Here is a 72089-nt window from a genome sequence, read left to right as displayed (position 1 = left end):
CTGAGTGCGAGATGGATCAAGCTAAATACTGACCGCGCCTGCAAAGGTAATCTTGGTTTGGCAATCTGCAGATGGGCTCCTCAGAGATAACTTTGGCAGGTGGTGTGCAGGATTTGGGACGAATATTGGATCTTGTACCTTTTCGATGGAGGAGCTCTGGGAATTATACTCCCGCTTGCAAATTGCATGGAAAAGTGTAGAGAAAGATCATTGTAGAGCTGGACTCCCAGGTAGAACTCCGGCTCATAATCGAGTTCGTTGACATTCATCATCCATTGTCTTGACTCATTCAACCATGCATTTCGTTTCGGTACAGGGATTGGATCACTCATGTTATTCATTCTTATAGGAAGGCAATGCAGCTGCTGACTGGTTTGCAAGCTTCGTAAATTCTTTTTTTTATGGGAGTTTCGTAAATTTTTATTCCTTGTATTACCATGAGTTTGGTGTGCCTACTGTAGGACTCCAGTAAATTTTCTCTCATGCTAATAGAAGATCTGCTTTTTTTGTTTGTTTGTTTTCCTTGGACATTTAGCCCTCCTTGGTCCAACAACAAAAAAATTGTTTTCCAATACAAATTGAGAAAGTTATACCAATCTTATACAAAGAGAAGTCACCTATGCATCCCTGCCTCTGCTTGTCATAAACCTGTGTATATATATATAACTAAACCCAGCCCCATATTCACACTTCTAGCCCTGGAAAAAGACCTAACCGCCCTTTGAACAAAAACTGAAAATTTGAATCCCTCCCAAACTTTCTCAAAGTCTCCCAAATACATTTTCATCCGAATCAAAGACAACACGTTTGATGAAAGAAGATCCGTTATCACCGAGAGTAGACGGGAGTGATGCTGTGTCTGAATTGGAGGTATTTTTCCGATTGAACTTCCTTGCATTTCTGTAATTTGAATTGAAAAAAAAATCTGGTTCGACGCTCGGACGTATGAGCATCACGCCTCACCTCATGGTGGGGCGTATGAGTATCACGCCCCACCACATGGTGGGGCGTGATAGCCACACGCCTCACCATCAGGTGGGGCGTGATGTTCATACGCCCCACCATATGGTGCGACGTGATACTCATACGCCCCACCATGAGGTGGGGCGTGATGCTCACACGTCCGAGCATATTTGTGGCTGTTTTTCGGGTTTAGACACCGAAACGCTGTAGAAATGTCACGTTTTGGAATGTAATGTTCGTTATTTATCATTTACAGGAGGTTTCGTGGGAAGAATTTGACGGAAACGGCATAGATTACAGCTTGCAGTTTTTTCCTAAACAAACGTTTCAAACATATCATAAAGCTGTTAACTGGGCAAAACAGACGGCAATTGGGATCGGGTTCGAGTTAACCACAGCGTCGCACAAGACGGGGCGCAAGTCAAAGTGGATATTTTACTGATTTTAGGACTAAATTGTATGGTATTTTTAGGTTTTAAGTACAATTCTGTAGTTACAGTTTTAACGGCCTATTTATGGGTTTAACGGCCTATTTACGGGTTTAACGAACTATTTACGGGGTTAAAAAGCTATTTTTTTTGCCAATCCGACATGCGGGCGTGTGGATATCACGCCTCACCGTGTGGTCGAACGTGATAGCCACACGTCTCACCGCGTGGTCGGACGTGACAGCCAACTGCCCGACCTTGTGGTGAGGCGTGGGGCTATCACGCTCGACCACACGGTGAGGCGTGATACTCATACGCCCGACCACGCGATGAGGCGTGATATCCACACGCCCGCGTATCGGATTGGCAAAAAAATAGCTTTTCCCCTCCCAAAACCCATGAAAGGGCATTTTTGTCCTTTCACGGGGCTAGGGGTGGGAATTTGGGGCTGGGTTTAACAACACCCATTGAAAAATTGTGCTATGCAAGCTAGAAATTAAGTGGAATATAAATCCAACCATTTATTAATTTCCTTGCGTACAATCTTAAGTTACTACATGTGGTCCGATTAATTTATATGATCAAATATATATCAAGAATCCCAGATAGGACCAAATCCTGGAATTCCTGCGGCATTACAAGCATTTACAATATCTCTACTTCCTTCTGGATTACTCGTAACAAAAACTACTTGAGCACCCCATTTCTTAGCAATTTCAACACTCATTTCCGACACATTAGGCCTTCCTAATATTGCTGTATCATGCACAATCACCTTATCTTTAGGATGTCCACTCATCATCTCTTTTATTTCTTCCCCGAAATTTTCCTCTATCCCTTTCGTCACCCAAAGAACACATAAATTAGCTTTACATGGCTGCAAAAGAAATGAAAGGAACACACAAATACCCGAACCAGTCGCCACCAAAAGAACCCTATCAAACATGTTCGCTAAGTAACCCGCCCCCGCAAAATGCACTTTCCGAACCCACAAATGGCTCGGCGGGTTCGAGACTAACGACTTCGTGTAATCCCCGACCGCACCAGCCAACATCATGTGCTCGTCTTTCCCGTCGGATATTATACCAAATGCGTGCCATTCGGATAATGGCGACGGACTAATCCTTCCTAGCATTCCCGCTTTTACTCCTCCTTGGAATTTTATTATAGAGGCATGTCCTGAAGGGGCAGTTACTTTTACCGGTACACGTCTAACAGTCACCCACGGAGTTATAATTAGTATTGTGGTTGCTAATATGAGCCAGAACTCTTGTTGTCTGACGAGTCTCGAACCAAATTTATCGCTGTATGATTTTGTTATGGGGTTATAAGAGATGCTTAACAAGATATAGACCCATACTAGAGCTAAAGCGGTCCAGCCTGCGAAACGATGAGTCCTTTCGAATACGTTATGATGGAGATGGCGTACGAGGGGAAAAGCGGATAATGAAGATAAGCAGAGAAGCGAAAGAATCGTGGAGGCGACTCCGATTATCGCCGACGAAGTATTCTGTCGGGATTGAAGAGTGAGAACTAAAGCATATATGAGCCAAGCAATGGAAGAAACACCACAGCCGCTGTGTATTCCACCAAGACTCTGAAGGAAAGAGATAACTGTAGTCTTGAGACGTAGAGGCACCCATGACCGCCCGAAGAGCTCGACGGAGAGCCAGAAAACAAGTCGGAGAAAGAGTTCATTCCGGCAGAGTGTCAAAGCAAGAATGTTCGCTATGGAAAACAAAGCTGCTTTCTTTTTTGCATAAGAGAAGTTCCCAGTGGCTGCAAGAATCAACATGATCATGTTCAAGCTGAAGCAAAGTAAAAAAAGGCGCTTGTAGACAGTGAAAAGCCCTTGATCAAGTAGCATAATTTCCAATCTTGATCTTGATTGGTGTTTTCTTGCAGTAGCAGCTGCCTTATTATTTAATGGTTGTTGGGGTGTGTTTTTTCTGCTGATTTCCCCTTCTTCGAGTGTTTCTAATTCATTCTCTTCTTCTTCATCTTGTGCGATGTGAAGATCACAGAAATGGCTACTGGGCTGACTTATAGATCTTTGAACGAAAGAATTGATAATTCTGAAGGAGGTCTGTTGAAAGATAGAGAGCGGGCGAAGACGAGTGGTGTTGGAATTTTGGTCAAGTTTTGTATGCGGTGGAAGTGCAAAATGATCAATTTGGGGTTTTATTTCAAATGATACTCCTCGGCAGCTTGAAAACCTCACTGGGCTTTGCATGTTTTGCTATTTCACAAACCAAAGGAGATGATTGTTGTTTGGTGGGATTCGATGTATCAAATTAACTTGGCATTATATAGGGCTTAACCAGCAATTTTCTATTTTCAACAATTGCCACGTTGAAGAGCCTAAATTTTATTTTAGTATTTTTTTTCAAAAATTTCCAATCTAAAAATGATAGAAAGAAATAAATTAAAGATTATGATTTTTTTTTTTTAATAGTTTGTCTGATTTGTTTGGTTCTAGAATCATCAGTATGCCTACTCTTCCAATTAAAAGTTTCAATATATACTAGAATTTAAACTTGAAATTTAATTTGAGTGACTTAATATTCTTAATCACTCAAACCAATATTATTATTTTTTTTATAATAATGCATATATATTCTATTAGATAAGCAAGTACAAGTACAACATGACAATAGTTAGGATTAAAACTTTACTCATATATAGGCCAAAGTCTAATATATGATCCACAAAGGGAATAGAAAAACTACAAAGAGCAAAAGATACCACAAAGGGAATATAAAGACTACGAAGAGCAAAAAATACCATAATAGGTACATCTAAAATAATAGGACAACAAATCTCATACTTCACTCGAATTCAAATCCACCAGAAAGCAGCTTCAAACCAATCATCATCATCTAGTTTCTTCCGACTATTCGGATCTGAGTCATTTATATTGGTACAACCCCGTAGATCTATGGATCTACATATAAGATAAGACGCTTCCGCTTTGCTAAACCCGGAAAAAGTGTAAATGGAAGAGATATAGCTCACAGATGCAAATCAAACGGAAAAAATCCAAAGAAAACACCAAAAAAAACTAAAAAAGTAGGAATAGAGATATAGATGGGAGGAGGAAGAAGAAAGTCAATCTTCATTCTTCCTCCTCAAGATCTAGTTTCTTTTTGTTACTGATTAAACTTTAAATCAAAAAAATGAGGCAGGATTTGGTTTGGAGTGAACATCAATCAATTCGATTAAAAATTTAAATCCAACCAATAAAATATTAATTTTCTCAAATATTCTTTCAACAGGAATAACTATATTAAATTTGATTCTAGCATTTTTTTTAAAAGTTCAGATTTAGCTTTAGTGTATAAAATAGTACAAATTTAAACGTTTACAAACAAGATCAATTTTACTCGTTATAAAAAAAATTAAAAATTTAGTTTAACTGTCATATCAAATTGTCAAAATCTACATAAAAACGTTAAGATCAAATTAGGCTTGATAACTTTGTTTCTGAAGCACCATTTGTGTCATTCGTTCACCTGCAAGAAAGAACAGAGAGCTAGAGGAGGGCTGGAATCCGGTGAAACCATTTCGATACCTAAGTATAAGCAAATGTTTGAAGGGTTGAAAGTAATGGAATATTCGGAAGTAGTTATGTTAATGTATCTCTAGGGTTTGTCATACGTGTCTACTAACAGTGATGTGAAGAATCACTTTTAGGAATCCATCTCTTATTAGGAATATCATTTTTTCTATTAGGAGAAATATTTCGTTAAGAGACGTCTTCCGTACGATCTCATCTCAGTAAGTGGACGATTTTTCTTAAAGGTAAAGCAGTTCTTGGAAGTCCGCTAGATTTAAAGGTTGGTGTTCCATGTAGCCGCTCGATCGGAAGACTTTCAATACTCCACGTGTCATTGTTGATTTCTTACGGTACCTTGGCTTATCCCTTTTAAATATGAACTTTACAATTTTTATATTAATGCATGAATAAAGTTAAGGATAAATTCCAAAAAAATCCCATGTGGTTTCATGTTCTTCCAAAAAAACCCTTATGGTTTGTTTTTACAAAAAAAAAACCCCTGTGTTATACGCCGTTACCGAAAAACGGAAAATGGCTTAACGGTGTTAAAATGGATGACGTGGCAAGGGGTAAAATTGGAAATTCTGGATTTTTTTATTTTTTTTTTTAATTTCTTCTCTCTCCTCCTCTCTCTTCTTCTTCTTGTTCCTTCTCTCCTTCTTCTTCTTCCTCTCCCTCCTTTCTTCTTCTTCCTCTCTCTTTTCTCTTCTTCTTCTTCCTCTCTTCTCTTCTTTTTCTTTTTTTCTTCTATTTTTTTTAACGTTTCGATTCCAGGAAGAAATCTGGAAAATTTCTAGATTTCTGGACTTTTTCCAGAAATTTCCAGATTTCTTCCTCTCTCTCTCTCCACCAAACCTTTTAAACATAAAAACCCTCTCAACTTTCCCTCACAGAGAAACAATCAACTTTTCTCTTTTTCGCTTTCATCGATTTCTTTCTTTCTTTTCTCTGCAATGGAGACTCCATCATCAACTAGAAAATTCCAGAATTCTGGAAATTAAAAAAAAGAAGAAAAAAAAAAGATGAAAAAAAGAAGAAGAAGAGAAGAGAAGAGAGAGAGAGGAAGAAGAAGAAAGAAGAAGAAGAAGAGAAGAAGAAGAAGAAGAAGAAGAAGAAGAAGAAAAAAAATATATATATATTTTTCCAACTTTACCCCTTGCCACGTCAGTACTTTTAACGATGTTAAGCCCTTTTCCGTTTTTCGGGTAACGGCGTAAACCACGGTCCTTTTTTTTTTTGTAAAAACAAACCACATGGGTTTTTTTTGAACAACATGAAACCACATGGGTTGTTTTTGGAATTTACCCTAAAGTTAATTATATACCTACAGAGGTGGAGATAAGTCGGGGTCGGGCCCCTCCGGCTACCAGAACCACCATGTCCACGAGTAGTTTCGGCCCCATGTCTCCACAAAATTTGAGGTTGTAGTGGTTCCGGTTCCCTGTTTCCAAGAAATTTAGATCGAGTGCTGAATATTAGCATCCAAAATTCCATTTTTTGGCCTATTAGGCCTACTTAAATCCAAATTTCTAATTTTTTTGGCCTGTTAGGCCATTCTTAAATCCAAATTTTAATTTTTTTTGGCATATTAGGACCTTTCTAAATCGGATTTTTTCTATTAGACACAAATTTTTACATGTTAAGAATCTTAAACACAATATAGCTTAATTTTGAGAAGTTTTATATTGGTACTTAAAAATTGGTTCTTGACCATTCTTATTATAAAACGTATATATACGAAAAAAAAGTCAACAAGTTCGATTTAGAAAGAAAAAAAATCAAATCGAATTGCATATTTTGGTTGGATTAAGTGATTCTTGGGTATTGATTTTTTATTTATTAAATTACAGAGTAGCAATGGAATATATCAATTTTAAATATAAACTCTCTACAACGTGAAAATGCTGTTTAATTAAAAATAAGGTTTCTTAAAAATGGCGACATAACTTGGCACATCAAATAAAGATCTCGTAGCTGTATATGTATATATAGCTGCAAGCGTAAGAAAACGCGCCGTTTCACCATATTTAATTAGTTAGATTGCTGCATCATTAATGCAACGAACTCGAGTAGGTGTTTTTATCTTGGTTTTTTAGAGGAAAGCTTCAATGTTTAAAGATCGCGTAGCTGTATGTACATATCACTCTATTTTTGGGACTTCAACAACATTGGTAGGAATTAGCTCTCTTAATGAGCCGAGTTTGGCCTAAAAATGTACATTTCAACTCCACTCAAATCTGCCGATAATTAAATAAATAAACAAATATATATATATATAAATTTATTAATTAATATTAATAGACGCGCTGGGCCATTAGCCCATGTTATTTGGGAAATTTACATGAAAATTCAACTTTTAAAAATTATTTGTAACTTTGTCACTTAAAATTATGAATTATATCAAGTGGGTAATTGGCGATTTTCTACTACAATTTCATCAACTAAAGCAGTTATAAAATTTGACATTTATCAAATAAAGACTTATACTTTTGATATTATATTAATTAAATTATCAATATTGACTAAATAATAAATATCATTATATATATGAATTTCATGTAAAAGACCCATGTTATTTTTATAAATTCAAAACTTGCTCAATAAATAAGTTGCTTTAACAGGCCTAGGCCGTGCGAGGCCTAAGGACAATTTTTCATGTCCAAACCTTATTTAGGGAACACGGGTCGGGCAGGCACCTGGACCCATGAACATGCCTAGTGAGAATCGAATGCATGTAAGGTGTTAAAGAGTCACTTCCTAACCGTTGAATTCATCCTCGTAAACTTTGTTTTGGTGTTGAAATATGATATCTTAACATTCGTCTATCTATTATAGATATATAATAGCTGAAACACAAAAGTATAAACAGTGACACATAAATTCGAAAACATTCACAATTAAAATAAAAAAATCTCTCCACATCTCTTTTCAAGGTTTTTTCTTTTTCAGAAAATATCGACAATGGTCTTAACAGGGCCGTTCCTGACATTCTGTAGGCCCGGGGCGAGAGAATATAATTGGGCCCTTTAATACCAAATTTCTAAAAATAAATTTTTTTAGAAGTTGAAATATAGGTTGCCGGACATCCCAACTAGGTTGGCACCCCCTAACAACCCCAAAACACCTGTTGTAATTTTAAAATGTGCTAAACAAAATCAATATTGTTAAGAATACAACTTCAAAATATACTAAACATAATCAAAATTGTCCTAAACCACTAAAGAACGATCTCTATGTTGATATTCTTCAATTTCTAACTCTTTTTCAACCTTGAATATCATCTTTAATTGCCTACAAAACAAAGTATGCAAATAATTAAAAAAGTTTACTTCTCCGAGTATTACGAGAGGCAAAATCATTAATGATAATATCGGCATCCATAGTTCCTAAAATTTCTTTCTCAATAGACAAAATTGCTAAACCACTCAACCTTTCTTGAGACATTGATGACCTCTTCAAATAACTTATCTAACAAATCATACAGCAAAATCAAAAGGCTTGTACTAAATTATGCAAAAAAAAATCAAAATCAAACTTATCTAAACAAATCAAACAGCAAAATAAAGCAGTAAAATAAAAATAATATCAACAGCAAAATAAAAAAAAAATATCAACATCAAAATAAAACAGCAAAATAAAAAAAAAATCTACAGTAAAATAAAAAAAATAGAAACAGCAAAATATAAACAGCAAAAGCAAAATATAAACCAAACTTATATAAAAAAATCAAACAGCAAAATAAAAAAAATATAAACAAGCAGCAAAAATAATTCATTTTACATTACTTACCAGAGCAAAGCAACGCAGGGAAGGAGGAGGGAGCAGCAAAGCAACGCAGGGAAGGAGACCAAGCCAAGACGCAACGCACAAGGAGATCGCGGAACGGAAGAAACACGCACAAAGGGAAGGAGACGCGAGAGACGCAGCGCAGGATATCGTGTCGTGTTATTAACGGTAGGTTTTTTTTTATACTAAATGAAAAAATTATTTTTGGGGCCCCTATAATCTATGGGTCCTGGGCGTGCGCCCCAAAAATCAAGGCCCAAGGCCCAGGGCCGGCCCTGGTCTTAATAGTGGTATTAAAATGTTCACCACGAATCAAAAAATTTAATGGTATAGTTTTTGTTTTAAGAGGTAGTCGGCTTCATCGGGCTCCTCGGGTGATTGCGGTTTGTTAGCAGCCTCCTCCGGAGGACTGGATCAAAATTAATACTGATGTGTCGGTGGTTTCTAGTGTTACAGGATGTGGTGGTATTTACAAGGATCGTCATGGTCAGGCGCTTGGTTTGTTTGCTTTCCCGCTTGACTGCGGTTTAGTGCATATGGCTGAACTTTAAGTGGTGTTTTTTGCTGTTTCTACGGCTTATCATCGGGGATGGCATAAGATTTGGATTGAGAGTGATTCCTGGTATGTGGTTTATCTTTTTCGCAATCGTCCCGTCACGGTTCCCTAGACTATGCAATCAGACTGGATGATTTGTTTGCAGATTTTGAATGTTGTTTCCCATATCTTCAGATGAGGGTAATCACGTTGTTGATGCTCTTGCGAGCTTTGGTCGTCTGAGTTCGGGTCAACTTTGGTGGGACATTTTTTCGGATTTTTGCTCTCTTATTCTTCGGGATAATGCTATTGGCAGGACTTTATTTCGTTTCCGTTAGTTTTTTTATCATATGGTTTTTGTTCTGCATTTGTACACATTTCTTAACTCCTCTTTTATATAATTTCTTGGTGTGGATCGTCTTAGAGGTGTCAACCTAGTTGGGAAGCATATGGTTTGTCTTCTCCCCTCTTTTATTTAAAAAAAAAAGAAAGAGAAAGTGCAGGTTTGTATTTTAAAAGAAAATCTCTTTCTCATCAGATAACCCAAAAGGTTATTAATAATAATAATTATTATTATTCTTATTATTAATAATAATAGTAATAATAATAATAATATTATCAATTATAAACAAACTTAATTATAAACAAACTTGACAGGTTTTAGGTTCGATTCCCAACTCCGTTAAAATTTAGCCCTCATTGGTAGGTGATCTGTAAATTCCACTGTAAACCCTCATCGAGGTCTGTGGTTTGCCCTGACCTTGGGAGTGGATAGACCTACCCTTACCTAAATTTTTATTCTACCAAAAAAAAATAATAATAATATTAATAATAAAGTTAATAAAATTTACATAAAAAAATTAATAATTTTATTTTATATTACTATAATTATAATATATATTATAAATTTTATTTTGTGAAGTCATCCTACAGTTTTAGCTCATTTTGAACAACATTTTAAGCATAATTTATGCTATATATATATAGAGAGAGAGGTTTGATTGCATTTTGTAATACAAAAGTTTTCAATCAAATTTGTTGTTTCATAAATAGTTTTCTTTCTTTCTAATCCTTATTATTCCTTTGCATTTTTTTTTTATGTTGTGTGACTAGTTAATTAATAAATTACTTCCACTAAATTGACCCAATACTTCCAACCACCACCAAAAATAATTCTACATGAAAAACAGAAAATCAAACAAATTAAGCAACAAAATAGCCAAAGATTAGCCTATTGAAACATATATTACTCTCAAAGAAGAAAACACAAGATCACCAAGAACACTTGAGGCAAATGGATCAAAACGGGTTGGATACAAGTTCAGTCCTCAATCATATTCATTTATAATTGGGAATATCAGGAACATGAGGTGGAAGAGGTGGAACATAGTCATAATGAACCTCCCAAAATCCATTATCCATTTGAACCATACCATGTTTAACCACACTACTCCACCATCTTTTAGGAACCATAAGACATTCTTTCAAAAGATCATCATATTTATTCAGACACGCAATATCAAAATCAATTGCTAATTCAGAATTCTTATCTTTCCCCTTGTAAGATGCAATTCCATAAAGGTAAACATGTAATCTATGTGACAGAACGTTGATGGATTCATTCAGATGCTCTGAATGGATTATATCAATGTCAAGCTTTGTGCCAACTTCATGGTAGTCTAGCCAAGTTGGGGGGAAATCTGGAATGATGTCTTTGGCATTTCTGATGTTTAATAGATGAAGATTAGGCTGCAGCGAATTGAATAATTTCACGAAGTCTTTGTTTCCGAGACGAGGAGAAGCATAAACGAAAGCAGTCACTGGAAATATTTTATCTGATGATGATCCAGTTGGCTTGTTATATCCATTCGAAACTATGTCCATTGAGTTGAGGGTTGCTATTGCTGCACCCAAGCTGTGACCGGCTACAGTTATGCTTACACTCTCGTTCAACTTTCCGTAATGGTCCACGTGTTTTCGAACTGCTGCAAGAACCTGCAAAATTAAATTTATTACGGAAAGCGGATACATTTATGGAGACTCTAACAATGACTGTAGAGATCGAAGCAAAATGAAAGTGTCACAAGAGTAACTTCTTTACCATTGACCCTTACAGACTACAATTTGATAGCATAAAAGTATACTCAATCCAACTGAATGCCAAAATTACCAAAATAATTTACACCAAACCGAATAAGATATAAAACTGAAATATAATCTAACCAAATATTTTGGGGGTTAAATGTACCATTGGTACTGAATTTGTATGGTTATTTCAAAATGGTCATTCAATTTCAATTTGTCTCAATAAAATCAATCAATTTTGAGTTTTGTCGCAATTAGGTCACTCTGACGATTTCAGTGATTAAAAAGTATCGAATGATGACATAAGTAACACGTCAGTAGGAGTCAACTCAGACCTCTGACCGAAACACACATAACATTCACGTATGCGCCAAGCTATCCCGTGTCAGTTATTTTTACGAAAAAATTAGTTTTTTTCATTAAAATAACCGATACGTGGCTGTCACGTTTCGTTCAGTCAGAAATCTGAGTTGACTCATGTTGACATGTCACCCATATCATTATTTCGATACTTTTTAATTGCAGAAATCGGCAAAGTAACATAATTGAGATAAAACTCAAAATTGAGTTATTTTATCGAGACAATTTGAAGTTGAGGGACCATTTTGAAACAATCATATAAGTTCAGTGACCAATGATGCATTTAACCCAATATTTTGGTCCGATTTGAAAGCAAACAAACACAATTTAGATTAAAAAAAGCAGTATTAATCAATTAATTGAACAAAAACTTACAATACTTTCAAAATATTTCTATATTACATTATTATCTTAATAACAGTGTAAAAATTAAACTTGTAAACTCAAATATGTGTTTATATATTTTCATATATAAATGTAAAATATAAGTAGTTCGATGTTGTGTTTGTTTAGATATATATTTTTTATCAAATTGAATTGAATTGGTTTAGATTGGTCATATGTTTATAACCTATAATAATGTACACTCGTGCCTCAAAGTTTGAGATGATAGGTAACTTTTATTATTATTATCTATAATTCATCCATGCACATGAATATTTCTGAATTTGAATACTGTATAATACAAACTCATCTTATTATAATAAATCCATTAAGTTAAGAATATTAACTTTCGACCACTTGATTTAAGAATAATAAATCTAATGAACATTTATATATGTAAATTAGTGTATTAGATTTAAATTTTGAATTGGAAGAGAAATCATATTGTAATTTCACTCGTGGTTGGGATTTAATTGTTATAATTTAAAATTCAATCATTCATTTCTCTAACGAATTAAATTTCAACTATTGATTTTACGAGACATTGCACGTTAATTCTCAAGTTGAAACCCAATTCGAGAGTATCTATCGAAAACATAAGCGTACCTGTTCTCGGGCGCTATTATGAGTATAGTCCTTATTTGAATCGGTAGCTGAAAAAGAAGTTTTGTTAGTGTAAACACCGAGAAAACCTTGATGCACCTTTGCTGGACTATTATGAAATACCTCATCCGCTCTAATTTGAAATATATCACAATCTTCCGCTGACTCTTTATCCAATAAAGTTCCCCTCCAACAAATCAAAATATCTCTCCTCCCTAAAACACACTTACCTTCGTCCGTCGCGACAGCGACATACCCCATATAACCGGAATCTCCTTGACTCCACCAAGTTCCGACATTGAATTCCGATCTTGCATAAATCAAGTGACTCACTTTATATTTGAATGGATTTCCCTTTTCTAAACAAGTTTGAGTAAACAACTCCTCAGGTGGAAACAGAGAGAGTCCATATCCTTTTGTTTTCTTCATTTCATTGAAAGAATCGCCCACAGCTCCAACTCTTTGCCCGTAGTGGATAAGATATCGTCGCAGATTATTGTCGATTCCGTCGCTGATTTGTTTCTCCCAATTGTCTTCAATTCCGCTCAGAGCCCTCCAATTTGCTGCAATATCTTCCATTACTCTCTCTTCTTCACAATGCATGATTTCAATGACTTTGTAACAAAAAAAAAGGGGGTAAATTGGATCAATAATTATAATGCTATTATAATGGTAAAGAAAAAGTAGAATAAAAGTAATAATAATTGGATAGGCTTTATCTTGATTCAGAAACATCATATAAACATGTTTACTAATTAGACCGTAGAGGAGGAATGAGAAAATAAAAGACAAAAAAAGAAGCAAATATTATATTCATGAATTAATAAGACTATATGAGATATATGAAGTAATTGATATACAAATGAAAGAAAGGATAGGGAGAAACTCAATTACAAAAAGATTCTGAAATAACCCGGGTGATTTCGGTTTGCCGGTTTATTACGGATTAATTTAAAACATATATAATTCGACAGGAGATATGACTGGTTCACGGCAGGGCCGGCCCTGTGTCTAGGCCAGGAGTGCCCTGGCCTAGGGCCCAAAAAATTTATTAGTCCTGAACATATATATAAATAGTAGAACAAACTTAAATAAGTGTTTTAGTGGTAAAGCTTACATTCCCCATTCCAAAGATCCGGGAGAAAGCAAAAAAAAATTCCAATAAATAAATAAATATTCAAATTCACTTTTAAAAACTCATTTACAAAGGTTTATAAATTAAGATCCTAGGATATATTTATTAAAATTTAGAATTTATGAATTTATGTCAAATGATACTCATATCAAATGATACTTTAAGTTATGTCAAAGGTTTATAAATTAAGAGTCTAGGATATATTTATTAAAGTTTAAAATTTATGAATTGAGGTCTAAATTTTTTAAATTAGAATATTGAATCATACTTTATTTCTTATATATGAAAAATAATGACATATTGAAAAGTAATTTTGATGATATGATTTAATTGTACTTTTTGTAACCAATTGTGATATTCATGTAAAAAGCTCTAAAAATTATTTAGTTTTTTTTTTTCGAAATTGAGTTAAATATCTCTTAGGAAAATACTCCGAGGGACAAATGTTATCAAATAATACCACATTAGCCAAATGATAAAATTTTAGATACCACATGGGTCAAATAGGGGTTTAATCCATAATTTAAAGAAATTGTGAAACATCTTTTTTATTTTGGAACAATTGTATTTAGTAAACGTAATAATACGTACCATATAATTACTAATAAAATATTTTTTTATTTATCATATATTGAAATACATTTTAATTATTTTTACATAAAATATTTTTATTAAATGGGCCTTTATTATTCCACCTAGGGTCCATAGGACTGGTCCTAGTTCACGGTTGAACCGGTTCCGATATTTAAAATGGACCATAAATAAGTTAAATTTGGAACTACATTAAATGGACCATAAATAAGTTAAATTTAGATATTCAATAATTCGAAATTCACAGCATTCCAATAATAAGTTAAATTTAGATATTCAATAATTTGAAATTCACACCATTTGAATTCATTTACTTTTCTTTATATTTTCTTAATACAAAATTCTATTAAATAACAAAAGTTTGAAAAACAATTAACACATACCTACAAAAAGTTTAAGTGAGATGAGATTTGATGTGTTTGTTTGATCTTTTAATTTGATAGATGGAAGCATTGATAGTGTTATAATTGCACATATTTATGAAAAAGGACAATATATATCAAAATGTGTTTTTTTCTATGTTAAGACATTGAAATGGTGTGAATTTCAAACTATTGAATATCTAAATCATATATGCGCTTAGTGTACTGAATGGGTGGATGATCATAGGATGATCATTTTTGTATATATTGCACAAATGAGCAAAGAATAAACTCAGAAATTATGTAATCAAATCGGTGATTCTGGTGTTTCCTCTGATAAGCACATCAGACATTCCCTACTGTTAATTATGAATTCTATTGTAGCAACACTATTAGAACCTCCCCGAAATCTTCTTTTTGTTGTAAAAATTTATGTGAACTAAAACCTTATGAAAAGAATATATACATGTGTTAAAGATTTCTACCCTTAATTCCTTCCAAAATTGTTGTACGTGAATGAAAGTTAGACCAATAGAAACATTTATATATATATATATATATATATATATACATATAATAGCTTTCAGAGCTTGTTCAACTGCATAGATGATCATATTTGTATCCGTTGCACAAATGAGCAAAGAATAAACTCAAAAATTATATAATCAAATCTTAGATTCTGGTGTTTCCTCTAACAAGCACATCAGACATACCCTCTTGAACTTCAGCCTTCACTCCTAATATTTCCTCGAATTTCTTTGCATTCTGACTAGCTTTGACTTTAACTTGAGGGGATACTTGTGCCTTTTGTTTCATCATTTCCTCTTCTGGAATATATCGATGCCGCTTCAAGTTGTTCTTGGAGGCTACTTGTTTAAGATATTTTTCCTTTTGTGATGTCTCCTCTTTAATCTTCACCTACATATTCCAGTTAGGGCTGTACAAAATATAACCAACCCACCAATCCAACCCAATCCACCTCAACCCAACACAACACATTATATATTATCTAATTTATTTGTTGGGTTGGGTTAGGTTTGATTAAGAAATATTGAATGGAATTTGAATTATTCATTCACTAAATCAGAATTATTCTCTTCCTATTATTCTTTTCATACTTATTCTTTAATACATTAGTAGATTTTTCAACTCATTATATATATATATATATATAGTTTCCTTTGAAATAATATATTTATTTATTTATAAAATGTGGGGATGTGAGGCTGTGACGAGAACCCAATAAATAATTCTGTCAAAACATTCATTTATTTAATAATTAATAAATATATATTTTTATTTCTCATATAAAACGTCTAAAACAAAAAATAATATTCTCTAATTCCGTGAAATATTAAATTATATATTCTCAAAAGAAAACTTATAAAATTAAAGATTAATTTAAAAAAAACATATGGTTTCAAGTTTTCATAGATCAGAAATTCTAAAATTTCATAATTTTCTAGAATTTGCTGGAATTTCATAGCTCTGGAATTTTTGAAATTTCAGATTTCAAAATTTTCAAAAATTCTGAAATTTCAAAAATTATTAAATTCTGGAATTCCAGAATTTGAAGAAGTCGAGAATCTGAAAATTCTGAAATTCCAGAATATGAAAATTCTGGAATTTCAGAATCCAGAAATTCTATAATTTTAAAAATTTTGGAATTGCAAAAATTTTACAATTTTGAAAATTCTGAAATTCTAGAATTTGAAATTTCAAAATCTAGAAATTCTGGAATTTCAAAAATTCTATAATTTCAAAAATTCTAAAATTTAAGAAATTTAGAAATTCTAGATATTCTGGAATTTTGAAAATTCTGGAATTTCAAAAATTATTGATGATTTTGATGAGTACTACATTGTTGTTTGATGATGTTCTATCGAAATTTTTTTAATTTGATTGAAAGTTATATTAATATAATATTGTTATATTTTAATTTGATAGAACATTACATTACTTGTACTAATTGTTTTTACTTGTCTGTTATTTGAAATTCAAGTGAACAAATTTATAGATTTTTTAAAAAAAAAAAAATTGGAGTTATTATTTTAATTGATATTTTAGTTAAGTTTATTAAGAATTAAAATAGTTTTTTTATAATTTTTTTAAGTTACCACTATTGTTTTAGTTGATATAATAATTAATATTCTCAAAGTTATAATTTTTTATATATCGTTATCATTTTGAATTATTTGAATTAATATTCAATCAAATCCAATCCAACCCAACTCTTTTAATTCGAATATTTGATGGGATGGGTTGGTTTTAACAACCAATCCATGAAATATTTATTTTAGTGAGTTGAGTTGGGTTAGGTTCCAAATACCAAAAAATTATTCATTGTACAACCCTAATTCCAGTTTGAATTTTAACTTAAATCATAATGAAAATTAAACTAGTAATGGTTCTTTCATGGATCGGGCCATTCAATTTAAGAAAAATACCTCAATTTGGATCAATTTGCAGCAGAAGAAGATGAACTAGAAGAATAAGACAATTTACTCAAGTTGCATATTTCTTCCTACCATTTGCTCAAGTTGTTCTTAGAGGCTGCTTGTTTAAGTATTTTCTTCCTTCTGGGCTTTTTCTTCTTTAATTTTGGTGTGCAATTTCGGGTTTGAAGTTTTAACATAAATTATAATGAACATTAAACTAGTAATGGTTCTTCTTTGGATTAGGCTATTCAATTTAAGAAAAGTACCTCAATTTGGATCAATATGTAGCAGAACCTGATAAATTAGAGCTTTTAAATCTTCTTCATTAAACTAGGCCATTATCTGCCACTCCATTGTCTACTATTCTAGCTCTAGCTCGGTCTATCATTTTCATAATGCAAAGAGCTTCTAAATCTTCTTCATCTTTAGAATCGTTGTCTCTTTTCATTTCACAATCTTCAATCTTCAGAACTTACAATTATTCGTACAGTCTGTGGCTTCCATGGGATTACACTGCCTCCTAATAAATCAAAATGTGGAGTGACCTTGGTTCTTTTTGTTGCACCGTCATAATCTTCAGCATCAGCTTCTCTTACTCGTTTTTTGGAAACTCTAGCTAATTTTTGCAATTTTCTATCACTGTCACTGCCTTCTACCAAATCAACATCGGGAGTTACCTTCACTCTCTTTTTTCCACCATGCCCATTTGATTTTGTCACTCGTTTTTTAGTTGCAAGACATGAAACTTGAGAAGCTGTACGCTTTCTTTGTAATTTCCCATGATCACTGTCACCACCACTCAACTGATCTAGCAACATTCTCACTGCAATTAAGTGGTAATATCCATAACTCAATTGGAATAAGAAACAGTAAGCTAAATATACAAGGATTTTTTTCTTTTATTGATTAAATATTTTTAATGTTGGGCTATGAATTCAATATGACCTAGCAGTCGCAGCCACCGCCATTTGAGGAATTTGTATATGATGGTAGAAAGGTGCAATTTTCTACCTTCACCCTCAACCCATATGAGGAATTGAACCTGTCCTTTTAGCCAATGAATGTGCCCTAACACCCCATTTTCCTCACCTATTAAGACTTGGCATAATTTTCCTTCGAAAAAATGTTACAATATGCACTTTCAGCAACCCCTTCACTAGGATTGAACCACCCCCACTTAAATTCTGAGGAAGACTTTTAATGTAGCAAAATATCATAGATGTTATAAATACATCATACTTTTGTCAAAGACTTTCTACGTAGTACATCATGAATGCTATATGAGGCACATGGGCAGCTCCAGCATTTTAAAAGTCATGGGTCGTTAGCTTTTATATATACTTTATTTTTTTATAAATGAAAATTTAATTACTTTTTTTACTGAATCAAGAAAAACAAATAAAGATAAAAAAAATCTGAATCAATTTGCATAGAATGAAATAGTTAGCAACTATATTATTGTTAAACTAGAGTACAATGAGAGACTTTATGGTTGGACCTTTTAGCAAGTGTATCTTACAATCAAGGATCTGTAGTTTTCTGCTTTATTCAATATCGTTAGGGTCGGGTTTGACAATTATTTTTTGTAGTGTAAGTTCAAAGTTGTAGATTGTTGCTAATTTGCATCTATAAATTTTAAATTTGGTTAGCAGGTGCATTTTCTTTGGCAGTTGTTGTCCTAAAAATGTGAATACTAGCAAGTGCACTAGGTACAAGTAATAAAGTGTAAGTAAATTATCGTATCCACATGGATAGAACAGTTGAATATTATTACTTAAAAGGATGAGAACAGTCAAGTTTAAAGAGTAGCTGATCAATTAATTTGAGTTGGTGTTGATTGGACAAAATAAAATGATAAAAGAAGTTGAAAAGAAGTTTGATTTCAGATTTGGGAAGAACAGGCAGACAGCATGCGCAGAAATGATAGTGAACAGGCACTTCACTCCTTGTTCATTAAGTAGAAACAGCTTTGGCTTAAGGTATCTTCCACGAAAATCGGTTGAGTCAGGTGTCCCTTGTTCCCAACGTTCTTTAAAAACAATTAAAATAAGTCTCTTTGAGATTAATATATCTCTAAGCTTTAAGAACAGGAAAGCATTTGATTTGAACAATTAAAACCCTTAACATATAATCAATTACGTCTCCATTTCATGATTAAATGTGTTTAGTGAAAGTTCAGTTTTGCAAAGAGAGTCTCCTCGTAATTGCTCCACTAAGAAATAGGTTAGCTACTCCTATTTAACGCTAATTACTCACTAAACAGCCAAGCTAAGTATACTTAATGAATTTAGAGGGAAGTAAACCTGCTCTTTTACCTGTTCATGGACAGCTGCATACCTATTAATTAAATTACTTACTCATAATTAAATGAAGTAAGACAAAAATAATAAAGAAGAACAAACAATGCATTAAAAGAACAAGAAACAAAATTACACCCTAATGATTCAGATCTAAAATCTGAATGAATCTCAACACAAAAGAAATGCTATTTAAATGGCCAAAAAATCTAGCATAAATCATTGATCTAGATAGATTAAAATATTGAAGATAGGGTCTGCCACACTGTTCTGACAAACAGAAACAGTCTGCTGAACCGTCAAACATCCCATGCTGTATTATTTTCTTCCACAATCATGGTTGTTCTTCAGGAAATTCAATTTCTCCTTCACGAATGATCTCTAATAAATCAGGGAAGAGTGATAATCCACATTTTTGGGTTTATCTTTCATCCGAATAGTTGTTCTTACTCATTCCTGGTTGTTCTTCTCCTTGCGCACAGCATGAGCTCTTCCACTGAACTGGCAGTGACCCTTGAACAAGTAGAATATGTTTTTCTCCAAGTTCCTCTTTGATCCTTGGTTCTCCATTTTGATCTTTTTGCTCCTCCAAAATATCAATTTCACTCCAATTAAGCATAAGTGATCTACGAATGTCCTCTTTCTTCAATCTATAGAAAAATCACTTAAAATTCCCATTAATAGATTAATTATCCAATTAAATCATGAGAATTAAGGGGTAAAAATAAGTATAATATACACAAATCAGCAGTCAGCGGTAATTAATTGTCTCTGGCTTATCTGGCGAACAAGGAACCTTGCTACCTTCGAATCCGAGCTTCCTTCAATCCAAATTACAATTACTAAACTTAGAGGCTGCATCTGTGATTCTAAAGGGTTGCGATCTGGTTACTTTTTAAGTCTCTCTAGCTGTCGCATCCTTCAGAAGCTCCTCCTCTCTCCGTGCCCGCCCCCTGGCATGCGTCCGTTGGTTTCCACCACTATAGAACTGGATTGAGGTTAACACGGACATCTCAATCTTGGGCTCACTAGGTGCGGTTGTTGTTGGTGCTATTTTTCGAACATACAGAGGGTTTTCACGGGGTTGCTTCACCTTTCCTATCATTTCTGCGCCTGCTCACATTGCCGAGATACAGGCGGTATTTTTGTTGTGGACACCGCATGGGAACGGGGGTGGGTCAACTTGTGGATTAAGTCGGACTCAACTTATCTGGTTCATCTACTCCAAAATTGTTCCACTAACGTGCCTTGGTAGATCTGCCAAGTCTGGCTGAAATGCTTATACCAATGCTCCATGATGGAGATTGCGGTAGCGCACATCTTTTGGGAGGGCAACCGCGCTACTGATGCGCTTGCCAGATTCGGTGTCTCAGCCATTGGCATTCAATGGTGGCACTCCGCTCTGTCATTCTCTCATGATTTCATTTTGGAGGATATATGTAACACTGCACATTTTCGTTTTTCCTGATTTATTTCCCTCTTTCGCTTGTTACATATATTTGTAAAATATATTTTTAAAAATGTATAAATACATTTCAACAACAATATCATTGAAACAACTCAAAACTGAATTAAAAAAAAGTAAAAAATTAATTCACAATGAAAATATTTTTGTTCATTGTCGTTTAAGCGACGCCTAAGCAATATATATACTTTTTAAGGCAGCCTAGGCGGAGCCCGTCTAGGAGCTAAAAAAACATCTAGACAGACTAATCAGAGAAAATTGAGGCGCATTCTTGATTTCGAGCGTCTGTATAATCAAAGCGCTTAGTTTTGAATACTGACAAAATCAAACAAAATTAGTAGCGCAAAACTTATTTGAAATATTACCTTAAAAACCCAAAACTTTATTTCAAATTATTTGAAAAAACCTAAAAATTTATTTAAAATACTACTAATATTTATGGTTGTCAAAACCGCACCGGTCAATTAACATATTAGTAATTCATATAAAAAAAATACTTAATTCAAGACATCAAGGAAATTGCTATTTTTATTTTGGTCAAAGCATTAATTTGGGAATTTAATTAAAAAATCAAGGAAATGGACAAGGAAAATGATACAATAAAAGTAGAAAGCGTGGAATTTGGTCAAATTTCCTTTAAAAATCAATATAAAACCAAGGTTATGGTTTTGTTTTAATTACGTGTCAATAAGAAATTTGAATTTCTAATTCCCTATATAAATCCCTTAGCCTATTAGGTTTCATCACATTCCATTTCTTCTGAAATCTGCACAACCGCTTTGTTTTCCCTTCTTATTGTCTGTCTTTCTCACATTTGATCAGATTCCCTCATAATTTCAGTTACCGCTTCGATTTCAAATCGGATTCCTACTTCATTCATCAGGTTTCTTTTCTCTTTCTCTTTCTCTTTTCTCCTTCTTCGTATTGAATTGAATTGTGTTTTTATTGTTCAATTTTCTTATTCCAATTGAGTTATGGATATTGACACTTAATTGTAGTGAGAATGAAGTGAGAATGTCAGGAGATGAGTTGAGTGGTGGTGACAGTGATCATGGAAAATTGCAGAGATAGGGTAGAGCTTCTCAAATTTTCTGTCTTGCAACTAAAAAACGAGTGACAAAATCAAATGGGCATGGTGGAAAAAAAGAGTGAAGGTAACTCACGATGTTAATTTGGTAGGATGTAGTGACGATGATCAGAAATTGCAAAAACTGGCTAGAGTTTCCAAAAAAACGAGTGAAAGATGTTGATGCTGAAGATTATGACGGTGAAACTAAAAGAACCAAGGTAACTCCATATTTTGATTTCTTTCGTGGGATTGCACTACCTCCTAAGAAATCAAAATCTGGAATTACATTGGTTCTTTTTATTTCACCATCATAATCTTCAGCATCAGCATCTCTCACTTGTTTTTTGGAAACTCTAGCCAGTTTTTGTAATTTTCGATCAGTGTCAGTGCCCAATTGATTTTGTCACTCGGTTTTTAGTTGCAAGACATGAAACTTGAGAAGCTCTACCCTTTCTCTGCAATGGCCCGTGATCACTGTCACAACCACTCAACTGATCTCCCGACATTGTCACTGCAATTAAGTGTCAATATCCATAACTCAATTGGAATAAGAAAGATGAACAATAAAAATGCAATTCAATTCAATATGAAGAAGAAGAAAAGAGAAAGAGAAAAGAAACCTTATGAATGCACTAGGAATCCGAATTGAAATCAAAGCGGTAACTGAAATTACGAGGAAATCTGATCAGATGTGAGAAAGACAGAGAATAAGAAGGGAAAACTAAAGCGGTGGTGGAGATTTCAGACGAAATGGAATGTGATGAAAACTAATAGACTAAGAGATTTACATAGGGAATTTGAAATTCAACTTTCTTCTTATTGACCACCTAATTAAAACAAAACCATAACCTTGGTTTTATATTGATTTTTGAAGGAAGTTGACCAAATTCCACACTTTCTACTTTTATTGTATCAATTTCCTTATCCATTTCCTTGATTTTTTTAATTAAATCCAATATCAACTATTCTGCAATTACTTCGTGTGATACCCAACGTCTTCCCGCACACACCCTAGGGTCCTCCTTGTTATGGATCGTGTTTGAACAGAGTCAAAGTATCACACTCCATAATTCAGAATCACTAATTAACATTCCTTTGAATCTGATGATTACTTATAACTCCTAATACCAATGTGATGAACAGGTGACATAGGATAGATCCATCCATCCTGTTATCTCAAGTCGGGTCCCCAATCCTAATAAACTCCTTCACCTGATCCATGTAATTGTCCAGATATCTCCATATCTGAAGCTTGTGAGATCATCTCTTTGTTCATAACAGAAGACATTATTATATGCAAGTCTCAACAGTATTATGTCAATCCATATTTAAACATATTACTTGACTTGGGGTGGTTTTAAGTTTATTAGTTTACTATAAGGTTTGGTCTCACTACATGCTTGTATGAACACTTTATAATCACTTTAAATAAACTTTAGGATTCTTCTTTTATTTGACTTATTTAGTTCTTAAAAGGTGACTGCCTTTATATAGTTGAAAACAAACTATATCTTATTAAAACAAATGATATAAAAGAACAATTCATTTAACATGTTTATATCCTAAAACAATTGTCTATAGGACATAAAACCCCAACACTCCACCATTATTATGATTTCCATTGGGCATGTCTTGCCCCTTTTGCTATTAGGGTTTGGATGAGGATGCACTTTAGTAGAAAGATAAGAGGAACCAACATCAGTTGCTTAGGAAAATGCAGCAACCATGGTAGACTGATAAAGTGTTGCTGCCTTTTTAGCCAAGCATGCCTCCTCAAGGGTAAGCATTGGATGTGCTTGGTAAAAAGGAGAGAGATGATTGCTTTGGTGAATGAGAGTCCCAACACTATTGTAAGCCTCAGTGAGATTCGAAACCATTGGCAATACTAACTGATCATTATGTACCGGCGACCCAACATATTTCAATTGATCTGACAATGCCTTGATCGATTGACACTACGATGAGGGATTAGAAAAATCTTCCATAATTCTATGAGAAAATTCTTGCTAAAGAGCAACAACACGAGAGTTTTTATTATCCTATAATATATCATGCAACATATTCCAGGCTTCTTTTATCCTTGCATCGGGTTCAATTATTGTTTGAGGAGATCTTTGGAGATGGTGGTAGAACTCCATCCTAGAACCGTTGCATCAAGAGTTTACCAAAGTTCTTTTTCCTCATTGGAGGTTGGTGCCTTCACCATTCCTGCCGCCGGTGAGATGATATGGTGGAGGACCTTGTGAGATCTTGTGTATTGAACATTCTCTAGTTCAAGGGTTACAGAGATGTTTGTTTATGTTCGACACAGCGAGACTTGTGTGAAACTTGTTCTCAGCCATGGCGGAAAGAACAAATTGGGAGGAAGGAAACATGACGGGAAGAGAAGAGAATGACCAATAGAAGAGAGAAGAGAAGGGAGCCATATAGGAACGTAAAAGCTCTCATACCATGAAAGAAAGGTAATTTGTTGATTATCTCATTAGTCAAAATAGGCTTATATACAAAATACGATAAAGCCATCTTATGCTAGAATTAAGGAAATGGAGCCATTTAAGTTTAGAATTAAGGTAACAAGTCAACTAATACAAATATATGTTATTTTAACAAGTAAACTACCTAATCTGAATATAAATATTCATAATATATTAACATATATTCTAAAATTTCCATTGGTAATATCCAAATAACCGAGACCATGTTAGAATTTCTCATTCTATATTGAAATATTTTAGAACTACAAACTAATATAAGTTTCTTATGGAGTCCTTCAAATTTCAAACTTGTGATTTGATATAATCGTTGAGTTTATATTGAAACTATAACGCTCATTTATAAACAAAATTGAGAAGAAATAGTGTTGATAATTTTAATTGATTGAATTTTGATAGATTAGGTCTATGAATTTAAAGTTGATAATTTGATTGTTTAATATTATAATAATAAAATGATAACTAATTTTTAAAAAAAAAAATTATATTAGATTGTATTTGATTTAAAGAATTGGTTTTTTTTTTTTTCGTTATATATTGAATTTAATTAGAAAATTGATATTATGTTAAAAATGGTATGGATTAAGTTATAAAATAGCTTTATGATACTATTCATTTAATTAATATTAATTACTATTAAATTGTGTTTATCATATTATTTTAATTGAATATAATTGAATTAACACATTACAAAATGTGGTTTCTCCTTTTTCACAGTGATTCAATGTTGTCGAGTCATCGATCATTAATCTAGCCGTCCAAATTTATATTCATAAACCACTTTTGAGGTGGAATAGAATGGAAAAATATATACAAAATGGCGATGGAAATGGACTCATTTAAGAACCAACAATATAATAATTTAAGCACCAATATATAAAACCGAAGGTAAGAAAACCAAATGTGATGGGTCATTAAAAAGGGTCTTAGAGACTGCAAGACAAAGAACGTCATATTATAATATACAGTGAGATAATCAGAAGCTTATTAGTTGTATGAAGGTTCAGTTGAATGACGAACTTAGCTCTACAATCCATTGAACCACACTTCAGGTTCATCACTAAATTGTTAGAGCTGGTAAAACATAAAGAAAATTTAAATAAACAATATTATTGCGTGTTCCACTAGTTTAGTCATATATTTGAACCAGTGATTTTTTTAACAACAATTAAATTCACTAATAGCAGAAGTATCTTAAGGTTAGGGAAATTTTCAAAGTCACAAAGTCACAAGAGATATAAAATTAAAGAATTATTTAATCTTTAATCTATTCAAAATTCTTGTTTTGCTACCTAATTTATCCAAATGTTGGTATTGCTCTATGACCTATTATTTGGTAATATTAGTCTCTTAACTTATAAAGTAATTCACAATCCACACTGATTGAGATTTCACCAATTTTGATCCGTCAGTAGCAAATGTTATCAAAATAACAAGTCAATAGAAAATAAGCAGATAAGTCAAGAAGCATATATATAACAACATTTTGGATATTTCAACAAATAATTAGTAATTTAAACCTTAAAAAAAGATAAAGGTATCCCTCTACTAATAAAGATATCAATATATGATAGAAGCAGGGGCGGAGACAGGGGCTGGGGGCCTGGCCTCTCTAGCTGTCGGAACCACCATGGCCACGAGTAGTTTTCGTCCTTATGTCTTCACAAAATTTGAAGTTGTGGTGGTTCTGGTCCCATATTTTCAAATTGGCCTAGGTCCTATTAGGTCTTCTCTAAATCCAAAATTCCAATTTTTTTAGGCTGTTAGACCCTCCTCTCTAAATCGAAATTTCTAATTTTTTTTGCCTGTTTAAACCCAAATTTTTAATTTTTTTTGTGAGTTAGACCCTTTTTAAATCTGAATTTCTAATTTCTTTTTTACCTAGGCCCTCTCTAAATCCGAATATTTTTTATTAGACACCGATTTAACAAAAAAAAATTACACACCACATATAAAATCGGTCCTCCAACCGAACAATCATTTATTCGCCACTGGATAGAAGCAAATGTCATACCTAGATGAAGTGTCCAAAGTTGGTTTCTTACCTCATCCTATCCTTATAGACAAAAGTTTATTAATTATGTGCATAAATAATTTGTTTTCAGTTGGAATAGTTAGGATTTCTTTTTAGCACTCTCAATTTCAAATCTTATAAACAACAAAAACAGTTATTCAGAGAGTTTGATCTCTTTAAGTATTCCTTCCGGCTCAAATCAAAATTCAACAAAACTATGAACAAAACAATTTAATTATGTGCACGCATATGCATACCTACCATGTCTCCTATAAGAATTAATGAAATCTCAAAAGAGTCACAAATATCATTATTATGTCGAGCATAGCACAAAATTGGAAGAACTTAAGTGGCCAGAATAACTGGGAAGGTCTATTAGATCCTCTCAACATTGATCTCCGTCGCTATATTATTCACTACGGTGAAAGAGCTCAAGCTATTATTGATGCCTTTAACGACCAGAAAATGTCTAAAGGCTACGGCTTGAACCGTTTTCCGGCGGAGGATTTCTTCTCTAAGGTTGGATTGGAACATGGGAATCCGTATAAGTATAGTTTGTGTAATTTTATTTATGCTAGATCGGAGATTAAGATGTTTAATTGGATTGTTGAGGGTGAATCTTGTTTGATTGGTTATGTGGCAGTGGCTACAGATGAAGGAAAGGGTGTGCTTGGAAGAAGAGATATTTTAATTTCTTGGAGAGGGATTGGGAGACATGATATGGATTTGAGTGAAGATGCTCTTGTTTTGTTTGTTTCTGGTTCGGAGATATTTGGAGAAAGTTGTGATGGTAATAATGTGAAAGTTCATAAGGGGTTTCATTCTGTTTATACTGCTAAAGATTTGGATTCTACTTATTCTAAGACCAGTGCTAGAGAGCAGGTGAGTTTCAAGTTTTGATTTGTTTATTTAATTGTATATGTGAGAAATCGACCGAAATATCATGGAATCAATTGAATTAAAAGTATAAAATATCTTAGGACTCGAACCCTTGACCAAACTAAAAACTCAAGCAGATGCTTATTAAGGTTTAATTACAATCCAGGGGAGGCCGCGTAGGGCCTCCCGGTTAAGAGGATCTCCGATCCAAAAAAAAATTAAAAAATTTCCTTATAAATTTCAAAATTGATTTCAATTATAATATAATAATACAAATTGTCTTTTTTTTATTAGTCATCGTCTCTTAACAACAACAATATAACAAGGGGCTTCAAAATTTATTTTCCAACTTTTCTCTTAACATTAATAGGGATGCGTTACAAATTTAGCTATATGGTTATTGGGAAAAGAAAAGTCATCATCTTCTTATAAAATAGTATAATTTCAAAGGCAAGATTCATCCGACAATATTATTTCAATGTCATTAACGGATGATGAGTTTTTTTCGGTAACAGAAAAGCCTTATTGGATGGTCAAAATGCTAGAGGTTGCAGGATAGCCCGAATATAAAATTGCACATGAAACGACGCTTGAAATTAGATTGTTTTGTACACAAGGGTTAGATCAATTTTCACTTAATAACTATAGGGATAATTTTGTACAAAATCTAACAATAATATATCAATTAATTGTTTAGTTCTTTGCAAATTACCAAAAAGTTTGATCTACAATTTGTTCTTTTTGTTGAGTCAAAAAATAATTATATTTCATATATATTAGAGTTAAATTTGTAAAAAAATTGAGTATTGGAGTTGCCAAGGTTTAGGAGTGCGACCGTCTAGGGTCAAAGTCAAAATGGGCTCAAATTGTTTTTTATTGTATATATAGTAATTTTTTTTTAATGTAGTTATAATACTCTTTCATACCTAGAAAATAACCAAATAAAATGATATTTTAGATCTAAAATAGACCCAAATTTCTATTTTAAATTTTTAAGTACAATTTTTTAAGAGCTTCTTATCTTTTTTTTGCCTAGGGTCTATAAAAATGTCAGGACCGGTACTATCTAGGGCCTGTAAAATACTGGAAGCGGCCCTGTTCAATTATAAAAAATAAAAGCACTAGGAGAAATTTTATATTATTCCAGAAGTAATGTTTTCGACCAATAAAAATCGTTTTGCTGCATTTCAGATTAAACTAAAAATGATGTTTTTAATTTTTTTTTTTTTTGGCTTTCAGGTTATAAAGGCGGTTAGGAAGCTAGTAGAGAAATACAAGGAAGAAGAAGTGAGTATAACAGTAACAGGTTATAGTCTTGGCGGAGCAATAGCTATTTTAAACGCAGTGGATATAGCAGCCAATGGACATAACAAAACAACAGGGCAGTCGGAGAAGACTTTTCCGGTGACTGCAATCGTGTTTGGTAGCCCTTGTGTCGGAAACAAAGACTTCAAAAAAGTGTTTGATGAACTCAAAGATGTTCACGTTTTAAGGATTGAAAATGTTCACGATCCTGTTCCTAAGCTTCCGTTAATAGGGTACGTCCATATCGGAAAAGAGGTGGAGATAGATTCTACGAAGTCGCCATATTTAAAACATGGGATGAAAATAGTACATAATTTGGAAGTTTATCTTCATGGAATTGCAGGGTTGAAAGGGGGAGATGAGTTTGAGTTAGCGATTGAAAGAGATATTTCACTTGTAAATAAGTATTTAGATGGAGTGAAAGATGAATATTTCGTACCGTTAGAATGGTGGGTAAGACATAATAATGGAATGTTTCAACAGGATGATGGTTCTTGGAAATTTGATGACTATGTGCCACGTCCTCCAACTCCATAATTATCGAAAGTAATAGTACGAACTGGAAAAATTTTAAAGTACTTCTGGAATAATACTCTCCATCAATAAATTCATAAACTAATATAAATAGTGGGGAGAACACTTGAATATCCGCTGGTTGTAGCAAACTCCATTTAACTTATGTATAGAAAGTTCATTTTTTAGGATGTACTCTAAAAATTTCAATTGAACATTTACAAGCATTGGAATTTAGAAAACTCCATCGTTAGTAAATACAAGATCTGTCGTTGAATAATAATAATAATAAATATTTTATTATACGTCTAGTATACCGCATATTCTTTTTGTTATAATAAGTTTGTTTTATACTAGAATATTTAAATAAATAAAAGGAAACAGTTACAAAGGATTGTATATAACATGATTTCTGAAAGTCTATTGCCTCAAATAATTTTTCATTGATTGAGAATATTAGCTTATAAAGAGATTTACAATGTTTGTAGTTACAACAAAATAACGTTTAAAAATGAGAATATATAATCTAATTCAAATACAAATAATAGCTAACTAAAATATTTATTTACAAATCAACCTTGATTTGGTTGACCAAGTCGTCCCTTATCATCCCCTCTCAAATTGATGGTGGGGGAATCTTCAACTTGCTTTTAAATCATAAAGGTTTTGTAAATATATCTGTTGTCAGATCAAGAGTTGAAATATTAGATATTTTAAGCTCCTTTTGTGCCACTTTATCACAGACAAAATGAAAATCGCTCTCCAAATGTTTGGATGGGTAATGAAAGATGGGATTGTCCATAAGGTATGTTGCACCCAAATTATCACACCACAAAACTGATGTTTTATTTGAATATATCCTAGTTCGCATAATAATATTATGAGCCAAAGTATTTTAGAGGCTAGGGAGGTGAGAGCTCGGTACTCTACCTCGGTGGAAGACCGAGAAACAGTGTGTTGTTTTTATGACCGCTATGAGACCAGATTTGCACCGAGATAAACTGCAAAGATGGAGATGGATTTTCTTTCATCAAGGTCGCTGCCCCAATTTTCATCGATGATCCCAGTGATATCGAGAGATTGGCCCCGATGAAAATAAAGATCGTATGTGGGAGTAGAATGAAGATAACCGAATATATGCTTTACTGCCTTCCAATGCTCAATGGTTGGGCAATGCATAAATTGATTGACTTTATTGAAAGAAAACCTCACATTTTGTCTCATGCTTGTAGTGTATTGACAACCTCCAATGATGCTATGATACAAGCTTGGGTTATTAAATGGTTCGCCATTCTCAAGAGTTAACTTGCTCGAGGTACAAGTCAGGGCTGAAATCCCTTTTTCATCGGTCATCTGAGCTCGGGTAAGGAGGTCTTTAACATATTTTTGATGATTTAAGTGAAGAGAGGATAACATCCAAGTTGCCTTCAGCCTAAGAAAATATCACAACTGCACAAGATCACGAATAGCAAATCATAACTGAAGTTTGGCAATGAGACGTTTGATTGTTGGATTATCCAACCATGTAATCAATATGTCATCGACATATAATAAACAATATAAATGGATATTTCTCATGAACATAATAGAGAGACAAATAAGCTCTAGAACATTGAAAATCAAGCTCATAAAGAGCAATTATCAAACATTTGTGCCACATCAATGGTGTTTTTATAAGCACATACAAAGTTTTCTTCTATTTACACACATGTGTTGGGAATTGAGGATGGACGAAACCAAGAGGTTGTTCCATAAAAATTACTTCACCAAGTGAAACATGAAGAAATGCATTCAATACGTCTAATTGATGTATATTCCACCCATTTGAAAGAGCAAGAGAAAAGAGCACTCAAATTATTGGCGGTTTAATCACGAGAGTGGACATTTCTTAAATTCAAGGTTGGGGTATTGATGAAACCCCTTTGCTACCAACAGAGCTTTATAACAATCCACCGAACCATCTGGGTTTAATTTGACACGAAATTACGAGCAACATCCAGTAATAATTGTTGCATTTACTAACTCACATGTACCATTTTCTATCAGGGCATTACAGTTTGCATTCATTGCATTTCACCATTCAGACTGTCTCATAGCTTTACTACAACATGTTGAGATCTCAATTTCAGCAATAACAATTTATCGGTCTTTACGCAAGTTACCATCTTATGTGTTTTCGTGGGAGTTGGGAGTTGGGAAAGGGGTAGTTTGGCCAGGCTGATTTTGAGGCATTGATGGGGAAGATTGTGTGGGTTGATTTTGATGAGTGTAGCTGCATATTTGGACAAATCAATGGCTAGTGGGATTGACGGTAATATGGCAGGTGCTTGGGGTTGTCAAGCTCTGATGGATTGAATGAGTTTTTCACATGACATATGGCATTATGGCTTGACTTGTGTTCTGCTCGCGAGACATTGGTGCATCAGTGTCAATATTTCTATTTGGTAGCAGTGGTATGGTCGTAAAAGGTTCTTTAAGTGATGAAAAAATGATTAGGGAAGAAGAGCCTGATTGATGTTTAGGGTTTAGGGTTTAGGGAAACTCATGTTCATTAACCCAACATGGCATCAGATGAAAATTTTATTAGTAAACAAATCAAAACACTTATAAACATTATGAATTTTGCTATAACCAAGAAATATACATTTTTTGGACTGATGAATCAATTTATGAGAGTATATGGATGAAGCCATAGATAATATAATCACTGAAAGTGGTCGAAACAAATTATAATTAGGAGATGTTCCAAACAATTTAGCATAAGGAGTGCAATAATCAATGCTTGAAACGGGCAATCAGTTAATGACATATCTCACACGAAAGCATAAGCCCAAAAAGAATTAGGTAATAATTTGGCATGATGTAGCAAGGAAAGACTGGTTTCAACCACATGGCAATGTTTTCACTCGGTACACCCATTTTGATAGACTGTTATTCTATGATTAATTCACATGGAAAGATATTTTGTTAATGCTTGAAACTGACCACCGGAATCAAATTGAGAAGTTTTAATTGGATGTCGGAAATGTTTTTCAACAAGTGTATGGAATTTTATGAATACACTCATAACTTCTTATTTATATTTCACATTGAACATCCATGAAAACTTACTATAGTGATCAAAGAAAAGCACATAGTAACGAAATTGATCATGTGAAACAATGGGTGTCGGACCCCAAACATCATAACATATTAGATTGAGTGGTCCCGAAATAACAAAATCAAATTTAGGAAAAGGTAAACGATGAGATTTACTAACACAACATGAATCACATAAATCATGCTTTTTATTATCATTGAAAACAACTTGCAAATTTGCATGCCCTAATCTAATATACCATAATGGAAGCGAAATATGAAAAGCTCGAACTTGATGAGGCAAAATCTCATATAACTACAATTCACATGTTGGAAGTGTTGTTTTTCCTACATGCCTCAAGCTGCATAATGTGCTTTGTGTCCGTTATTTCAAGCACAACCTGTTGTTGGTGTAGAAACCAGTGGCAAATACAGGATGAGTATGCTGGTGTTAGACGAGGTGTCGCGGCCTAATCTCCCGGGCGGACCGGGGGGTGGACAATCTCATGGCGACGTAAGCGGTGATTGGCGCCGAAAGCAACCAATCGTGGAATCAAGCTGCTCGGCAGGACCGGAGCTCGGAGATATGGAAGAGTCGCCACCCACGAATGGGAAAATGAACACCGATCCCTTGCGGGAGACAGGTGTGGGTTCGGGAAACTTAGGTACGAGCCGAGAAGGCTAGCTCCTTTCCGGAGAAAGGCTACTAGGCACCCCGACATCGCCCGGTTATGAACCACCGGCCTCCTACTCAGCATGTTAGGCGATAACGGACTAATCGTATACTTTTTTAAGTTTAAAATTCATTTGAAACCCTTTTCTTTCTTTTTTCAGAAACCGTTTTGAGCATATATTATTGAAAAGCCATACTAGTAAAGAATCACCCATTTATGTTATACATACACAGAGGAGGGGGAGAAAGAAGTGATTTATTTACAACTTCATTTACATGTCACGTTGTGTGTTTATTCTACACTAACTTATTTTCCCCAAAACGAGTTTATTTACATGGTTCGCACCTTAATCATCGTTGGAACGATTTAGGTGCGTTTTAAAACCCCGTTTGATGAAGTTTTACCCGAATCGCCGTTGGAACGACTCGAGTGTTTGAAAACGTTTGAGATAAAAACCTTTTAATGAGAAAACGTGGTTAAACATACAAGTCAATTTTATTTTGTACAAATCATTTAAGAAAGCGATTCAAAACTCTATTATTTACAATGAAAACGATTTTAATTACAAGGCTCGCTTAATCCGTCGTTTGGAACGGACTAAGGTTTTAAAGCGTGATGTTTTAAGAAACGATTTGAAATGTCAAGAAAACACTATTTATTTACATTAAGAATCTCCAAAAAAACCTTTAGTTTAAATAATTAAATTGAAAACTCTTTTTGTAATTTATTTTCCCCACTTATTTAATGGACTCTCTACCTCTTATAATTACATTAATAAACCCATTTAAACTAATATTCACACTCAAATAATACTCATTTGGAACATGGACCCATGAATGGGCCAAAAGGATAAAGAAAATAATTTAGACATATATATATATACATTTAAATCAAAAAAGAAGATATGAAAATAAGAGTTAACACAAAAGAAACTATATGTATATGAAAATAATAGGTACAACACATTTATACAAAAAAAAAATATGAAAATAATAAGTAAATCTTATGAATAAGAAAATAACATTTACCCAAAAATAATTTCATTTAATAATCAACAAAATAACCCAAATATCCCAACACTATATATATATATACATAACTAATATAGTTTTAAATACCAAAAATAACATATACTAATATCTATCAATTATTTCTCAAAATATCAAATAACTATCATTTAAAACATAGCCTAAATTAATAAAAAGAAAGACATATACATAATTATACTTATATTTAGAAAATAGTATAAAAAATGGTATGCAAATATTATCAAATAATTATATATGCTAAAGGTCCAAAATAATTTGAAAAACATATATTACATAACTATACATATATATATTAAGGATTAAAAGCTTAAAAGTTAGGAAAAAGGGACTGGAATGACATTTTTTACGTTTTGGCAGATTTACAGACGGAAAATCCGTCGGTAAACAGCATTTAGTGACAGAATAGGTAAATTACAGCAGCACTCCTAAATGTTTCCAGATTTATTCAAAAGCTTTAAATTAAATCTAATTCAATCGTTTTGGATTTCCGAACTACCAAAGATGGATCATAGTCGAAAACGGAAGTTCCTAAACGACGTTTTTTATTTCAAAACATTATTTAGAAATTTCTTTTAAATTAAAAACTTATAATTACAACGTTTTCGATACCCGAACTACCTTTTTATCGGATCACGGTTCGTATTGGGATATCAAAACGAGGTTTTTTATTTTAAAACAAAACCGAATTTTATTTAACACGAGATGAAAATTAAATAAATACGCTAATTAAATAAAATGTGACAAAATAAATAAATATCTAAACGAATAAAAACTATAGCATAAAAAAATAAATAGAAGAAGAGAATAAACTAAATAAAATAAAGAGTCTAGTCCTCGGATAATACCTTAAATTCGGTATCTGACGGTCGAAGCCGATTGATTCCACGAACCACGATCTTCCGTTTTTAATGAAAATTTAGTAAAAATTGAACTTTAGGAAATTTGGAATTTTTGAGAAAAAAAAATATTTTTTTCAAAAAAATCACTCTCTCTCTCTAAAAATGTTTAGAGTGAGAAAGCTCTCTTCAAAAATCCTCCTCCTGTTTTTGCATGGGGATCTGTGCCTTTTATAGGCAAACGGGTCCCCGGACCAATGGGCGACGCCCAAAGGAAATTGGGCGTCGCCCATTGGGGTTGGGCGGCCGCCCAACCTTGTGTTGGGCTACCGCCCAACCTTGTGTTGGGCTACCGCCCAACGGCGTTGGGCGAGCGCCCAACCTTCGTCGGGCGTTCGCCCAACGGTCGTTGGGCGTTCGCCCGACGTGGTTGGGCGCCCGGCCGACGACCCTCGGGGCGTGCCTCGCGCCGTCGGGCGTGCGGACCCCGCGGCCGCCGAGCGCGCGTTCCGCGCCGTCGGACGCTCACACGTCGCGGCCGCCGAACGCGCGCTTCGCGCTACCGGGCGCGTGCGCTCAGCGGCCCACGAGAGCGCGCACCGTGCCACCGGACCCGGGCATTGCTCGGACGTCGAGAGCGTTCCACTCGCGGTGCGTCCGACGGACACCGAGCGCATGTCCCGTGCCGCCGATTTTCCTTCGCTTATTAGTCTTTATATATTTTTTCAAAACTTCCGGAATCAATCGTTTCAACCGTCTTGTTTTCAGGTTTTCGTCACAGGTCCTCCGACTCGGTGTCTACAGTTGCCCCTACTTTTCTATTTTGACAGTGATGTGTGTGTTTCGAAAACGTTTTTTGCTAACATAACATATGCAATGTAAAACATATAAAAGTAAAAGACACGTAAAGAGTAGAAGGGAGCATACCTGACCTTCGCACTGCGCGTTCCGGTGTCTTCCTCTGATTCCTTCCATCGTCACCTTCGGAGTGGCCGTCGATGAATGTTCTTTTCTCGGAATCTAGCGTACGTTGGTTATGGGTAAGAATGGCTCAAAAGCAATTTCGGTGTACGACCGTTAATGGAATGGCTCAAAAGCAACTCAGGTCTGCGACCGCGAGTAAGATGGCTCAAAAGCGACCCTGGTCCACGACCGCGGGTAAAATGGCTCAAAAGCAACTCAGGTCTGCGACCTTGAGTAAGATGGCTCAAAAGCAACTCTAGTCTACGACCGAGAGTAAGATGGCTCAAAAGCGACCCTGGTCCACGACCGCGGGTAAAATGGCTCAAAAGCAACTCCGGTCTGCGACCGTGAGTCAGATGGCTCAAAAGCAACTCCGGTCTGCGACCGAGAGTCAGATGGCTCAAAAGCAACTCCGGTATGTGACCGTGAGTCAGATGGCTCAAAAGCAACTCCGGTCTGCGACCGTGAGTCAGATGGCTCAAAAGCAACTCCGGTCTACGATCGTGAGTCAGATGGCTCAAAAGCAACTCCGGTCTGCGACCGTGAGTCAGATGGCTCAAAAGTAACTCCGGTCTGCGACCGTGAATCAGATGGCTCAAAAGCAACTCCGGTCTGCGACCGAGAGTAAGATGGCTCAAAAGCAACTCCGGTCTGCGATCGTGAGTCAGATGGCTCAAAAGCAACTCCGGTCTGCGACCGTGAGTCAAATGGCTCAAAAGCAACTCCGGTCTGCGACCGTGAGTCAGATGGCTCAAAAGCAACTCCGGTCTGCGACCGTGAGTCAGATGGCTCAAAAGCTGGGATTGTTTCTGGATTTTCTTACGACACCGTCGTCTGTATCTTCTTACTGGAGCTATCATCTCGGAGGTTCAATGGAAATGTGTTTTAGTCTGGAATGATATAGACTAACGATTATTTTTCTGTTGACTGTTGTCTGTATTTTGACTGGTGTCACTGTTCTGTAAAAATTGACTGTTGTTTGGAGTTCATATCTTGGCAATGTTAGTCATTGTCTGGGAGAAATGCAGGCTGAAACGGACTGCAAATCGGAGGTCTGTGCACCTAGTAATTAATTATTTACTTTTTACCTTTATGTCAAATCGTACCTTTTTCACTATTTACGGGAATGTCATTCCCTTTTCTTATATAAGGTGGTGGGGTTTCATTTCAACCCCACACCTTCTCTCTCTTCTTTCTCTCACTAGACTTCAATTTGGATTATTCTCGGGATGGATTTAGATGAATGGGATGGCACTAGAGGCATGGACGAGGTTTACGTAAACCTGGATAGAGTGGATACCTTCCACGACCCTACGACGCATTTGAGCAGGACACGCTGCAACGAGGTAAGTAATTTCTCAATTTTATTTGATTCGAACTCTAGGCTTTAGCATTCCTATCCGAACATGATTTGCATGCTAACCCTTAGACTGCCTTAGAGGACTTTAGCTAGAAAACGTGAATTCCTTTACTTACAAGTAGCACTTGTTTATTTTTGTAAGAACGCGCGTTATATGCATGTGAATAGTGACACTGCGAATTTATGCATGCTAACAGTAAAAAAAACAACGTGAATCGTGAAGACGTGGATAGTGCACGTGAATAGTAAAAACGTGAATAGTGCACGTGAATAGTGAAAACGCGAATAGCGCATGTGAATAGTGCACGTGAATAGTAAAAACGTGAATAGTGCACGTGAATAGTAAAAACTTAACTAATGCACGTGAATAGTAAAAACTTAACTAATGCACGTGAATAGTAAAAAACGTGAATAGTAAAAACTTAGCTAATGCATGTGAATAGTAAAAACGTGAACAGTAAAAACTTAACTAATGCACGTAAATAGTAAAACCTAATCTATGCTCCTCATCCCCGCAGACGAGGATGGATTAAAGAATTGACTAAACCCTACGTGAATGACCCTACAGGAGAGATTTTTACAGAAAATTGGTCCTAACTGACCGGATGTCTCTATGAAAGAATACCTAGTCTTAACGCGTTCTTATCAATTGCATGCTTTAGGAGCTGTATTTAAATTTTCTTGTCTTGTTCTTTTTAGTTCATTGAGATTTCGGGGACCACCGCCGAGATTCACTCGTGGTACGATAGGCTAGGTGCCGCGGCGAGAGCCCGCGTGCGTGAGTTGGGCTTCGAGCCTTTTATTGCAGCGCTGCCCCGCACCAACGGGGTATGCGATCATTTTGGCCTACGGGCCTTATGTGAGCGGTGGGTTGACTCGACCCACACCTTCCACCTTTCCTTTGGGGAGATGACCATCTCGCCCTGAGATTTTTCGCTGCTGACAGGGTTGCGAGGGAGCAACACTCCCGTTCCTTTCCATTTCGGTATGATGCGACCATGGGTCGACCTTGCTAGGCTCGCTGCCTTGATTGGACCGGGAGTTCGCCTATGCGCCAAATCCACTCCAGCGAAGTTTATTTCCACAGCGAGCCTCTTGAGTCGGTGAGATTTCTGCGAGACAGACGATACCGACTTAGCGGTTCGCAGCTTCTTAGTGTATACTCTGAGTGAGACGATTTTTCGTATGAAGGGCGGAAAGGTACACGCAGGTCTCATTCAGGCGCTCAGCGATCTGGATGCAACGGCTTCCTACGATTGGGCAGGGGCAGGCTTAGCCTTTCTCTATAAGTTTTTGGATCTGACTTGCCGGAAGCGCAAGGATTTCGGTGGTTACACCTTTGCTCTGCTGGTACGTGACGCCTTCTTGACTTGCCCGTCTTATCTTCTTCGCGTTTTTCACACTCCTAGTCCTTGTTTTTACCGCAGGTGTGGGCGTATGAGAGGCACATCCTTCCCAGTCGGTCTCGATCTCGATCGAGAGTACCGAGGCCGCCTTTCATGACTCGATGGAGGGATTTTGACTTGAGCGCCGAAAGGAGTCGGACGGTGCCACGGCTCCTAGATTGGATCGACTCGCTGACCCTCACACAGGTAGATTTTGCCTAATCATGCTCGGTTTTTGTTTGAGTTTTTCTGACTTTCTCTTTGTGCATTTTTTAGATTAAGTTCAGGTGGGACGACCTCGACTTCGGCCCCGATTATACATATGTATCGATGATCCAGGAGATCGAGGCAGTGTGTGCTCACCGGCCCCTGCGTGCGGGCATGGTATTTAGGGGATCGAGGCATCACTGGAGTTAGGGACGCTCACTAGACACCGGGTGAGATCCCCGTTTCTATGGTCGCGGTGCGGACCATGCCCTTATCGACCGTTCGTCGGGACTTGACCCGTCGGTTTGTTGGTAGAGCGGTGTGGATTCACGCCGGGGGCCGTGAGCCTTACTTATCTACTCTGTTGAGCGCGAGGGATGCCCCGGCTGCAGCGATGGAGGTGGATCCGATGGCAGATGTATTTTCGAGGGAGGCTGTCGCGGCAGTCTTCGGTCAGGAGGAGGTCCCGGTAAGTGGTTCTACCCCCTTCTTATTTTAACTTTCATTCATGAGATGTTCAGGGGTTTTTATTGTGTTTTTTTTTTTTTGCAGGAGAGGTCCTGGAGGAGTGCCCATTTATCTGATTTCTTTGACGGTACTCGAGCTCAGACGCCTGTGTGCGAGCAGCCCTACTACGTCGGCGAGTCCTCCAGCACTGCCCGACCGGAGAGATCTTCCCTAGGCGTGCCCCTACCAGACTACGGGAGAGATTATGCCACGATTTGCTATGACGAGTCCGGGGCAGCTTATGCGGGATTCGAGGCGGCTCCTCCTATCTTCTCCTCGAGGGTCCCATTTGATCCCTCAGACGCTTCTCTGACCATGAGGGAGACTTGTACGGATTACGTGGGGCTGTCTGGTTACCTACGAGATCGCCTCAGCTTGCGCTGCACCGATCACCTGGTATGTATCATTACTTTACTTTAGTGTAGTGGAATGTATGCATGTATGTATGATTTATGTTTTTGCCTATGCTGCTTTTTATCTGTTCTTTTTTTCTTCTTTTTCTGTAGAGTGATCTGCATGCCCACGAGCGGAGGCAGAGCGAGTTGGTGCGGGAGGCCGACGCCCGGGTTGGTCAGGTGTATCAGGAGAGAAATGACCACTGGTCAGGGATGATGCGACGGGAGATTGAGGGTCGCCTTGCCGTCGAGGAGAGGGCGCGTGATGAGTCGACCAGACGCCTTGCTGCAGAGGAGAGAGCACGAGTTGCTGATGAGAGAGCACGCGCCTCTGATGAGAGAGCGCGAGTTTCTGATGAGAGAGCGCGTGCTGCCGAGGAGGCACTATCTGCGGAGCGGGCATCGCACCTGAGAGATTTTGAGGACTATTGGGACTTCCCTCCGTATTAGGCTCGTTATGTATTGCTTTGTAGCTTTCATTATTGCTTTGTAGCTTTTATTAGAGTTCCCCCGATGTATAGCTGATGTATAGGGAGTGGGGTGGATAGTAGGTAGGCTTTTTGTGAAAAGTAGGATAGGAAATGTATAACTCGTGATTCATATTACCATGCATTCAGTAGATTATGATGATTCCAATCGTTCTCGTCAAATATATTCATGCCCTTTATTTATTTACAAACAACAGAAATACTTAGTCTCTTATACATTGTTTTTGTAATTGCTCAAGTCATAACTATTGTTACCAGGAACCGCCTTCCGGTTTTCGGATCCCGGTGATTTTTCTCCTCTCCTTTTACTATCCCGGAATTTTTAAATGAGTGCCCTTTCAGGTTTTCACCCATTGGGATTTCCCTCATTGTTGCATAGGTCACCCTTTGCGGGTTTTCAACCTATCGGGAATTTTTCTATATTTTTCTTTTTTTTTTTTTTTTACGAAAAGTATTTCTTAAGCCTATCCAGGTTGGTAGGTTCGGAGAATTCCATACCGTCCATTGTGGTTAACTTCACCGTTCCTTTGCTCAGTATCTTCTTCACGACGAATGGCCCTCCCCAGTTAGGCCTAAACTTCCCCCTTGGGTCGGTGTACGTCACACGGATCTGTTTCAGCACCAAATCTCCTTCTTTGATAGGGCTGGTCTCGACTTTTTTATTGAAAGCCCGAGCCATCCTTCTTTGATATAACTGTACGTGGTAAAGGGCTTCCATCCTTTTCTCGTCAACTAGAGCCAACTGCTCACATCGCCTCTTCACCCATTTCGTCTCGGGAATTTCTGCTTCCACTGCGATTCTCAACAATCGCTTTTCGATCTCAATCGGCAGGACTGCTTCTGTTCCGTATACCAAGGAGAATGGCGTTGCCCCAGTCGAGGTTCTGATTGTCGTGCGATAAGCCCACAACGCGAGTGGGAGGTGCTCATGCCAGTTCCGATGTGATTCCACCGTCTTTACGAGAATCCTTTTAAGGTTCTTATTAGCTGCTTCTACTGCCCCATTAGCTTGTGGACAGTACGGAGAAGATCTGTGATGTTCAATGCCATATTCTCAGAAAAGATTCCTTACTTCCCCCTGAAACTGGACCTCGTTATCCGTAATCATGTGATGAGGCACTCCGAACCTGGTGATCAAGTGTTTTTCAATGAACTTTCTCATCTGCTTGGATCCCAGTTTGCTAAACGACTCTGCTTATACCCACTTGGTGAAATAATCGATGGCGACAGCAATAAACTTATGTCCATTTGAAGCGTTAGGCCTTACTTCGCCGATGATGTCAATACCCCAGGCAGCGAATGGCCAAATAGGTGCTAACACATGTAATTCCATGGCCGGAAGATGACTGCAATCACCGTGGATTTGACAATCGTGGCATTTCTTTGCATACTCGTTACAATCTCTTTCCATGGTGAGCCAATAGAAGCCTTGCCTAATAATTTTCTTAGCTAGTACTTCTCCCCCCATATGGGCTCCACAAATTCCTGAATGTACTGATTCCATTGCCTCGCGGGCTTCTCCCGCATCCAAGCATCTTAGTTGTAATCCATCAATGTGCCTTTTGTAAAGCAAGTCGTTGTGGATGACGAACTGACGATCTAGCCTTCTAATCACAGCTTGATCCCTAGGTTCTGACTCTGCCGGATATGTCCCATCTTTTATAAAGTTCACGATATCGAAATACCACGGTTTTTCATCTATCCCTAACAGCATTACGTCTTCATAGCACGGTTTGTGAGATCTTCTCAATACCAACGGTTTCGAGGCAAGGTTCCGGGGGTTGTCCCAAACTGACACCAAAGTGGCCAAAGCATCCGCCGCCTGGTTCTGTGCTCGAGGAATATGATAGAAACGACATTCCTTGAATCTTTGTGCCAACCCTTCTAGCTGATCTAGATATGGACGTAGCCTTTCTTCCCTTACTTCCCAGTTTCCTTGTGCCTGTTCGATGATCAACTTGGAGTCACCCCAAATTTCGACATATGATGCTCCCAGTGCTGCTAATGACTCTAGACCATAAATGCACGCTTCATACTCGGCCATATTATTGGTAAGAGGGAACGACAACTTCTTGGCCATCGGGATCCTTTCTCCCTCTGGTGAGATAAGTAGTACTCCAACTCCAGCTCCATTCGAATTAACTGCTCCATCGAAGAACATTTTCCACGGTATGACTTCGATTGCGTTCAAGTGCTCATCGGGGAAATCATAACTTATCTCTTCTTCCTCTGCATTCAGGGGTTGGTTGGCCAGAAATTCTGCCACGGCCCTCCCTTTGATAACCTTCTTCGTCACATATTCAATGTCAAACTCGGATAAAAGCAACAACCATCTGGCTAACTTCCCCATCAAGGATGGAGTTCGGTATAGATACTTCACGGGGTCCATCCGAGAAATAATGATCACTTTGTACGATTGGAAATAGTGCCGCAGTTTCTTTGTCAACCATACTACTGCCACACATGTCTTTTCGATCATGTTGTACTTGAGCTCGTACTCCAGGAATTTCTTACTCAAATAATACACCGCGTGCTCCACACCGGTGTCTCCCTCTTGAGCCAACATTGCCCCAATAGATCGCTCCTCAATTGCTATGTAGAGGAGAAGCGGCTTTCCCAGTTTAGGCGGTCTCAGCACTGGCGGATTAGACAAATAGCTCCGGACGCTCTCCAAAGCTTGCTGACACTTATCATTCCAAACAGCGGGTTGGTCTTTCCTTAGCAACTTAAAGATTGGCTCGCAGATTGCGGTGAGTCTTGCTATGAACCGACTGATATACTGAACCTGCCCCAGAAACCCTCTCACTTCCTTCTCATTTCTCGGCGCCGGCATCTCCTGTATAGCCTTCACTTTATCAGGATCTACCTCGATTCCCTTATTTTCGATTACATAGCCTAAGATTTTCCCCGACAAAACGCCGAAAAAGCACTTCTTCGGGTTTAACCTTAGCTTGAATTCTGCAATTCGGGCCAAAAACTTCTCGAGCGCGGCAAAATGCCCTTCTCTTGTCTCTTATTTGACCATCATATCGTCCACATAGACTTCTACCTCCTTGTGTATCATATCATGGAACAGTGCTGTGGCCATTCGCTGGTAAGTTGCCCCGGCATTTTTCAAACCAAACGGCATTACTCTATAACAGTATGTCCCCCACTCAGTTGTGAACGAGGTTTTTGCTTTGTTCTTTTCGGCCATTTGAACTTGCATGTAGCCCATGAAACCATCCACATTCGTGTGTAATACACTTGACGCTGCACTGTCGATCAACACGTCGATATGAGGCAATGCGAACTCATCCTTGGGGCATGCCTTGTTAAGATCTCTGTAATCGACGCACATCCTCACTTTGCCGTCCTTTTTTGCGATTGGCACCACATTTGCGACCCAAGGGGGATAGTCGATCACTTCGATGAATCATGCTTCTAACTGCTTCTTCACCTCCTCCCTGATCTTATCTGCCCATTCGGGTCTCATACGTCGGAGCTTCTGCTTTACGGGCTTTGCTTCGGGATAAGTTGGAATGCGGTGAGTTACGATAGATTGATCAATTCCAGGCATGTCTTCGTATGTCCAAGCGAATACAATTTCATATTTTTTAATTATTCTCTCAAATTCTTTTCTCTCTTCAATAGTTAATTCTTGAGCAATTTGTATAAGTTTAGGATTTTCATCCGTACCAAGATTGAAAGTTGACATTTCTATCGTATTGATTTCAAATGTAGGCATGTTATATGAATGAGAATGCATGGAATGATCATGATCGACATCAAGCAAGTAAGCAAAATCAGAATTCATTTCATTGATAGCATGGGTGATTACATCATCTGATTCAAACAAAGCAGTAATACAATTTTCATCATCAGGGTCTTCGGACTTCTCATGAATTTTGGAGGTACTAGGCTCATCTCCCGCTCCTGCAGTTGCTTCAATGGTGATGACTTGTTCCTCGGCATTCAAATCCAGCATCATAATCTCCTCGACAAAGCAGCTCGCCTTTCCCTTGCCCCAGTCGGCAACATCATTGAAGATTTCGAACCCCGGCAGAATCTTCCCTTCTGTGCTAGTCCATGCCTCGGGGGTCCCTGAATACGCCTTTCCATGCCCCTCGTTCACGAAGTACTTCCTTAGGCCCACTTTTCCTTCACCATTTACGTTGGACGGACCTCCTTGCTCATATCCCAAACCCCTTCGGGTTTTCTGACTCTTAAAGTTCGGAAATTCTGGCAACCCCTGATGGTGTGCTCCTAAGCCCATTCCTGGGATGAAACCTCCCTTCATCATCTTCACCACATCGGTGGTCATGCTTGACTCGTAAATCCCGGAAACTTGGAACCCGGAGAAAAGTTGAGGCTCAATCCCCAATGTTGCCACCGAGCTCAATTTCTCAGCTCTGATTGTCACTATCTCCTCCCCGAAGGGGAACTTGATCATCTGATGGAGCGTGGAGGGCACACCTCCCAACTTGTGGAACCATGGGCATCCCAACAATACAGCAAAGGTTACCGGGATATCCAGCACCGTGAACTCAGTTTCTTCTTCATGCGGCCCCACTTTCAATTTGGCCTTGAAGACTCCTTCAATGTGCCTACGGCTATCATCATAAGCCCTTATCACAGTTTCCGAGGCCATTAGGTCCCCTCTTTCTACTCCCAACTTAGATAAGAGTTTCAGCGGGCAAACGTTAATGGCCGATCCATCATCGACCATCACACAGCTAGTCTTCTTCCCGTTGATTTATGCTCGGATGTACAAAGGTTTATTATGAGCCTTCCCCTCTTCTGGGAGATCCTCATCGGTAAATGTGATTTCAGCCTTCTTTCGGGCCATAATTGCTCCCACTAGCGCTGCCGGCTCAGTATCGGTGGAAATGACCAAATTCTGCAACTCCTTCATCAAATTTTCACGATAGTATTTGGAATGGCATAAAACTTCCCAGACTGTGGACTTAGCTTGTGTCTTCTTCAACTGCTCAAGAACTTGGTCGTCGGACTTAGGAGCCGACCCTTCCCCTATCTCAGTCTCAACCATAGGTGCCTTTCCCTCGGCCACTCGTCCTGATCTCGTCATGACGGCGATTTCCGGCTCCTCATCAGACTCATCCCAAATGTTAATAGGAATCCTCCGATTAGCATCTTCCTCGTCCGAGGAACTTTCCCAAATATCCACAATCATTAAATCCATAATGTGAGGAACGTTTGGATTCAAATAAAAGGGATCTGCTGATCCATACAATGCCCAGCCTATCAAATCGTCGTAATCTCGGAGGGACACTCTGCTCATCCTTCTTGCTGCCAACGGAATAGCACCTCGTTGTATGCACATAAGCTGCACCTTATTGCTCATTGTTTCGTGACACTGCTCATACCGGTGCCTCCACCTCCTAGCATAGTCCACAAATGGTTCCTCGGGGAACTGCCTGATCCTATCCAGATCCTCCAGGGATCCCGTCCATGGAACATACATCTCATATCTTGCCACAAAGGCACTCCTGAGCGGTACCCAATGACCCATTTCCTCCTCTGATAGGCCTTGATGCCACAACAAGGCTTCTCCCATTAAGGTTTCCGGAAAATGTTCATGTAATTCACACTGCGGGAATCCGGCGTCATACATGTGATTGCGGAATAACCTTGCATGCTCAACAGGATCCTGGTATCCACCATACCTAGGCATCGCTAACACCGCATCAGGTGTTTGGTAAGACGGGGAATCCGGGGTTTGCTCTGCCAGCATCCATACTGTATACTCCTTGATAAATCTTTTCGTCATTGCCGCCCAATCGGTCTTAACATACATCGGCAACGACATGTACCACATTAACGGCTCACCCATCAACGAATTACAAAACAAGCTAGTGATCTCTTCTTCTTTAAAACCCAAGGGCACCATGGCTGATAAGTAGAAGTGAAGGTGCTCCATAGGGTCCTTGTTGCCGTTATACTTGCTAACCCTAGGCAACGGGCGCTTGATAGGTCCAATCTGCATTGCGAAGCGCTCCGCAGTCCTGTCCTTAACTCTCTAGTACTTTTCTAGAAACAAATCTGACAACCGATCCCAATCATGCTTGCAAGAGCCTGGTAATGAATGGAACCATTCCAGAGGCTCGCCTACCAGCGAATGGTGGAACCACTGGGCAATTTCATCTACTCCGAAGGATTCAATAAACATGTCGTGCATATATTCACGCAAGTGCACCTCGGGATTTCCCCCTCCACTAAACAGACCCAATTCCGGCACAATAGTTTGAGACGACCCTTCTCCTGTCTCTTCGGTGCTATCCTCATCATACGGTGCTCCACCATCCGAACCTTCTCCCATCGGTTCATCCTCTTGTTCTTCACCAAGGAAGGACACATACAGACCATTCCCCACACTGTTCTTTTCATCGGAGTCCAACAACTCCTCTACATCTTCCTCAAAGGATTCCATCACTACAGTTTCTGTAAAACCAGCTCCGATCGCGCTCACCCTATGATTAGGCAATGGATTACGCCTAACGGAAGGGTTCACTGACGAAGGATCAGCTATCTTCTTCTCCTCGATTAAATCTTGGATTTCGTGTTTCAGCCTCTCACAATTCTCTATTGTATGCCCATAACTGCTATGGAATTCACAATACCCTCTAGCCTGTATCTGCGGAGTAGGTTGCGCTTTGTTATACGGGGTAAGGGCTTTCAACAATCCCTTTTTCTGCAGACGCTCAAAAACTTTTGCGTAGGTCTGATCGAACTTGGCGAACCGCCTTTTTTCAATAGCATTAAGATCAACCACTTTCACTGCTGCGGATTCCGTACTCGCACTAGGCCCTCCGGCACTATATCCAGACTTCGTCCACTTGGTATAAGCTTTCTTTGGCTCCCCATCCCCTTCAACAGTCAAGGCACAACTATACATCTGATTGAAATCAGTAAATGGCATATACCGCAACTCATTCTTGATATACGACAACGTGTTGCCAACCACCATTCGGATCTGATCCTGCTCGAGCGGCTTTTGTTTCATCACTGCGGCCTTAGCCCTCCATCTTTTCACAAAATCGGAAAAGGATTCCCCAGCCTGTTGCTTAGTGCTCTCTAACTCTTTCAAAGTGACCTCAAGCATGGTGTTAAAGCTATACTGAGCGATGAATGACTTCGCTAATTCCTTCCAATCCCTCTTTGTCACCATCGGCAATGCATGGAACCATATGAGGGCAGCCCCCTCTAGGTAGGTGTTAAACAGCCCTAGGACTTGATCCTCAGTCAGGATCGTGTGCTTCATCACAGCAACATACTGATTCATATGAGCGGTGGGATCTCCCGTTCCATCGAACTTTTTCATGTCAGGGAGCCGGAATTTCAAAGGCAAAGCTGTTGCCGACAAACAATTCTTCAAGTTATAGAAGTCCTGACTTCCGGAACTTCCTCCACGCAAGTCCTGCACTTCCTGTGTGATGTGTTGCTTCCACTCCTCTTCCTTAGCTTTCTCTTTCTCTAACTGTTTTCAGATATAATCCTGATAATCCTCCTCATTCCCAAAGCGAGGACCATCGTTCACCTCATTCTCAGCACGCTTACTACCACTCTTGTTGTCCTTCAATGCTAACTCAGCTAGTTGGGCCAAGATCGTGGCCAGCTGATCATTGATATTGTTCACAGAATTTTCCAATTCAGCCACTTTCTCGTCGGTCGTAGACATACTGACGGAAGACTGAGTATACCCAGACGAAGATGATTCAGAAGCCACAACTACTGATTCTGAACTATCTACTCGTAGCTGATCAAACTGTCTGACAAGCCGATCACTCTCGCGAAACCACAACCGCTTAATGATGACGTCTGCGCGAACGGTATCCATTAATATGTATGCATGATTGTATATGCATGATTCGTGGTGTGTGCGTTTATTTATTTACGATTATAAGATAAGAAGAACAAATGTTAGTTCTATTTACACGTATCACAACATCTCTCTTCCACCCTTATTCCTCCACACACTCGTTGGTCCAGGTCTCTTTCCTAAGATTTTGGTTTTTGGCTCACATTGCGGTCCAGGGGACGCATGATGTCGTCGATTATTGCGGGAAATTAAATCATCCATCAGACAATACAGTTCGTTTTGACGTATCCACGTTCGGTGACTAAGAAATCGACCAAGTTGGATTGTCCTTTCAGAATAACTCGTCTTTTGTCCTTTCGCGAGACGCATTAGTTCGGGTTTTGACTCCCTTTGAGCACATCTCAGTTTTTAGACGTGGTGCGAGTTATTCTTCTAGTCTAATCGTTCGTTATTGTCAATGACTCGTTCCCTTTTGTTCGTGCGGGTTCGTGTCTCGATTTTTGGATTACAACGGGATCTCTTGGATCTATCGAGAGACATAACCACGTGTTTATTTAGTAATGGAATCACTTTTGGATTTTATTTTAGGGAACGGACTCATCGCGTAACGTGTTTGTTCTTAGCGTCGAGGATTCGTTTGGTCATTTTGCTACGTGAAAAGACGGCGAGTCTTATTTTGAGCGCACGATAATCTTTCGGCTAATTACAACTCTTTATTCCTCCCAATCCACGGGATATATCATCTCAATGTGGTTATAGAAAATAAACGTTTCGTTGAATCGCATGTTTATTCGAGGCGAGGATATTACCGTTCTCTTTCCTTTAGGCACGAATTAAGCAAACACGTACATCGGGCCATATTTCTTGCAGTTTTGGTAACGGTCGAAATGATCGAGTCGTTAGTCAAAACCCGCAGTCTCGTCCATATGGCGCAATTATATGGTTTGGCTTAATTCGGCTTCGAGATTTTAAACGGGGTATACACTCGTTCGAGGCACGTATTCAACGGCATTGGCTTATTTTCTTTAACTACTCGCGGGATTAACATATATCGTAGATTCAGAATGATTTTGGTCGTTTAGTTCATTTTTGTCTTTTTATTTTCTTAGTCACCTTTTGCGGACACGTCCATTTCTCTTAAGAATGATACAAGGCATAACGTAAGAGCTCGTCTTTTATTCGGAAGGGACGGGCTACTTGTGCGAAACTTTTCACGTTACAACAAGGTCGTTCGAAACAGAAATGTTCTTCATTTTCGTTTCGTCGTGATCTCGTTTTATCCCAATTTATCTAAAGAATGTGAATAACGGCTACCGTTAATATAGTCTTTTGTATCGAAATGTAACTATCCTTAACACCGAACCGATTCATACTAATACGTGCTTACGTCATAACGTATTTCCTGAACACGTGCCTTCGTCGGGACACCGAAAGGGACAAGGTGGGTCGCACATGTTCATTCATACGAGATAACCAAGTCGTCTTTAGTTCAAATTGTTTCGATGTTTTAGGGTAATTCGTATGTCGATTCATGAGTATATATTAACGCATCGTCTCATTTTCTTTACATACTTTAGGATTAGACACGTATCACGGCGGTTTGAAAACACGAACTGATTCATTTATCACATCAAAAATAGTAACGGGTAATCCTATGGAAACTTCTAAGGCTACTATATGCTGACACGGCTGACCGCGGGACCTCACTGCACAGATTCGCCCCTAACGAATGGATGGGGACCCTCTGGCGCCTTACAATAAGGGGGAACTTACGCTAGCCTCTTTCGAGCGACGAATGGACTCTCGCTAGAGGTTTCGCGGAAATTACCCAAAGGGTTTGCAATATTGCACATGAATGCATACGAAAAGAAGTAAAACGATCCGTCCCCGTTAAGGGCTTAATACACGCCTTCCGGAATCAAATTTCTCGCTTCCCCAGCAGAGTCGCCACTTGTTAGACGAGGTGCCGCGGCCTAATCTCCCGGGCGGACCGGGGGGTGGACAACCTCATGGCGACGTAAGCGATGATTGGCGCCGAAAGCAACCAATCGTGGAATCAAGCTGCTCGGCAGGACCGGAGCTCGGAGATATGGAAGAGTCGCCACCCACGAATGGGAAAATGAACACCGATCCCTTGCGGGAGACCGGTGTGGGTTCGGGAAACTTAGGTACGAGCCGAGAAGGCTAGCTCCTTTCCGGAGAAAGGCTACTAGGCACCCCGACATCGCCCGGTTATGAACCACCGGCCTCCTACTCAGCATGTTAGGCGATAACGGACTAATCGTATACTTCTTTAAGTTTAAAATTCATTTGAAACCCTTTTCTTTCTTTTTTTCAGAAACCGTTTTGAGCATATATTATTGAAAAGCCATACTAGTAAAGAATCACCCATTTATGTTATACATACACAGAGGAGGGGGAGAAAGAAGTGATTTATTTACAACTTCATTTACATGTCACACTGTGTGTTTATTCTACACTAACTTATTTTCTCCAAAACGAGTTTATTTACATGGTTCGCACCTTAATCATCGTTGGAACGATTTAGGTGCGTTTTAAAACCCCGTTTGATGAAGTTTTACCCGAATCGCCGTTGGAACGACTCGAGTGTTTGAAAACGTTTGAGATAAAAACCTTTTAATGAGAAAACGTGGTTAAACATACAAGTCAATTTTATTTTGTACAAATCATTTAAGAAAGCGATTCAAAACTCTATTATTTACAATGAAAACGATTTTAATTACAAGGCTCGCTTAATCCGTCGTTTGGAACGGACTAAGGTTTTAAAGCGTGATGTTTTAAGAAACGATTTGAAATGTCAAGAAAACACTATTTATTTACATTAAGAATCTCCAAAAAAACCTTTAGTTTAAATAATTAAATTGAAAACTCTTTTTGTGATTTATTTTCCCCACTTATTTAATGGACTCTCTACCTCTTATAATTACATTAATAAACCCATTTAAACTAATATTCACACTCAAATAATACTCATTTGGAACATGGACCCATGAATGAGCCAAAAGGATAAAGAAAATAATTTAGACATATATATATATACATTTAAATCAAAAAAGAAGATATGAAAATAAGAGTTAACACAAAAGAAACTATATGTATATGAAAATAATAGGTACAACACATTTATACAAAAAAAAAATGTGAAAATAATAAGTAAATCTTATGAATAAGAAAATAAGAAAATAACATTTACCCAAAAATAATTTCATTTAATAATCAACAAAATAACCCAAATATCCCAACACTATATATATATACATAACTAATATAGTTTTAAATACCAAAAATAACATATACTAATATCTATCAATTATTTCTCAAAATATCAAATAACTATCATTTAAAACATAGCCTAAATTAATAAAAAGAAAGACATATACATAATTATACTTATATTTAGAAAATAGTATAAAAAATGGTATGCAAATATTATCAAATAATTATATATGCTAAAGGTCCAAAATAATTTGAAAAACATATATTACATAACTATACATATATATATTAAGGATTAAAAGCTTAAACGTTAGGAAAAAGGGACTGGAATGGCATTTTTTACGTTTTGGCAGATTTACCGACGGAAAATCCGTCGGTAAACAGCATTTAGTGACAGAATAGGTAAATTACAGCAGCACTCCTAAATGTTTCCAGATTTATTCAAAAGCTTTAAATTAAATCTAATTCAATCGTTTTGGATTTCCGAACTACCAAAGATGGATCATAGTCGAAAACGGAAGTTCCTAAACGACGTTTTTTATTTCAAAACATTATTTAGAAATTTCTTTTAAATTAAAAACTTATAATTACAACGTTTTCGATACCCGAACTACCTTTTTATCGGATCACGGTTCGTATTGGGATATCAAAACGAGGTTTTTTATTTTAAAACAAAACCGAATTTTATTTAACACGAGATGAAAATTAAATAAATACGCTAATTAAATAAAATGTGACAAAATAAATAAATATATAAACGAATAAAAACTATAGCATAAAAAAATAAATAGAAGAAGAGAATAAACTAAATAAAATAAAGAGTCTAGTCCTCGGATAATACCTTAAATTCGGTATCTGACGATCGAAGCCGATTGATTCCACGAACCACGATCTTCCGTTTTTAATGAAAATTTAGTAAAAATTGAACTTTAGGAAATTTGGAATTTTTGAGAAAAAAAAATATTTTTCTCAAAAAAATCACTCTCTCTCTCTAAAAATGTTTAGAGTGAGAAAGCTCTCTCCAAAAATCCTCCTCCTATTTTTGCATGGGGATCCGTGCCTTTTATAGGCAAACGGGTCCCCGGAACAATGGGCGACGCCGAACGCGCGCTTCGCGCTACCGGACGCGTGCGCTCAGCGGCCCACGAGAGCGCGCACCGTGCCACCGGACCCGGGCATTGCTCGGACGTCGAGAGCGTGCCACTCGCGGTGCGTCCGACGGACGCCGAGCGCACGTCCCGTGCCGCCGATTTTCCTTCGCTTATTATTCTTTATATATTTTTTCAAAACTTCCGGAATCAATCGCTTCAACCGTCTTGTTTTCAGGTTTTCGTCACAGGTCCTCCGACTCGGTGTCTACAGCTGGGGGCAGCAATTTTCTAGGTGCGAGCGTAAAAAAAAACGCTAAATCGAGCTCGCTCAATTTTTTTTGTGTGTCACATATCTGCTGATCTATATGCCCTGATTGTACCTTTCAGTAAGTCTTATGTATACATGTTATCATATGAGCAGCTTAAAACCAATTTTTATGTATCATTGTAAACTTCTCAAAATTAAGTTAGATTTGAAGTACAAAGTTAAGATTGAGTCGTTTTGAACAAACTTAGAGAAGTCTATCATATTAATCAAGTTAGATTTTGTAAATAAATACAAACTGAATAAGTTAAATAACTACCTCAAACCTTAATTTATCGAAAACAATGGAACAAAACCATTCATAGGTAGTTCCAACGGCTGGGAAACCAAAACCATCCACAATAAGACAGCAATATAAATTAAAATTTTCAAATTTTAAAAAGAAAAACGAAAAATTCTAATGTTCCCAATTCACATAAAATATGCCACAAGAAAATGAACACAATTAATATCTTTTCCAGTCTAGAATCATGTTGAAAACGAAATTAATTAATCAATATCATCAGGAACATCATCTTGTTCACGATCCATCAATTTCCAAGAACCATCGGACTGTTGAACCATACCTTTATTCAATTGAATCCTCCATTTAGCTGGTATAAGATATTCATCCAATAAACCATCTAATGATTTATTAACCAAAGCAATATCCCGATTTATTTCCAACTTAAACCCTCCTTTTGATCCTTGTGTTCCAGCAACTCCATGCATATACCCCTCTAAATTATGCCAAGTCGAAACACTCCCGGGGCTTTTTAGGTACTTTGATTTTGTAGTATCAATTACAAGTTCTTCCCCCACATCTGCATACCCTATTAATGGATAATTTGGGACTGTGTCTAGCTGATTTCGGACCCGTAATACTCGCAGATCCTTCTGCTTAGTGAAAAAGTTCTCGAAATCTGACTCGCCGACTCGGGGGCTGGCGAAGACTATGGCTGTCACCGGACATGTCGTTTTGGCTTTGTTGTAGCCATTGTGGACTATGTCTGCTGCGTTTAGTGTTGCGAGTGCTGCTCCTAAGCTATGTCCACACGTTGTTATGCTTATTTCTTCGTTCTTGTATTCTTCTACAAGTCTTTTTATTTCTTTAAGAACCTGTTTCAATTAGACACGGAACTTAAAAATATTATATTAGATCACATACAAAAAAAAATCAAAATCAAATCAAATTGTGACATTTTTTAGTCGAGTCTAGATTCCAAATCTGAATTTTTCTATAAACATTCGGTTCAATATCTATAGGATCTGTGTCAGCCCTAATAGTCAGTTTTCTAGCTGAAGAAAAGAATTTTTTTTTTTGTTAGGAAGAAAAGAATATTAGTAGTTTGATTTAGAGGTTTCTTTAAATTAATACTATATGTTAATTGACTTAATATATTTAATCAAACAAACAATTAATGCTAACTGTATGAACAATATATTTAAATATTTTATCACCATTCTGTTAGCATTGACATCATTAATTATTTGCCTCGAGATCCAAAAAGTATTCTGTTAGTTGGATCGCCATTTTCTTTAGGAAGAAACATGCCACTATTATTTTAATTTTCATTTAATAATCTTTTAATTTTAGGGCTAATTACAAATCTAGCCCAATTAAGAGAGGTCATTTACATATTTAATCCACTTTGCCTCCATCTCACCAAATTAGACCATTTCATTCACTTTGAACAAAATTACCCTTAGTTCTATTGATCGATGGATCTGCTCCTGCTTCTTCTTCTTCTTCGATTTCTCATATCAATCCTTATCGATTTTTGAGATTTTTGAAGTATTATGATCAATTTTTCGTAGAAATTATATGTTTTTAGCTTATACGTCTGCTTTTCTCGCCGGTCTTGCCTCATTCTTCATCTATAATGGTATCGTTTCAATTTTCTATATTTTTCCAGAGGCTCGCCTACCAGCGAATGGTGGAACCACTGGGCAATTTCATCTACTCCGAAGGATTCAATAAACATGTCGTGCATATATTCACGCAAGTGCACCTCGGGATTTCCCCCTCCACTAAACAGACCCAATTCCGGCACAATAGTTTGAGACGACCCTTCTCCTGTCTCTTCGGTGCTATCCTCATCATACGGTGCTCCACCATCCGAACCTTCTCCCATCGGTTCATCCTCTTGTTCTTCACCAAGGAAGGACACATACAGACCATTCCCCACACTGTTCTTTTCATCGGAGTCCAACAACTCCTCTACATCTTCCTCAAAGGATTCCATCACTACAGTTTCTGTAAAACCAGCTCCGATCGCGCTCACCCTATGATTAGGCAATGGATTACGCCTAACGGAAGGGTTCACTGACGAAGGATCAGCTATCTTCTTCTCCTCGATTAAATCTTGGATTTCGTGTTTCAGCCTCTCACAATTCTCTATTGTATGCCCATAACTGCTATGGAATTCACAATACCCTCTAGCCTGTATCTGCGGAGTAGGTTGCGCTTTGTTATACGGGGTAAGGGCTTTCAACAATCCCTTTTTCTGCAGACGCTCAAAAACTTTTGCGTAGGTCTGATCGAACTTGGCGAACCGCCTTTTTTCAATAGCATTAAGATCAACCACTTTCACTGCTGCGGATTCCGTACTCGCACTAGGCCCTCCGGCACTATATCCAGACTTCGTCCACTTGGTATAAGCTTTCTTTGGCTCCCCATCCCCTTCAACAGTCAAGGCACAACTATACATCTGATTGAAATCAGTAAATGGCATATACCGCAACTCATTCTTGATATACGACAACGTGTTGCCAACCACCATTCGGATCTGATCCTGCTCGAGCGGCTTTTGTTTCATCACTGCGGCCTTAGCCCTCCATCTTTTCACAAAATCGGAAAAGGATTCCCCAGCCTGTTGCTTAGTGCTCTCTAACTCTTTCAAAGTGACCTCAAGCATGGTGTTAAAGCTATACTGAGCGATGAATGACTTCGCTAATTCCTTCCAATCCCTCTTTGTCACCATCGGCAATGCATGGAACCATATGAGGGCAGCCCCCTCTAGGTAGGTGTTAAACAGCCCTAGGACTTGATCCTCAGTCAGGATCGTGTGCTTCATCACAGCAACATACTGATTCATATGAGCGGTGGGATCTCCCGTTCCATCGAACTTTTTCATGTCAGGGAGCCGGAATTTCAAAGGCAAAGCTGTTGCCGACAAACAATTCTTCAAGTTATAGAAGTCCTGACTTCCGGAACTTCCTCCACGCAAGTCCTGCACTTCCTGTGTGATGTGTTGCTTCCACTCCTCTTCCTTAGCTTTCTCTTTCTCTAACTGTTTTCAGATATAATCCTGATAATCCTCCTCATTCCCAAAGCGAGGACCATCGTTCACCTCATTCTCAGCACGCTTACTACCACTCTTGTTGTCCTTCAATGCTAACTCAGCTAGTTGGGCCAAGATCGTGGCCAGCTGATCATTGATATTGTTCACAGAATTTTCCAATTCAGCCACTTTCTCGTCGGTCGTAGACATACTGACGGAAGACTGAGTATACCCAGACGAAGATGATTCAGAAGCCACAACTACTGATTCTGAACTATCTACTCGTAGCTGATCAAACTGTCTGACAAGCCGATCACTCTCGCGAAACCACAACCGCTTAATGATGACGTCTGCGCGAACGGTATCCATTAATATGTATGCATGATTGTATATGCATGATTCGTGGTGTGTGCGTTTATTTATTTACGATTATAAGATAAGAAGAACAAATGTTAGTTCTATTTACACGTATCACAACATCTCTCTTCCACCCTTATTCCTCCACACACTCGTTGGTCCAGGTCTCTTTCCTAAGATTTTGGTTTTTGGCTCACATTGCGGTCCAGGGGACGCATGATGTCGTCGATTATTGCGGGAAATTAAATCATCCATCAGACAATACAGTTCGTTTTGACGTATCCACGTTCGGTGACTAAGAAATCGACCAAGTTGGATTGTCCTTTCAGAATAACTCGTCTTTTGTCCTTTCGCGAGACGCATTAGTTCGGGTTTTGACTCCCTTTGAGCACATCTCAGTTTTTAGACGTGGTGCGAGTTATTCTTCTAGTCTAATCGTTCGTTATTGTCAATGACTCGTTCCCTTTTGTTCGTGCGGGTTCGTGTCTCGATTTTTGGATTACAACGGGATCTCTTGGATCTATCGAGAGACATAACCACGTGTTTATTTAGTAATGGAATCACTTTTGGATTTTATTTTAGGGAACGGACTCATCGCGTAACGTGTTTGTTCTTAGCGTCGAGGATTCGTTTGGTCATTTTGCTACGTGAAAAGACGGCGAGTCTTATTTTGAGCGCACGATAATCTTTCGGCTAATTACAACTCTTTATTCCTCCCAATCCACGGGATATATCATCTCAATGTGGTTATAGAAAATAAACGTTTCGTTGAATCGCATGTTTATTCGAGGCGAGGATATTACCGTTCTCTTTCCTTTAGGCACGAATTAAGCAAACACGTACATCGGGCCATATTTCTTGCAGTTTTGGTAACGGTCGAAATGATCGAGTCGTTAGTCAAAACCCGCAGTCTCGTCCATATGGCGCAATTATATGGTTTGGCTTAATTCGGCTTCGAGATTTTAAACGGGGTATACACTCGTTCGAGGCACGTATTCAACGGCATTGGCTTATTTTCTTTAACTACTCGCGGGATTAACATATATCGTAGATTCAGAATGATTTTGGTCGTTTAGTTCATTTTTGTCTTTTTATTTTCTTAGTCACCTTTTGCGGACACGTCCATTTCTCTTAAGAATGATACAAGGCATAACGTAAGAGCTCGTCTTTTATTCGGAAGGGACGGGCTACTTGTGCGAAACTTTTCACGTTACAACAAGGTCGTTCGAAACAGAAATGTTCTTCATTTTCGTTTCGTCGTGATCTCGTTTTATCCCAATTTATCTAAAGAATGTGAATAACGGCTACCGTTAATATAGTCTTTTGTATCGAAATGTAACTATCCTTAACACCGAACCGATTCATACTAATACGTGCTTACGTCATAACGTATTTCCTGAACACGTGCCTTCGTCGGGACACCGAAAGGGACAAGGTGGGTCGCACATGTTCATTCATACGAGATAACCAAGTCGTCTTTAGTTCAAATTGTTTCGATGTTTTAGGGTAATTCGTATGTCGATTCATGAGTATATATTAACGCATCGTCTCATTTTCTTTACATACTTTAGGATTAGACACGTATCACGGCGGTTTGAAAACACGAACTGATTCATTTATCACATCAAAAATAGTAACGGGTAATCCTATGGAAACTTCTAAGGCTACTATATGCTGACACGGCTGACCGCGGGACCTCACTGCACAGATTCGCCCCTAACGAATGGATGGGGACCCTCTGGCGCCTTACAATAAGGGGGAACTTACGCTAGCCTCTTTCGAGCGACGAATGGACTCTCGCTAGAGGTTTCGCGGAAATTACCCAAAGGGTTTGCAATATTGCACATGAATGCATACGAAAAGAAGTAAAACGATCCGTCCCCGTTAAGGGCTTAATACACGCCTTCCGGAATCAAATTTCTCGCTTCCCCAGCAGAGTCGCCACTTGTTAGACGAGGTGCCGCGGCCTAATCTCCCGGGCGGACCGGGGGGTGGACAACCTCATGGCGACGTAAGCGATGATTGGCGCCGAAAGCAACCAATCGTGGAATCAAGCTGCTCGGCAGGACCGGAGCTCGGAGATATGGAAGAGTCGCCACCCACGAATGGGAAAATGAACACCGATCCCTTGCGGGAGACCGGTGTGGGTTCGGGAAACTTAGGTACGAGCCGAGAAGGCTAGCTCCTTTCCGGAGAAAGGCTACTAGGCACCCCGACATCGCCCGGTTATGAACCACCGGCCTCCTACTCAGCATGTTAGGCGATAACGGACTAATCGTATACTTCTTTAAGTTTAAAATTCATTTGAAACCCTTTTCTTTCTTTTTTTCAGAAACCGTTTTGAGCATATATTATTGAAAAGCCATACTAGTAAAGAATCACCCATTTATGTTATACATACACAGAGGAGGGGGAGAAAGAAGTGATTTATTTACAACTTCATTTACATGTCACACTGTGTGTTTATTCTACACTAACTTATTTTCTCCAAAACGAGTTTATTTACATGGTTCGCACCTTAATCATCGTTGGAACGATTTAGGTGCGTTTTAAAACCCCGTTTGATGAAGTTTTACCCGAATCGCCGTTGGAACGACTCGAGTGTTTGAAAACGTTTGAGATAAAAACCTTTTAATGAGAAAACGTGGTTAAACATACAAGTCAATTTTATTTTGTACAAATCATTTAAGAAAGCGATTCAAAACTCTATTATTTACAATGAAAACGATTTTAATTACAAGGCTCGCTTAATCCGTCGTTTGGAACGGACTAAGGTTTTAAAGCGTGATGTTTTAAGAAACGATTTGAAATGTCAAGAAAACACTATTTATTTACATTAAGAATCTCCAAAAAAACCTTTAGTTTAAATAATTAAATTGAAAACTCTTTTTGTGATTTATTTTCCCCACTTATTTAATGGACTCTCTACCTCTTATAATTACATTAATAAACCCATTTAAACTAATATTCACACTCAAATAATACTCATTTGGAACATGGACCCATGAATGAGCCAAAAGGATAAAGAAAATAATTTAGACATATATATATATACATTTAAATCAAAAAAGAAGATATGAAAATAAGAGTTAACACAAAAGAAACTATATGTATATGAAAATAATAGGTACAACACATTTATACAAAAAAAAAATGTGAAAATAATAAGTAAATCTTATGAATAAGAAAATAAGAAAATAACATTTACCCAAAAATAATTTCATTTAATAATCAACAAAATAACCCAAATATCCCAACACTATATATATATACATAACTAATATAGTTTTAAATACCAAAAATAACATATACTAATATCTATCAATTATTTCTCAAAATATCAAATAACTATCATTTAAAACATAGCCTAAATTAATAAAAAGAAAGACATATACATAATTATACTTATATTTAGAAAATAGTATAAAAAATGGTATGCAAATATTATCAAATAATTATATATGCTAAAGGTCCAAAATAATTTGAAAAACATATATTACATAACTATACATATATATATTAAGGATTAAAAGCTTAAACGTTAGGAAAAAGGGACTGGAATGGCATTTTTTACGTTTTGGCAGATTTACCGACGGAAAATCCGTCGGTAAACAGCATTTAGTGACAGAATAGGTAAATTACAGCAGCACTCCTAAATGTTTCCAGATTTATTCAAAAGCTTTAAATTAAATCTAATTCAATCGTTTTGGATTTCCGAACTACCAAAGATGGATCATAGTCGAAAACGGAAGTTCCTAAACGACGTTTTTTATTTCAAAACATTATTTAGAAATTTCTTTTAAATTAAAAACTTATAATTACAACGTTTTCGATACCCGAACTACCTTTTTATCGGATCACGGTTCGTATTGGGATATCAAAACGAGGTTTTTTATTTTAAAACAAAACCGAATTTTATTTAACACGAGATGAAAATTAAATAAATACGCTAATTAAATAAAATGTGACAAAATAAATAAATATATAAACGAATAAAAACTATAGCATAAAAAAATAAATAGAAGAAGAGAATAAACTAAATAAAATAAAGAGTCTAGTCCTCGGATAATACCTTAAATTCGGTATCTGACGATCGAAGCCGATTGATTCCACGAACCACGATCTTCCGTTTTTAATGAAAATTTAGTAAAAATTGAACTTTAGGAAATTTGGAATTTTTGAGAAAAAAAAATATTTTTCTCAAAAAAATCACTCTCTCTCTCTAAAAATGTTTAGAGTGAGAAAGCTCTCTCCAAAAATCCTCCTCCTATTTTTGCATGGGGATCCGTGCCTTTTATAGGCAAACGGGTCCCCGGAACAATGGGCGACGCCGAACGCGCGCTTCGCGCTACCGGACGCGTGCGCTCAGCGGCCCACGAGAGCGCGCACCGTGCCACCGGACCCGGGCATTGCTCGGACGTCGAGAGCGTGCCACTCGCGGTGCGTCCGACGGACGCCGAGCGCACGTCCCGTGCCGCCGATTTTCCTTCGCTTATTATTCTTTATATATTTTTTCAAAACTTCCGGAATCAATCGCTTCAACCGTCTTGTTTTCAGGTTTTCGTCACAGGTCCTCCGACTCGGTGTCTACAGCTGGGGGCAGCAATTTTCTAGGTGCGAGCGTAAAAAAAAACGCTAAATCGAGCTCGCTCAATTTTTTTTGTGTGTCACATATCTGCTGATCTATATGCCCTGATTGTACCTTTCAGTAAGTCTTATGTATACATGTTATCATATGAGCAGCTTAAAACCAATTTTTATGTATCATTGTAAACTTCTCAAAATTAAGTTAGATTTGAAGTACAAAGTTAAGATTGAGTCGTTTTGAACAAACTTAGAGAAGTCTATCATATTAATCAAGTTAGATTTTGTAAATAAATACAAACTGAATAAGTTAAATAACTACCTCAAACCTTAATTTATCGAAAACAATGGAACAAAACCATTCATAGGTAGTTCCAACGGCTGGGAAACCAAAACCATCCACAATAAGACAGCAATATAAATTAAAATTTTCAAATTTTAAAAAGAAAAACGAAAAATTCTAATGTTCCCAATTCACATAAAATATGCCACAAGAAAATGAACACAATTAATATCTTTTCCAGTCTAGAATCATGTTGAAAACGAAATTAATTAATCAATATCATCAGGAACATCATCTTGTTCACGATCCATCAATTTCCAAGAACCATCGGACTGTTGAACCATACCTTTATTCAATTGAATCCTCCATTTAGCTGGTATAAGATATTCATCCAATAAACCATCTAATGATTTATTAACCAAAGCAATATCCCGATTTATTTCCAACTTAAACCCTCCTTTTGATCCTTGTGTTCCAGCAACTCCATGCATATACCCCTCTAAATTATGCCAAGTCGAAACACTCCCGGGGCTTTTTAGGTACTTTGATTTTGTAGTATCAATTACAAGTTCTTCCCCCACATCTGCATACCCTATTAATGGATAATTTGGGACTGTGTCTAGCTGATTTCGGACCCGTAATACTCGCAGATCCTTCTGCTTAGTGAAAAAGTTCTCGAAATCTGACTCGCCGACTCGGGGGCTGGCGAAGACTATGGCTGTCACCGGACATGTCGTTTTGGCTTTGTTGTAGCCATTGTGGACTATGTCTGCTGCGTTTAGTGTTGCGAGTGCTGCTCCTAAGCTATGTCCACACGTTGTTATGCTTATTTCTTCGTTCTTGTATTCTTCTACAAGTCTTTTTATTTCTTTAAGAACCTGTTTCAATTAGACACGGAACTTAAAAATATTATATTAGATCACATACAAAAAAAAATCAAAATCAAATCAAATTGTGACATTTTTTAGTCGAGTCTAGATTCCAAATCTGAATTTTTCTATAAACATTCGGTTCAATATCTATAGGATCTGTGTCAGCCCTAATAGTCAGTTTTCTAGCTGAAGAAAAGAATTTTTTTTTTTGTTAGGAAGAAAAGAATATTAGTAGTTTGATTTAGAGGTTTCTTTAAATTAATACTATATGTTAATTGACTTAATATATTTAATCAAACAAACAATTAATGCTAACTGTATGAACAATATATTTAAATATTTTATCACCATTCTGTTAGCATTGACATCATTAATTATTTGCCTCGAGATCCAAAAAGTATTCTGTTAGTTGGATCGCCATTTTCTTTAGGAAGAAACATGCCACTATTATTTTAATTTTCATTTAATAATCTTTTAATTTTAGGGCTAATTACAAATCTAGCCCAATTAAGAGAGGTCATTTACATATTTAATCCACTTTGCCTCCATCTCACCAAATTAGACCATTTCATTCACTTTGAACAAAATTACCCTTAGTTCTATTGATCGATGGATCTGCTCCTGCTTCTTCTTCTTCTTCGATTTCTCATATCAATCCTTATCGATTTTTGAGATTTTTGAAGTATTATGATCAATTTTTCGTAGAAATTATATGTTTTTAGCTTATACGTCTGCTTTTCTCGCCGGTCTTGCCTCATTCTTCATCTATAATGGTATCGTTTCAATTTTCTATATTTTTCTCCATTGTTGTCACATTTCGTCGCAAATGCGATAACACTTGTCGCAGATGCGACATCTCTTGTCGCATTTGTGACGAATTCGTCACATCTGCAACAAGAGTTGTTGCATTTGCGACGAAATGCGACAACTGTTGTCGCATTTGTGACGAAATGTGACAAATTTCGTCACAAATGCGACAACAATGGAGGAAAATGGTGGAAAATAGAGAAAATTGAAACGATACTTCAAAAATCTCAAAAATCGCTAACGATTGATATTAGAAATCGATCCATCGATCAATAGAACTAAGGGTAATTTTATCCAAAGTGGATGAAATGGTCTAATTTGGTAAAATGAAAACAAAGTGTGTTAGATATGTAAATGAACCCTCTTAGTTGGGCTAGATTTGTAATTAACCCTTAATTTTACATATTAAATTCTTAATTAATTATAATCACTATCAAACTCCCTTAAAACGTAAGCAACTCACTCTCCCTTAAAATGTAAGCAAGAAATATAGTAATTGTGAGGCTTTTTTTTATAATATTTGGTTATTTATTTTTATTACATTAATTCTCTTTTTGGGTGTCAATCTAGTTGGGATGAAAGCTAATGCATCGTCCCAATTTTTATCAAAAAAAAATACGTTTGAAATTATATTTTTTTTATCGTTTGAGATCAAATCTAATTACATTTTTTCTATTATATAAAAACTACTTTCAAATTATTAAAATGCAAATTTTAAACGCATATAAAATGAATTACACTATATTAGTTTTTTATATTTAAATTTGATTTTTCTAGTTAACAGGGGCATGATGTAATAAAAAAATATACAATTAAATATACTTTATATGTTAAAATAAAAAAAAGTAAGAGATTTAGATCTCATCTATGTGTCAAAAAGTATTGTGCATGAAAATATTTTACTAATTTTTCGATGGAATATTAATCAATTTCTTTTTGTTACTTCTTGCCATTATCCCGGAAAATATTTTATTTTGTAACAAAAAAAAATTCATTATCCAATATTTTTGGAAATACAACGAAATAGGACTTAATCCACCAAAATCAGAATTATAATGATATAGAAATGTTTTTTTTTTCTTTCTAAAATGCACAACCCATTTTATTTACATGTAGAAGGAATTTCTTACGTGTTTGTAAAGCACAAAACTCTTTGTTCACCAAATAAGTATGTCCTTTTATAATTCTCAGATTATAACTAATCTATCAAATTCATTCAAGATGAACATACTATAAACATGATGAAAAAAAAAAAAAAAAAAATTATTACCTGATCTCTAGCACTGGTCTTATTATAAGGAGAACGAGGATCATCAGAAGTATAAACAGAGTACCAACCTTGATGAACCTTAATATCATCACGTGACTTCCCAAAAACCTTAGGAGCCGACACTAACAGGAACTCAAAATCATCAATCCACTCCAATGTCTGAATCGTACCTCTCCAAGCAACCACAATATCTCTCCGCCCTAGCGCCGCCTTCCCTTCGTCCGTCGCCACCGCCACGTACCCCATCCAATTAGACTCCTTGCTCCACGCCTCCCTCGACAAAGACTTCACTATAAATGCCTCCGGCATCTTAATCTCCGACGTCGCATACAAGAATTTTGTCACTCTGTACTTGTACGGATTCCCTTTATCGCAACCGACATTTGCGAAAAAATCTTTCTTTGCGTATAAACTGCTTCCGGCATATTTTGATGCTTTCTGGGAATTGAATCCGTCGTAGGCTGCCTGAGCCATTTCGCCGTAATGGATTATGTATCGCCGGAGATCTATGTCTAGAGGATCTAACATGCCTTTCCAGTTGTTTTTGCCGCTCAGATTCTTCCATTTTTTGGCTATGCTGGTGGTGGTGGTGGTGTTATTGGTGTCTCCGTCGGCGGCGGCCATTTTCTTAAAACACCTTGTGAGGAATCGAAATTTTGGTTTTTGCATGGAATTGTTAAATGAGTTATAAGTTATAAAGAGGGTTGGAATTTATTGTGTATAGATAAGATAATATAATATGATGTAATTGTGGATTGACTTTTCCTTCTATAAATAGTTATTCATTGCTTGTGTGTTTGTGTAATAATCAAGCTAATGTATATAGATAAAAATGGAAATAAAGGTGCGGGGGTGTAGATTTAATGATAATGTATAAAATGATGTAAATTTAACTATAACGTTTAGGAGTAAGATCAATTTTAGCCATATATAATTAAAAATTTGGAAAAACTGGTTTTGTTGTTATTTTAATGTCACTTTAGACATTTCAAATATTAATTATGTCTAAGATATTTAGTGTGTTACTAACTATGATATAAAAAAACTGTTAAAATGCTAACAATTGAAAGTGTTTTTTCAACTTTTCGGATGAGTGTTTAACATTTTACTCCAAACTGCATGAAATACAATGATTGGTTAACTTTAAAAAACAACAGCGTTGAGCTGCTTTTTTATGGAAACGGTTGCGTTTAGAGGTTTTCATAAACAGTGTTTGTAGTTATTTAATATTAACAAAACTATCTTTTTATTTATACAAAACATGTTTCTTCTTTAATATTATTTTGAGCTCTATAATATTATTGTCAAAAATAATAAAGTTTTGTTCCGTTCAATAAAATTTTATTTTAAATTATTTATTTATTTATTTAAATTATTTTTATTAATTTGTGTAGTTAGTTTTATTTTAGAATTTATTTGTTGGTTAATTTAAAACATGCTCATATTAGATATTTTATATACTAACAACAACAGTTTAACATAATTTTGTCAAACACTATAATAACAAACAGCTAACCGCAACAACAACAGTTATTAATTCACAACTGAACCAAACAGACTATAAATCTGCTGCATAAAAGTTAATCACATTTTTTTGTTAAGGTATCTAAAATATTTAATATGTTACAAATATAGTTACAATAACCAATTAAAAATATATAAAACTGCTTCATTTTATTGATAAAAACTTATTTGGAAAGTTTCAATATAATTGTTAAATAACAGTGAACCCATTTGTTTTTAAAAAAGTTTATAAGAAAATGTTGAAATTAAATTGGTAGCATTTGGTGTGTTAAAAGCTAATTTGTCATTTTAGGGAATTATGGGAAATGTTATGCCTAAATGATTGATTTTACCTAATGGTTTGTGAAATGACTTTCCTCCTTAATTGAGGATTTAAATTGATTGACAGGTGTATTATTTTGATCCATTCCGGCCCAATAAATTCATAATGTAAATGTTCCATCAATTTAAAGATTCGGCAAAATGATCAACTCCCATCTACTCCTATCAATTCAAATTATTCAATACAGTTTTTAAAATAAAACCCGTTTAATAACTCATGTTTGAGCTGTTGGTTTCTGTAAGTAACATTTGAAATAAAAGCTTGATACATTTCTCATGTAATATGCTTTCTAAACTCGAAGTGTATGTGTGGTTCAAATGTTGAAGATTGGTCTACGGTTGTTTTATGACGAATTTGGAGTTCCGATCAATATATGTTTCAACTATTGTTTATGTTTGATGTGTTTTTAATGGCTCTTTTTGCTTGTAGTAGTCATTTTTTTTTTTTGTCCTAGTGGACTATATATTAGGCTTAGCCTATATATACGTGAGGTTTTATTCCTTACTGATTTCATGTTGTACTTGCAATTTTACTACTTAATATGCATGTCGTTTTAGAGTTTAGACTGATTTAATCATAAAGATTAAGCTAAACGCATAATTGAACCTTTGAACTTTCTGAGTTTTATGGATTGATCCCTTAATCCTTTATTTTTCTAGATTAAGTTCAACTTTAATTTTCACACACATTGAGCTTTTCAGTAACCTCTCTCTTAGCTAAATCGTTAAAGAATTGTCAAAGTGTGTAAACATTAAATATGAGAGACTTAATAAAAAAAAATTATAAAGACCAGAAACTTAAATTTGAAAAAAACAAAGCATAAGTTGGGGAGATTCAGCAGGTGTTTGGTTGGGTTAAAAGATACCATGGAATGGGAATGGAAATGAAAATGAGATAATCCTATTCCTAATGTTTGTTTGCTAAATTTAACCATATAATGGGAATGTGATTCCAATAAATCATGGAATCAACCATTCCCCACTTACCCATGGTTATCAAATTCATTCCCATGATTATTTTCTATTTATTAGTTTTTTTTTTTTTTATTGTCTCCCACGATTTTTATCACTATGTTTGTTTATGGGTATTTGTTTTTAATGCTTTTTACAATATAATATAACCAATCTTATCATCTAGCTTCCACTGCTATTTATTTTTTCAATTTTATTTTTCTATAATTTAATATAAATTGATATTAATAATATGGTTTCAATTAACTTTTTTTCATTAGAAATTTTCAATTTTATTGATGATGAGATTATTATAGATGGTATTTCTAATTTTTTTATTTTTTAAATAAATTATTATTATTATTATCTAATAAATTTCAATTTAATCTCATTTTGATTTTAATATTAGAAATTTGAAAAAAACGTTTTTGATAGTTGGATTCCGATTCCGGATTAAAACCAAACAAAAGAAATAAATAGTCATTTTGATTGTGATTCCGTAACATTCCGATTGTGATTCCGTAACATTCCGATTCCGATTCCGAAATTTGAACCAAACGCCCCCTCAATTTATTACAAGTTAGATACTTATATATGACGTTAGTTATAATAACATATTTTACTCATATATTTCTATTTGTAGTCATATTTATATATTAGTTTTGAAGTGCAATTCTAAACTCAATTAATTTAAATAATATTATTTAAAGTCAAAAACATATTTTTTATTAAATTATTGAACTCTTAATATTATAAGGATTGAGTTCGTAATCTTTAATTTTTTCCATGCATTAAGCTCTTCATTAACAGGTTTTCTTAACGGATCCGTTAAAAGCTTAATATAGAAAAGTAAATAACTAAAATTTCAATCCGTCTAAAGTTAAGAAATTTAATTATAGATTTAATATAAATGATTAAATTGTAACTTAAAATTCATTTCGGACAAATTGATTCCACACAGTAAATTTAGAGGTGCAATTGATTCTTTGTCCGATTAATAACTTTGGAACACTTTGAAGTTCAAAAATACCATTAGCCTTTTTGCTTTTTGCTTTTTGGTATATATAGAGATAAAATAAATAAAAAGGAATTGTTGAGATGATCGTTACATTAATTCATCATTAGCATGATTATTTAATATGCACATGGGTAGCCTTACCTTAGTAATAAAAATTAATAATTCATGCTGACATTAACCTTCAACACTCATTCACTGTATCACTTTCCCTCCTTGCTTGTCATTCGCGGCGGACGCCCTCTCTTTCTCTTCTCCTCCTTCTTTCCGGAAAATATCAGTTTTTCCCCTTCTTTTCCATCTTCTTCGCAACAAAGCTTAAATTGTCTCTATCAAGTTGAGGAGAAAGAAGGAATCCTTCCCCTATTTTTGTTTTTTCTATGTGTTAGTTGTTTTTCTTTTGGTGTGTATCAGTTTATTTTAGTTGGATCTATATTCTATCTAATCTCTGGATCCCTTTGAACTACATCTGTTGCTTAAGATTTTTGCTTTTGTAACCTTTTCTGTTGTAGCAAGTGCAAAAAAGGTAGATCTTATCCGTAGATCACTGGATCTACGTGGTTGCAAAAGAAATGACATAGATCCGAAGTTTCAGAATGGTTCAAAGCATGAAGATTGAACTACGGTTGTTCTGATGCGTATCTGGGATTACGATAAATATATGCTTCAACGTTTTTCTATTTTAGATGTACTTTTAATGGTCTTTTTTTCTCTTCGTAGTCTTCTTCTTGTCCTTATGGATCTTGTATTAGGCTTAGCCTATATGTATGTGAGGTTTTATTCCTTACTATTGTCGTTATGTACTATTAATCTTATATTTTAATAAAATTTTAGCATTTCCTATTAAAAAAAAAAACACCCATTCACTACTAAATTATAATATCATAATCAATATCTTATGGGCTTTGATAAAAATATTTCCTTTATATCGGGGAATTAATACTTATACGTATCATTTTATTGTGTAATTTTTATCTTTATTGAGCACCAAAAGGTCCTGTTTAAAAATTGCAAATTTATGAGTAGAAGCAACATGATGATGGTCTCATCTTCAATCTTCAAGTTTAAGCACACGTGTGTGTATTTGTCCATATGTATTGAAATTATGGGCTTCTTCAAGTCCCAATCCAAACATGTTTTATGGATATCCTATCTCATGTCTATATTATTCTTGGCTTACAAGGCGTTGCTAAGATCTACTGGGTAAATTACACGATCGTCCAAATTAACAAATTATTTATAATTGTTTCAGACGATTAAATAAATTTATTTAAATATCATATTTGGTGGTTTTCTTAAAACTGTTTTTTTTTCTTACAACTAAATAACTGAAAATTTGATAAAAACAAAAATTAAATTATTTCTGATATTTTAGAATTTAGAAACATATAATAATAAAATACATAAAAAATGATTTTCATAATTGTAAATAAAAATTATAATCTGATTTTTGGTGTAATTTCCTCTAGTAATTAAAACCAAAATTTTGTATAGCTAAATATGACTCATAGTTATTTTGCTTTAGGTTTTTATTTTGTATATTTTATTGGATGATATATATTTTTATCAAATAAAAAAAATGGGCTTAAAACAAATTAAGACCTTGACCATTGTGATTTTAGTGCATTGTGCTTCGCGGTCATTCTTGAAAGGCTTAGTCATATGATTGATGATGATGTACAAAGCTCAGTCTGAAAATCTATTTTTCTATCTTGGAACGGTCATCGGTCTCTCATGTCTTTTTTGTTGATGATATTGTTTTGCTCGTTAAGGCTAGCATGACCATACTATAGTGATAAAAGAGTTATTTAATTCGTTTTGTGATTGTTTTGGGCAGCAATCAGCTTAACAAATTTCAAAGTCTTTTTTCCTTTAATGTTTCGCATAGTCAGGAGTAGTGGAATTTGTGATATTCTTGAGTGGCTAACACAGATGATCTAGATATGTAGTTAAGTATTCCTTTATTACACCATCAGATTGATAAGAATACGTTCAATTACGTTGTTGATAGAGTTCATAATTGTATGTTGGGATGGAAAGCGAAATGTCTTTCCTCTATTGGAAGGCTTGCTCTTATCAAGTCAGTAACCTCTTCTATCCCCCATTTATGTCATACAAACAACTATTTTTCCAATGAGAATTTGTAGAAACCTTGGTGAGAGGACTAACATGTCCAGCTCTGTTTAGTGCTTCGTAGACCTTTCTAGTGATGATGTTTACCAACTTTTGGTGTGTATGAACACACACCAAATAGTGAAATTTTCAATCAAAATCTAAATGAATAGGGAATCTCCATGCGTCATTTCAAAATATTCTTCAAATATCCAAATTAAAACTTTGAACTAAGCTCATAAATCTCAACCTATCTTCATATGCTCTTTTTCTTTTCATTGACCTATCCTTTGAGGCCCTCCAGTTATCACATTGATCACCCTTCGAGGAGTATGACCCAAATCATGTGTTATGTTTCACTTTAAGGTAGGTGCAAAGATGACTTCTAAAGGAAACGATCTCTCCACCATATTATCTAGCTTTACGTCTAGTTGCTTGTAATTCTTTATACCATGGCCATTGTTGCCGCCCGTTTTCATAGTAAAATCGAGTCAAAATTTCGTCCATTTTGTTGTCTTTATTATCACTTTAGTGTTAATTTGCGTTAGAATTCCCTTTAATTCACAAATTCACACACTGTCACGTAATTTTAATTTAATCCACGAGTTTTTAGTTATTTTTTACACCCTCACACATTCTCACGAGATTGACAATTTACCCAAGTGAGTTACAGGGTAAGAACGAGGGAACATTACGTGAAAGGACGATAAAACGGTGATTTTTGAACAGTTTGGGCTTATTACAGCAGATTCGCATAGAAGCGTTGCAATAGGCTGGAAGGCATACTGGAATCTTCCCTAGAGCCAGGTCTCGGCGAGACCTATATAGGTCTTGATGAGATCTGATTTCCTCCGCAACTTGCGCCGAGCGGCTCCTCTTCTCTATGCAAGCTCATACATCTCTTCCATTCGACTTCTCAATGACATTTAATGCATAATTTCAGTGTTTTGGAGGCTGCCAATCATCAAATTCAGAATTTCATCTTGATTGGAGCAAGATTTAGCCTATAAATAGAAGAGATTTTGGAGAAGAAGATACACCTTTTACATCCTTATGCATAGAAACTCCATTGTTGTTGTAGCCAAGCTTTGGGCATTTGTCATTACTCTTGTTTAAGTTGATTTTTGTAGTTCTTAAGTACAATTTCTTATTTCAAAGTCATTTCCTTTTAGTTTCATAAGTTGATTTCACATTTAATCAAAAGTTTGTTCATCTTCCATTTCTTCATCTTCTACTTTCAATGAGTTTCACTTTATTTCAAGTTTTGTTTCCCCAATGACTATGAACTAATTCTTCCCTACTAGGGATGAGGGGAACCTTTCTAATGCTGTGAGTCGAGTTAGAAGTCTATTAGATAAACACCCGGGAGGAATTTGGTTTAAAAGAACTAAGAACGTAAGCTTAATCCATATTTCAGTTAATTGCTTTTTACTCACCATAGTAACAAGAGGTTAACGAAAAACTACATTCTTAGACTCGATAGCAAATCGATGTGGTTTCTAGCACTACGTTACTAGGATTTCTCATTGAACTTAACGCTTTCTTGTCATATTTAAGTAACCATTGGCCCAGTTAAGTGAATATGAGTAAAGAAATAGAATGAGGTGGTCTAAGGTCTTAGCACCGAGTTTCTTTTAGAACTCACCATCTTTAGAATCACGAATTCCTCTCGATGTCTTATTTCAATTGATTTCATTCGCTCAAACTCAGAAAGTGAACCCGATTCCCTAGTGTTTTACTCCATTGCTTTAACAACAAAAGTTTTCGTCAGTATAAACAACCCAAACCTCTTTAATTCAATCGTTTAGACATCAAAAACTTGTGGATAGTTAGTGATTATGTGGAATCCATGTGGGGTCGTTCTTTATACATAAGTATATCGTATTACTTGGTACGATAGAGTGCACTTGCTCTAAAACGCACGTATACGTTTTATACGAATCAAGTTTTTAGCGCCATTGTGGGGGATCGAACCCGGGTTATCTGTGTGACAGGTGGGAATACTTACCATGGCCATCACTCTTATGGAACTCAAATGATGTTCCACTGCCTGTGC

The 72089-nt window shown here is 36.4% G+C and overlaps 5 protein-coding genes across 5 annotated transcripts; 1 reads left to right on the top strand and 4 right to left on the bottom strand.

Annotated features, from left to right (window-relative positions):
- Positions 1 to 1983: 1983 nt before the first annotated feature.
- On the bottom strand, positions 1984 to 3624 carry LOC136233718 (adenylate-forming reductase 06235-like). Its single transcript, XM_066023424.1, has 3 exons — positions 2850 to 3624; positions 2248 to 2771; positions 1984 to 2193 (listed from the first exon to the last, which is right to left on the bottom strand). The coding sequence occupies exons 1-3, from the start codon at positions 3622 to 3624 to the stop codon at positions 1984 to 1986; spliced, it is 1509 nt and encodes a 502-aa protein (XP_065879496.1).
- Positions 3625 to 10484: 6860 nt separating this feature from the next.
- On the bottom strand, positions 10485 to 13317 carry LOC136232015 (phospholipase A1-II 1-like). Its single transcript, XM_066021049.1, has 2 exons — positions 12704 to 13317; positions 10485 to 11263 (listed from the first exon to the last, which is right to left on the bottom strand). Exons 1-2 carry the CDS (start codon positions 13301 to 13303, stop codon positions 10607 to 10609), a joined length of 1257 nt encoding a protein of 418 aa, XP_065877121.1. The 5' UTR covers positions 13304 to 13317; the 3' UTR covers positions 10485 to 10606.
- A 13561-nt stretch (positions 13318 to 26878) lies between these two features.
- On the top strand, positions 26879 to 29574 carry LOC136233796 (phospholipase A1-IIgamma-like). The gene is made up of 2 exons (XM_066023483.1): positions 26879 to 27445; positions 28682 to 29574. Exons 1-2 carry the CDS (start codon positions 26879 to 26881, stop codon positions 29282 to 29284), a joined length of 1170 nt encoding a protein of 389 aa, XP_065879555.1. The 3' UTR covers positions 29285 to 29574.
- A 23488-nt stretch (positions 29575 to 53062) lies between these two features.
- On the bottom strand, positions 53063 to 54899 carry LOC136233717 (phospholipase A1-IIgamma-like). The gene is made up of 2 exons (XM_066023423.1): positions 54666 to 54899; positions 53063 to 53772 (listed from the first exon to the last, which is right to left on the bottom strand). The coding sequence occupies exons 1-2, from the start codon at positions 54897 to 54899 to the stop codon at positions 53164 to 53166; spliced, it is 843 nt and encodes a 280-aa protein (XP_065879495.1). The 3' UTR covers positions 53063 to 53163.
- Positions 54900 to 61329: 6430 nt separating this feature from the next.
- On the bottom strand, positions 61330 to 64848 carry LOC136234077 (phospholipase A1-IIgamma-like). Its single transcript, XM_066023841.1, has 2 exons — positions 64111 to 64848; positions 61330 to 62039 (listed from the first exon to the last, which is right to left on the bottom strand). Exons 1-2 carry the CDS (start codon positions 64777 to 64779, stop codon positions 61431 to 61433), a joined length of 1278 nt encoding a protein of 425 aa, XP_065879913.1. The 5' UTR covers positions 64780 to 64848; the 3' UTR covers positions 61330 to 61430.
- Positions 64849 to 72089: the final 7241 nt, after the last annotated feature.

This window comes from Euphorbia lathyris, chromosome 6, assembly GCF_963576675.1.
Source record: "Euphorbia lathyris chromosome 6, ddEupLath1.1, whole genome shotgun sequence".
Lineage (NCBI taxonomy): Eukaryota > Viridiplantae > Streptophyta > Magnoliopsida > Malpighiales > Euphorbiaceae > Euphorbia > Euphorbia lathyris.
The sequence above is the reverse complement of the archived record's forward strand: the minus strand, read 5'-3'. Positions and strand labels throughout refer to the sequence as shown.

Bases quoted from the DNA above. Each gene is read 5' to 3' on its own strand.
- LOC136233718 (XM_066023424.1), bottom strand. From the start codon at position 3,624: ATGCAAAGCCCAGTGAGGTTTTCAAGCTGCCGAGGAGTATCATTTGAA. The intron at 2,772-2,849 runs GCTTATCTTCAT...ATCGTTTCGCAG, and splicing joins CACGATTCTTTCGCTTCTCT to GCTGGACCGCTTTAGCTCTA. The intron at 2,194-2,247 runs GTTCTTTGGGTG...GAAATAAAAGAG, and splicing joins CATGTAAAGCTAATTTATGT to ATGATGAGTGGACATCCTAA.
- LOC136232015 (XM_066021049.1), bottom strand. From the start codon at position 13,303: ATGCATTGTGAAGAAGAGAGAGTAATGGAAGATATTGCAGCAAATTGG. The intron at 11,264-12,703 runs GTACGCTTATGT...TTAATTTTGCAG, and splicing joins ATAATAGCGCCCGAGAACAG to GTTCTTGCAGCAGTTCGAAA.
- LOC136233796 (XM_066023483.1), top strand. From the start codon at position 26,879: ATGTCGAGCATAGCACAAAATTGGAAGAACTTAAGTGGCCAGAATAAC. The intron at 27,446-28,681 runs GTGAGTTTCAAG...TTTGGCTTTCAG, and splicing joins AGACCAGTGCTAGAGAGCAG to GTTATAAAGGCGGTTAGGAA.
- LOC136233717 (XM_066023423.1), bottom strand. From the start codon at position 54,899: ATGGAATCCTTTGAGGAAGATGTAGAGGAGTTGTTGGACTCCGATGAA. The intron at 53,773-54,665 runs GTGCACTTGCGT...TAATTGAAACAG, and splicing joins GTGGAGGGGGAAATCCCGAG to GTTCTTAAAGAAATAAAAAG.
- LOC136234077 (XM_066023841.1), bottom strand. From the start codon at position 64,779: ATGCAAAAACCAAAATTTCGATTCCTCACAAGGTGTTTTAAGAAAATG. The intron at 62,040-64,110 runs GTAATAATTTTT...TAATTGAAACAG, and splicing joins AGACCAGTGCTAGAGATCAG to GTTCTTAAAGAAATAAAAAG.